This window comes from Arachis hypogaea, chromosome 2 (assembly GCF_003086295.3).
Source record: "Arachis hypogaea cultivar Tifrunner chromosome 2, arahy.Tifrunner.gnm2.J5K5, whole genome shotgun sequence".
Lineage (NCBI taxonomy): Eukaryota > Viridiplantae > Streptophyta > Magnoliopsida > Fabales > Fabaceae > Arachis > Arachis hypogaea.
Window position 1 is genome coordinate 39186533 of NC_092037.1, and position 60948 is coordinate 39247480.

General features: G+C 33.4%; 1 protein-coding gene and 1 long non-coding RNA gene across 2 annotated transcripts; one reads left to right on the forward strand and one right to left on the reverse strand.

The window, feature by feature from the left end:
* Positions 1 to 32949: 32949 nt before the first annotated feature.
* LOC112743499 (uncharacterized) lies at positions 32950 to 34649 on the forward strand. Its single transcript, XR_003171966.3, has 2 exons — positions 32950 to 33085; positions 34450 to 34649. It is a non-coding gene; the product is annotated as an uncharacterized lncRNA (long non-coding RNA).
* Positions 33811 to 57844, reverse strand: LOC112743493 (phosphate transporter PHO1). Its single transcript, XM_025792713.2, has 14 exons — positions 57419 to 57844; positions 52990 to 53299; positions 51052 to 51406; positions 49144 to 49192; positions 48152 to 48223; positions 47397 to 47526; positions 46456 to 46576; positions 39551 to 39800; positions 38624 to 38728; positions 37667 to 37711; positions 37361 to 37513; positions 36083 to 36361; positions 35072 to 35208; positions 33811 to 34029 (listed from the first exon to the last, which is right to left on the reverse strand). The coding sequence occupies exons 1-14, from the start codon at positions 57668 to 57670 to the stop codon at positions 33939 to 33941; spliced, it is 2349 nt and encodes a 782-aa protein (XP_025648498.1). The 5' UTR covers positions 57671 to 57844; the 3' UTR covers positions 33811 to 33938.
* Positions 57845 to 60948: the final 3104 nt, after the last annotated feature.

The window sequence follows — 60948 nt, forward strand, 5'->3', positions numbered from 1 at the left end:
TGGAAAGAAAAAGCTTCTCTAACAGTGCCTAGAACTCTTGTATCACAATTTCGTCCACCACCGACCGATCGGCAATTTTGGGTGACAAATTTCTAATCTCAACACTTTTGCATTTCATTTTAGGTTTTTTTTGGATTTTTTTATTTTGCATTTTTCCTATTCTTGCATACATATACAAAATAAGCTTAGTCAAAATAATGAAAATTTTCAACATTTCTATCTATAGGACATCTCAATTGATTTGAGTAAAAACTTTTCATAGAACTTGCTTGAATTATATATATTGTGGAACATGAATTTTGAGCTAAGAACACAAGCAAGTGAGATTTGAGCCTAATGGTGTGGTTACATCTTATAACCACTTATTTTCCATTCTTGTGTGCATTATTCTCTTTCTATGATTGTAATCTTTGATTTGTTTGATTCTCTATTTCCATTATTTTGTGTATTCATGCATTTATATGATTGAGACCATCATTTCATTTAGCTTACTTACCCAAAATGCCTCACCTTGTATCTTCCATTGTTAGCCAATTTGCGCCTACGATTAACCCACTTGTTCTTAATTTAGCACATTACAAGCCTAAAGCGGAAAATAATAAATGTCCTTATTTGGATCTTTGATTAGCTTAGGCTAGTGTGTGTGAGCATCATTCAAGAGTGGGAAATCTTCAGACATTGGTGGAATAAAAGAGTAGTTTTGTATTTTCATTGAAATTATTAGGAATTGAGCACATGCTCATGTATTGATCAAATGTAAAACCTTATACATTGATGTTCTTGGATATAGAAAGAAAAAAAATGAGAAAAACAAAAGAAAAAGAAAAGAAAAATAATATGGAAAAAAATATAGAAAAAGAAAGAAACAAAGAAAAAGAAAGAAATAAAAAGGGGACAAAATGCCCCAAAGCAAAGTGTAGCTCAATAAAAAAATCGATGCATAAGTGTTGCGAAATGAAAAGGGATACATGAGTATGTGGAAATGTAAAAAATGGGTAGTTAGGTTAGAGCTTAATTGTATAGGGTGTCATAGGCTAGGTGGGAACTTTAAGCTTATCAAAGATTCAAATTTTAAGCTCACTTGACCAAATATGCATCCTACTTTAACCCTAACCCCATTACAACCAATGAAAAGACCTCATGATATGTGTATGCATGCATGAAATGTATGATGATTGTTAGAAGAAAAACAAATCTTAGAAAGCATGAAATAGAGGAGAATTGAGTGAAGCAACCCTAAACACTCGAGCGAATAGAGTGCAAACACTACCGGTGAGGGTTCAATTGCTCAATTACATGTCTCCACCTATGATTATCTCCTTTCATGCAACTTTGTAAAAATATTTAATAGCTCAATTAAATTGTGGATTAGACTTGCTAGTCCTTTAGCCCTTGTGCATATATGTATTCTTGAGGAATTGATTTATTTTGACCAAGCAATTGCATTCATGTAGATAGTTTCATATAGGTAGATTGAATTTAGTTAGTTTCCATTGAATAAATGTCATACCCTTACTTCATTCTTGGTTTAAGAATGAGGACATGCTTGGTTTAAGTGTGGGGAGGTTGATAAACCCCATTTTTAGGGTTTATCTTATGCTTCATTTAAGGGATTTTATGACCTTTTACCCACGTTTATTCAATGAAATAGCATGGTTTTATAACTTCTCCTTTAATTGTGCTTAAGAGTGAAAATATGCTTTTTAGGTCTTAAAATAGCTAATTTAATTTACCTTTGATTCCATTAGATGCCTTGATATGTTTGTTAAGTGATTTCAGATTTAGGAGGCAAAGATTGGATAAAGGGAATAAAGGAAAAGCATGTAAAAATGGAGAACTCATGAAGAATGAAGGAATCGCAAAAGCTGTCAAGCCGAACTCTTCGCACTTAATCGGTCATAACTTGAGCTACAGAGATCCAAAGGATGCAGTTTCAGTTGGGTTGGAAAGCTAACATCTGGGGCTTCAAAATGATATAAGATTTGCCATAGTTTCTATACGTATGGTGATGTGCACGCGCACTATACGTGCACGCGTCGTTGCTGCCATATGATCCACTTAAAGCAATACGTGGCCAGCGATTTTAGAAGCCTTGTGGGCCCAATCCAACTCATTTCTGATGCTATTTAAGCCAAGAATTGAAGAGGGATGAACATACTAGTTACCATTAGTTTAGTTTAGCTTAGTTTAGTAGTTAGAGTTAGTTTCTAGAGAGAGAAACTCTCACTTCTCTCTAGAATTAGGATTAGGTTTAGATTAGAATTTCAAGATCTATGTTTTGATTCATCTTCTTCTACTTCTATCTTCTCAATTCCTTGTAGTTACATTTATTCTTCTTCTATTCTTTTGTTGTAATCTCTTTTATGTTGTTCTTGTGTTTTGTTGTAGATCTACTTTTATTCCTTCCATTTTCTTTCCATTCAGTTCAAGGTAATTCATAATAAATGTGTTTCTTTTGATTGCTGTTATTAATTCCTTTCAATAATTGTTGTTAGATTTTATTCTTGTTGTAGATTTCATGTGCTTTCCTTCTATGCCTCTTATGTGTTTGATAAAATGCTTCTTCTAGCTTTAGTGTGGATTTTGTTCCTCTTGGCCTAGGTAGAGTAATTAGTGACTCTTGAGTTATCTAATTCCTTTGTTGATTGATAATTAGAAGTTGCTAATTGATTTGAATGCCTCTAAAGCTAGTCTTTCCTTTAGGAGTTGATTAGGACTTGAGGAATCAAATTGATTCATCCACTCGACTTTCCTCCATAGTTAGAGGTTAACTAAGTGGGAGTAATGGACAATTTGTTATTACAATTGAGGAGGATAACTAGGATAGGACTTCTAGTTCTCATATCTTGCCAAGAGCTTTGTTAGTTGTTAGTTTATTTTCTTTGCCATTTATATTTCTTGTCTAAAATCTCAAAAACCCCAAAATAACTCACAACCAATAACAAGACACTTTATTACAATTCCTAGGGAGAACGACCCGAGTTCCAATACTTCGGTTTATATATTTAGGGGTTTATTTTAGTGACAAACAACTTTTTGTATGAAAAGATTATTGTTTGGTTTAAGAACTATACTTGCTACAAGAATTCATTTGTGAAATTCTAAACCATCAAAAATCCGATCATCACTCGTCCTCAAGCAAACATGATCAATGGGGTAGAGGAAGGTGGGATAGGTGGAGCTTCTGTGGGACCTACTGGTCCCGAGAGGCTAGGGAATCCAGATTCTCTACTTCTCTGAATTGGCATTTGAACGCTCAGGGGCTGCTCCCTAGCTGGCGTTCAATGCCAGCAATGCTCCCCTCTTGGGGCGTTGAACGCCTAGTGAGGGCTTCCTCACTGGCGTTTCAACTTTGACACTCTTTCCAGAGAGTTCTATTTTCACTGCTGTGAATTCTGTCTCTTAACTGATGCACATGATCATGACTCTAAAAACTGAACGAAAACAAAAAAATAAATAAGGTTGAGTAATGTTAGGTTCCCTCCCAACAAGAGCTCTTTTAATGTCACTAGCTTGACCTTTAACTTCATATGGAGATGAATATGGGCACATATTTTCGCCCCCTAATAGTGAATTTTCTGCCTGTCCTCTCATGAATGAGCTCTACATGCTCTAGAGATAGGACACGACTCACTGTATGTGGTAACGCTGGCTTCTTAGTGAAGACAACTCCCATGCCAGGTGAGAGGCCTTCAGTAGGAACTTTCTTGTCCCTCCAGCCTTTAGGTACTTTCTTTTTACTACCTTTGTGCTTAGAGCATGTTGATGGCTGTCTAACACCAAACTTAGAATTGATGTCTATGGGCTTCACAGAGCTCTGCACAGAAAGAGAGGGTTGGCACACTAGGAGTTGCACTGTTGTCTCTCTTTTAGCGGGAGAGCTAGGATGAAGCATCTTGAATAAGATGTAGTCCTTCCCTAACTTTAGGGTTAGTTCTCCCTTAGCCACATCAATGATAGCATTGGCTGTGGTTAGGAAAGGTCTTCCAAGGATGACACAGTCATCCTCATCATCTCCTATGTCCAGGACAATGAAGTTTACATGGATGTAGTGTTTTTAAACTTTAACCAAGACATCCTCCACTAAGCTATATGGTTTCTTCATGGTCTTGTCTGCCATCTCTGAAGATATGTATACAGCTTGTACCTCAAGTATGTCCAGCTTCTTCATTACAGAGAGAGGCATGAGGTTAATGCTTGACCCTAGGTCACATAGAGCCTTATTAAAGGTCATAGTGCCTATGGTGCAAGAAATCAGAAAGCGTCCAGGATCTGGAAGCTTCTGAGGTAGCTCTTACTGATCCAAAGCATGGAGTTCTTTGGTAAGCAGTGGAGGTTCTTCCTCCAGAGGCTTTGTACCAAATAGCTTGGCATTTTGCTTCATAAGAGCTCCTAGGTATCGAGCAACTTGCTCTTCCCTAGTGTCTTCATCCTCACTTGAGGATGAGTAGTCATCAGAACTTATGCACTGTAGAAGTCTATTCAAAGGAAACTCACTGGTCTTTATGCTTTTTTTTGTGAGATAGAGGGTTCTTGAGTGGGCTTTAAGCACTCAAGGAGTGTGCTTTCACTGGCGTTCAACGCCAGCTCTGATAGCTTATTGGGCGTTGAACTCCCTTGCTATCCACCATAACTGGCGTTAATCGCCAGTGCCTCTAGCATTTTGGGCGTTGAACGCCCAGCAAGAATGTCTTTGTTGGCGTTCAACGCCAGCTTCCCTGGGCTGGTGGGCATTGAACACCCAGTGAAGACTTCTTCACTAGCGTTCAACACCTTCCCATTCTCCTCTAATTCGGCCTCAACCTCCATGGTTATGGCCTTGCACTCTTCTCTAGGATTAATCTCAGTATTACTGGGAAGAGTTTCAGGAAGGAACTTATGGATCCTCTTGCTCAGTTGACCAACTTGTACCTCCAAATTTCTAATGGAGGACCTTATTTTATTAATGAAAACATGCTCTTTTATGCCCAATTTAGCTTATTTTATTCTATTTACCTTCCATTCGATACATTGATGTTGTTTGTAAGTGATTTCAGATGTATAAGGTAGGAATGGCTTAGAGAGAATGGAAGAGGAGCATGCAAAGAAGAGGAAGCATAAAAAATCAAAGAAGAAGAGCAAAGCAATGTGTGCGTATGAACAGACCTGCGTGCGTACACACAGGCATCAAAGTGGAGCGAGGTGTGCGCATGAGCTGCATCTTGCGCGTCGCGTGACCATCCAGAGCATCGCCTAGTGTGCGTGCGCACAAGCAGAGATTTTGGCCGAGTGTGCGTATGCACACTTCTATGGATACGCACAAGTGCCCGCACATGCTTTCATTAAAATTGAACGTGGCTCGCGATTTTGGTGGATAGGAGGCCCAATTCTGAAGCCAGTAACTCATAATGAAAAGGGAAAACCATTCCATACCATAGAATAACATTAGGATAGTTTTAGGAGTAGTAGTAGGATGCTTTAGTATAGTTTTTCTCTAAGTTTTTCATCATCTCTATTAGGGTTTATAGTAGGGTTTTACATTCAAGTGCCATTTCTATTTTTGAACTTGGATTTTGCTAGCTTCCACTGTAAGTGTCCCTTTATTACTACTCTTTATAGTTATATTTTCTTTACACTCTTTCTTGTAATTAAAGTCATAGTTCATATATATATACCTTTTGCAATTTTGATTCGTTGTTGATAATTTTGGTGATTAATGATTGTTATATGCTTGTTTGAGTTAGTATTGTTGCTTTTGATCATTTGTCTCTCATACTTGCAAGCATTTTCCCATTTTTCCCATGTTTAGTGTTTTTGCCCACCAAGTGTTTGACAAAATGTAAATTTTGATTATGGGCTAATTTTTCATCTCTTAGTTTGGGAAAAGTGAGCAATTGGGTTCCTAGAGTTGAAATGTCCAACATTTAGTGATGATTCTTGGATTGTTAATTGTTTTTGTTCCCACTAATGCTAATTTGTTGCTAAGGTAATTAGCAAGCAAGCTAGGATTTGTACGTTAAGAACATTTATGCTCATTTAACTTACTCTCCGATGCGAGGGTTAATCAAGTGAGATTAATCCATTATAATTCTCATAGTTGTAGTTTCAACAAAGGAAGGACCCTTAGCTCATTCCAAGCCAAGATTCCATTTATGGTTTAAATCATTCACACACATATACATCAATCCTTTTATACGTTAATTGTCTATAGTATATAGCTAGTTCTTTAATTCCTTTATTAGTTCATTTGTTATAATTCTTGAATGTTCTTTTATTTCTTTATATGTTCATCTCTTCATTAAAAACCCTTTGTGCTTCACAACCGGAATTGTACGCTCATTGTTCTCAAGAGTCCTTGGGAGACGACCCGGGAATTGAAAACTCCCGGAATTGAATTGGTTTTGAATAGTGACATCTTTTGAATTCAAAATTTGGTTGTTGGCCAATCGTTGGGTTGGGAACTATACTTGCAACGCCAATTCCATTTTGAGAAAAATTCCTGACCCACTTTGGACACGCACCAAGTTTTTGACGCCGTTGCCGGGGATTTCACATTAAATGCAATGAGTTCTATAATTTTGGTTGTTGTGAATATGTGAATAGTATGAATATTTGATTTTTGTTTGTTGCTTGATATTAATTGATATAATGCGCCTCTATGTAGCTAGTTTTAGTAGTTATTGACAATTAGGTTGTTTTTGTTTATTTGCTTGTTCTTATTTTGCTCTTAGTAATCGTATAGTTTCATTGATTCCTCAGTTGAATGACACGGTCCCTTCCAGACCCGAGCTTAGCCCATTTTGATCCAGAAATGGAAAGAACTTTAACTCATATTAGGTAAGCTCGGCGCCGGCTAGCATTTGTGGATAGTGAATCGGGCTCTCTTGAAGAGCACACCAATTCACCATCACCCTCAAACCGTGATCCTCATTCTTCAAATAACAAGGAATCCTTATATTCTTTTGTGGAGAGTACTGAAGTTTCTTTGAGTGAAGCAGGTGACAGCACTATAGCGGAACCTCCTCGTAGAATCACCTTGAAGGAAGCCAGAGCTCCAGATATAAACTTGCAACCGATACAAATCCGGTATCCAGATTTGGATCCAAATTTTGAGCTTAAGACCGGCACGATAATCTTGCTCCCCAAGAATAATGGGCTACCCAAAGAAGACCCCCTAAAGCACCTAAAAGACTTTCACATCTTGGAGACCCCTCCAATTCACTTTGACAAACTATCATCTATTCTCCTTAGGAGACCATTTTTGAAGATGTCCCGATTCAAGTTGGATGCACATTTTGGAGCTTATTTATTTGAGTCCGATGGAGGAATAGTGAAGTTTACATTAGATGGATCCAAGAAACCTACCCATGAAGTCTACTCCATTTTTGGTTGCGATTTGATTGAAGAGCAAGTGATTGAATCTAGTGAGGAGCAAGAAGAAGACAAGCATGTCAAGGAGTTAGAGATTTTCCTCCTTGGAGAGGCCTCAAGTCATCAATGAAGTCATGCAAGTCCAACTTAGGACTTTAAACCAAAGTGCTCGGTGGGAGACACCCTACTATGGTGACATTATTCTAACTTTCTATTTGTTTATAGCTCTTTGATTTAGTTGCTTTCTTGCGATATGATGATTAGCTTAAGGTTGGTTTGATGTTTTTGAGTTAGATAAGTTGAATTGCTTGTGGATCTTGAATTTATGAATGCTTGTATAATTTGGGTTAATATGTTGATGGACTGAGCTTGGTACCTTAGTTTTTGAAAGAAAAAAATTTTGAAACAGGACATCTGTGCATACGCACGCTGCTGTGTGGGTGCACAAAAATGTAAGTTTCGTGATCTGTGCGTGCGCACAAGCCTCTGCTCCCACACACTCGTTAATGCCTTCTGGTCGCAATGCCAGCACAGCCTGTGCGTAGGCGCTCCCCTATTTTCATTGATCTGTGCGTGCCCACCACTTGCCAGCACAACCCTTTTTGCACCCTCTGTTTTTTGAAAGAAAAGATTTTGATATCAAAATTTGAAATTAAAAGGATAAGATAAGAAATTAAAAAAAAGATTTGAAAATTTTTATTTTGAAAAAGATATGATTTTAAAATTTAAAATTTGAAAAAGATAAGATAAAATTTTTAAATTTTGAAAAAGATCTAATGAGTGATGAGCGGATAATTTATACGCTTTTTGGCATTGTTTTTAGTATATTTTTAGTATGTTTTAGTTAGTTTTTATTATATTTTTATTAGTTTTTAGTTAAAATTCACTTTTCTGGACTTTACTCTATGATTTTGTATGTTTTTCTATGATTTCAGATATTTTCTGGCTGAAATTGAGGGACCTGAGCAAAAATCTAATTCAGAGGCTGAAAAGGACTGCAAATGCTGTTGGATTCTGACCTCCCTGCACTCGAAGAAGATTTTCTGGAGCTACAAAAACCCAATTGGCGCGCTCTTAACCGCGTTGGAAAGTAGACATCCTAGGCTTTCCAGCAATGTATAATAGTTCATACTTTGCCCGAGATTTGATGGCCCAAACCGGCGTTCCAAATCAGCTCAAAACTGCCCGGCGTTAAACGCCGGAACTGGCACAAGAATGGGAGTTAAACGCCCAAACTGGCACAAAGGCTGGCGTTTAACTCCAAGAAAAGTCTTTACACATGAAAGCTTCAATGCTCAGCCCAAGCACACACCATGTGGGCCCAAAAGTAGATTTTTATATCATTTACTCATCTTTGTAAACCAAACTACTAGTTCTCTACAAATAGGACCTTTTACTATTGTATTCTCATCTTGGTAGCTATCTTTGAGTAGTCTTATGCTATCTTAGATCATGGGGCTGGCCTCACGGCCATGCCTAGACCTTGTTCTTATGTATTTTCAACGGTGAAGTTTCTACACACCATAGATTAAAGTGTGGAGCTCTGCTGTACCTCGAGTATTAATGCAATTACTATTGTTCTTCTATTCAATTCAGCTTATTCTTGTTCTAAGATATTCATTCGCACCCAAGAACATGATGAATATGATGATTATGTGACGCTCATCATCATTCTCACTTATGAATGCGTGCCTGACGACCACTCCCGTTCTACAAGCAAACAAGGCTTGAATGTTTATCTCTTGGATTCCTTAATCGGAATCTTCGTGGTATAAGCTAGAATTGATGGTGGCATTCAAGAGAATCTGGAAGGTCTAAACCTTGTCTGTGGTATTCTGAGTAGGATTCAATGATTGAATGACTGTGACGAGCTTCAAACTCCTGAAGGCTGGGCATTAGTGACAGACGCAAAAGAATCACTGGATTCTATTCTAACCTGATTGAGAACCGACAGATGATTAGCCGTGCTGTGACAGAGCGCATTGAACATTTTCACTGAGAGAACGGGACTGTAGCCACTGAGAACGGTGATGCCCAACACACAGCTTGCCATGGAAAGGAGTAAGAAGGATTGGATGAAGACAGAAGGAAAGCAGAGAGACGGAAGGGACAAAGCATCTCCATTCGCTTATCTGAAATTCTCACCAATGAATTACATAAGTATCTCTATCCTTGTTTTATGTTTTATTCATAAATCATCCATAACCATTTGAATCTGCCTGACTGAGATTTACAAGGTGACCATAGCTTAATTCATACCAACAATCTCCGTGGGATCGACCCTTACTCGCGTAAGGTTTATTACTTAGACGACCCAGTGCACTTGCTGGTTAGTTGTGTGAAGTTGTGATAAAGAGTTGAGATTGCAATTGAGCGTACCATGTTGATGGCGCCATTGATGATCACAATTTCGTGCACCAATGAGATTTTGAAAAAGATAAGATTTTTGAAAAATATAGGATCTTTATTTTTGAAAAAAAAAATGATTTTTGAAAACTTGACAACTAAGATATGATAAGATAAAAATTTAAAATTGAAATCTGAATTTTTATTTAATATTTTCGAAAAATTAGTTAAAATTAAGTTAGAAAAGATATTTTTCATTTTTTTAATTTCTTGATGAAAGAGAAAAACACAAAAAAGACACAAGACTTAAAATTTTTAGATCTAGCACCCTTGTTTTTTTGAAAATTTTGGAGGAAAACACCAAGGGATACCAAACTTAAAAATTTTAAGATCAAGACACATACAAGACTCAAGAACACTTTGAAGAAACACAAGAACACAAAGAACAAAATTTAAATACTCAAAGAACTCAAGAACATAAAAGGAACACCAAACTTAAAATTTTTAGAAAACCAAAAATAAATTTTCGAAAAACACAAAGAAATAACAAGAAAACACCAAACTTAAAGATTGAAACAAGATTTAAACAAAGAAAATTATTTTTGAAAATTTTTAGAAAAAAGGACTCAAAGGAACACAATTACCTAATTCATAAGCCAACGCTCTAACCAATTGAACACAAAATAATTTTGACAAGCTTTTTTATTTTTTCAAAAATTAGTGACAAAGAAAATAAAAATCAAATACTCAATAAGAACATAAATAAAAAAACTCAAATAAAATCAAAGATCAAACAAAGAAAAGAAAAATATTTTTGAACAAGTTTTAATGATTTTCGAAAAAAATAAGAAGAAGAAAACGAAAAATTAAAAGGACTCAAACAAAAGAAAAAAATAATAAAAATTCCCTTATCTAGGGAGCAAGACAATCTGGCAGTTTGTCCAAACTCAACAATTCCCAGCAACGGTACTAAAAACTTGGTGCGCGTGTACGCAAAACCTACACTATTTCATACAATAGTAGTACCAGCAAGTACATTGGATCGTCCAAGTAATACCTGAGTGAGTCAGGGTCGATCCCACGAGGATTGTAGCTTGAAGAAAGCTTATAGTTGTCTTGCAGGTCTTAGTCAGGCGAAATCAGAAAGTTGTTGGATTAGAGGAAACTATTCATAATTTGTATTTGTAAAACAAGTGTTTCAATGATAGGAATAGAGTTGAGAGTTGGAGATGTTTTGTCTTTTTGAACTAATTCTGGTACTACTGTCTTCTTTGCTTGTGAATGATCTTCTTCTATGGCAGGCTGTAAGTGATCAAAGCCATTGTCCGTGGTCATTGATCTCCTCTGCTACAGAATGAACACGGCGGTGGCCAATGGCCGTGGATTTCAATTTGACGAAGGGTGAAGCGCATAGCGATCCATTCTCTTGGCGATCCTACTCAAAATGCCACAGACAAGGTCAAATTTTCCAGATTAGAGAACGTTTCTTCTTTGGATTCTAGCCTATACCACAAAGACCCTAATCTCCTCGAATATTGGCTGAACTGGTATCTCGAGAAGTCCACAACGAAGTCGTGGATTAACCGTCTGAGAGATGTATAAACATAGTTATTGGCTCGTGCTTTTCCTTCCGAGTATTCACACGAACCCAAGTAAACGTGGGTGTTTGTCAGACACATTCATCTTAATGTGATGAACAGAGCTAATTGGTTAGATCATCCTATTCACCACGATGAAGATCGGGATATACATCTTAGAGATAGATTAAACACGGATCGAAGAAACAGTAATACTTTTATTAATTCATAGGACTCAGCAGGGCTCCTCCCCTCAACCTAGGAGGTTTAGAAACTTATACTGAAGTAAAAATACATGTAAAACGAAAATTTGGCAAACCTCCCCTGTGAGAGGTGTAAAAGTTATTTAAATACTAGGTTAATGACTAAGGATTACACAGAAAGGGTAAAACAGTCTAGTTAGTGCTAAAATCTACTTCTGGGGCCCACTTGGTGAGTGTTTGGGCTGAGCTTTGATGAAATTCACGTTCATTGAGGTCTCTTGGGTGTGGAATGCCAGCCAGGGGGTCCTCTTTGGACATTTGTACATTGGTCTCTGCACTTTGGGAGCTGGACGCCTTGTAGGGAGCAGGTAGCTGGCATTGGATGCCAGTTTTAAGCCTTCTAATCCGAAGTCAAGTATGGACTATTATATATTGCTGGAAAGTTCTAAAAGTCAGCTTTCCATAGCCATTAAGAGCGCTACATTTGGACTTTGGTAGCTCTCTAAAATCTCTTCCGAGTGCAGGTAGGTCAGATCTGGACAGCATCTACAGTGCTTTCTCTGTATATGAATCAGACTTCTGCTCCAGCAACTCAATTTCAGCCAGAAAATATTTGAAATTGTCCAAAAACACAAAAACTCATAGTAGAATCCAAAAATATAGTTTTAACACTAAAACCTATAAAAAATCAATAAAAACTAAATAAAAATTACTAAAAACTATATGAAAATAATGTCAAAAAGCATATAAAATATTTGCTCATCAATGACACATGCTTTCTTTGTGCATTGATGTTGATTCACCTTGTCTTTAGTGACCAACACTCTATTGATGATTTCTTGCAATTTTTTTTCATTCATACAAGATTAGTGATTTAAGCCTTTTTAACTCAATACTCTTCACTTTTAGTGCTTCATCATCTTTGTTGGGTTAGGTTGAGACTGATTTTTCCTGTTGTAACTAACTTTGCATGTGGTTATTGATGCTTGACATTGATGCTTTAAATTTCACTTTTTACGCCATTTACCTATGTTTCGGCTTCACTTTTGCATCAAGTGTTAGTTGATATGCCTCTATAGTTATATTGCATTCTCACTTACATGTTATAGCTACCATATAGTTGGGAACCCATATCCTTGTCTGGCATTATTTCCTACTTGTATTTTCTTAACTTTGGTGTCTTTGTATCTACACTTAATGTTTTTTCTTTTCCCCTTTTTTTCAATATGGCCACCAAGAAAGGGAAAGAAAAGACTTTTAAGAAGACACCTAGCAAAGCGATGAATCGCAAGTCGGTCGCCAGCTACCACCTACTAAGCGGCCAAAGACGATTGACCACATTGATGAGGCAGAAAAAGAAGTCGCTCCACACAACCCAACAAGATTTTCTAACTGCTACTGTGAGCGAATGCACTCCAAGTTACTGGAGAGAACCCACTACTACAAACGACTATTGTTTGTTCCAGATAACTTATCCCAATTTGTGGTGGACCGCATCAAGAGACATGGATGGAAATTTTTTAATAAAGATGTGAGCAAGGCCAATTTATCTTGGGTGAATGAATTTTACGCTAATTTCTACACACCCACCCTTGACTCAATTTTTGTAGGCAGAAAACAAGTCCCAGTAACTGAAGCCGCTATTCAGCAAGCGCTTGGACTTTCACAAAGACCAATAGGGAGGGATGCCTTTCAACAAGTAGGGTTTGAATGCCGAACATTTGTTTTTGATTGGGATGCCGTCATTGACGCCATTGCACAACTCGGAAGTAACTCGATTTCTGGGGCATGTGAGTATAATCCCAAATGCATCTCGGTGAATGTGCTAACTATGGAAGCTCGAGTGTGGCAGCAGATCATGTCTAATTATGTCGTTCCAAGCACACATGAGTCTACAATCACTACATACATGGTGTCTATGTTTGGTGTATCTTGAAGGAGAAACCTCTGAATCTCCTAAGACTCGTCAAACAAGCTATTGGTCGAGTCCAAATGGTTGGCAACCTTCCATTTTCTGCTTTAGTTACATAATTGCCATTTATAGTGGGGTTTCATATAAGGCTGACGATGAGGAACCACACCTGCCTAAGGCAAGGAGTTTTTCCCGCATGGGAATTGTTCAATCCTCAGGTTGCAACCAAGTGCAATGACAAAAAATTGCATTTCAATCCCACAAGCCCATCAGCATTACCATCAACACCGCCATCAGCAACTCAGCAGCCTATCCACCAGCAGATGATTGAGATCATCCAGAAGATTGACTGGCAAGCCTAGAAGATCGAGCAGTTGCGACGCTATGAATATTTGAAAAAGCTCATCAGCTGTACCAACCCACCATTGGAAGAACCAGACACTCCAGACACCACCTCGAATCATAGCAAAGAAGGCAATTAGGTGGTGGCAACGGAGGCACCCCAATCACACCAGCCTAAGGACACTGGAGTTGGAGATTCAGAGGCCCCTCTTGCTCATCACTAACAGCAAGGAGGATCGTGCAAATCTGTAAGTGTAGCGAGGTCGGTGACCGATTTTTGTGGGTGACAATTCTTTCTCTAACACCTAAACTTGTAAAATTTCTTTTGATAGTTATAATATTTTGCACTTTTTAGTTTTTGGTTAGAACTTGATTATACAAAACTTGTTTTTAGTACTTTTGCATTATAGTTGTTTTTCACATATCTTCGGAGCTTTAATTTGATTCCTAATCCTCTTTCTAAGATGGTTTGTATATATTTCTTTTATCTTTGTTGTGTGATTGGATGTATATGAATTATGTGATTTAGGTAACTCTTTATATGCATGGGATAGCTTGAAATAATTTAGAATGGAGGGAAGAACGTGCAATTTTATTTTCATCCAACCACCTTTGAAAATAATAATAATAATAATAATAATAATAATAATAATAATAATAATAATAATAATAATAATAGTTTAGAGCTAGAGCTCATGAACATAGTGAGATTTGAGCCTAAATATTTGGTTATATCTTTTCAACCAATATCTTGTTTTTGTGTGTATTATTCTCTCTAAGATTGTAATCTTTGACTTGTTTAATTCTATATGTCCATTATTTTATGTATGAATGTATTTATATGATTGAGGCCTTTATTTCATTAGAGCTCACTCACCCAAATGACCTTACCTTTTTATCCACCCTTGTTAACCAATTTTGAGCCAATTTAATATCATTTTATTATTAATTTTAGCACATCATTACGCCCTAAGTGAAAAACAATAAATATCCTTAATTTGGATCTTTGATTAGCTTAGACTAGTGAGAGTGTGCATGATCTAAGTGTGGAAAAATAGGACTTGAAAATATTGGTTGAGAGAATTGGGTATTTTACATTTTTGTTGAAAATTTTTAGAAAATGGGTACATATTCATGCATTAAATGAGAAACCATATGCATTAACCTTTTGTGTATATACTATGTTATTAGAAAAAAGAATAAAAAAGGGGATAAATTACACCAAAATGAAAAATTTGAGAAATAGATTTGCATATGTAATATGAATTAAAAGAACGCATGAGTGTGTAAAAAAGTGAATAATGGGTAATTAGATTTTGCACTAAAGTTAAATAGGTTGTCACAGGTTAGGTAGAAAGTATAAATTAATCAAAGATTTAATTTCAAGTCCACTTAGCCAAATATAATCTTACTTCAACTCTGGCCCCATTACAACCCTTGAAATTTTCTCATGATATTTGTATGCATGCATTGAATATTTATTGATTGTTAGAAGAAGAACAAGTGTTAGAAAGTAATATTAGAAGAGAATTGAAAGAATCAACCCTCAGACATTAGAGAGATTGGAGTGCAAACACTTCCAAAATTCAAATTAGTGGGATTGTGTTGATCACTACACTATTTTGCCCCTATGTGCTTATATATGTTGTTGGAGATTAATTTATTTATAACCAAGTGGATAGAAGTATTTATCATTAAGTATACTAGTTGCATTCATGTAGATAGGTTGCATTCCATAAGTCTACCATTTTTTAGCCTTCTAATGTTTAGCATGAGAAAATGCTAGTATTTAAGTGTGGAGAGGTTGATAAACCACAATTTAATTATTTATTTTGGATTGAAATGAGTGAATTTTGGAAACTCTTTTCACACATATTCACCAAATTGCATGCTTTTATGATTTCTTCCTAAATTACGCTTAAGAGTTAAACATGCCTTTCTAGGTGATGAGCGGATATTTTATACGCTTTTTGGGGGTAATTTCATGTAGATTTTAGCATGTTTTAATTATTTTTTTATAGAATTTTATTAGTTTTCAAGCAAAAATCATATTTCTAGACTTTACTATGAGTTTGTGTGTTTTTCTGTGATTTCAGGTATTTTCTGGCTGAAATTGAGGGAGCTGAGCAAAAATCTGATTTAGGCTGAAAAAGGACTACTGATGCTATTGGATTCTGACCTCCCTGCACTCGGAATAGATTTTTGGGAGCTATAGGAGTCCGATTGGCGTGCTCTCAATTGGGTTGGAAAGTAGACATCTAGGGCTTTCCAGAAATATATAATAGTCTATACTTTGTGTGAAGATAGACGACATAAACTGGCGTTCAATGCCAGTTCCATGTTACAATCTGGCGTTCAGCGCCAGAAACACGTCACGAACCAGAGTTGAACGCCAAAAACACGTTACAACTTGGCCTTCAACTCCAGAAACAGCCCACGCACGTGAGAGGCTTAAGTCTCAGCCCCAGCACACACCAAGTGGGCCCCAGAAGTAGATTTCTGCACTATCCATCTTAGTTTACTCATTTTCTATAAACCCAGCTTACTAGTTTAGTATTTAAACAACTTTTAGAGACTTATTTTGTATCTCATGACATTTGAGTCTCTGAACTCCATTGTTGGGGGTGAAGAGCTCTGCAACGTCTCGATGAATTAATGCAATTATCTCTGTTTTCCATTCAAACACGCTTGTTCTTATCTAAGATGTTCATTCGCGCTTCACCATGAAGAAGGTGATGATCCGTGACACTCATCACCTTCCTCAATCCATGAACGTGTGTCTGACAACCACCTCCATTTTACATTAGATTGAATGAGTATCTCTTAGATTCCTTAATCAGAATCTTCGTAGTATAAGCTAGAATTGATGGCAGCATTCATGAGAATCCAGAAAGTCTAAACCTTGTCTGTGGTATTCTGAGTAGGATTCAAGGATTGAATGGCTGTGATAAGCTTCAAACTCGCGATAACAGACGCAAAAGAATCAATGGATTCTATTCCTACATGATCGAGAACCAACAGATGATTAGCCGTGCTATGACAGAGCATTTGGACCATTTTCACTGAGAGGATGGGAAGTAGCCATTGACAACAGTGACACCCAACATACAGCTTGCCATGGAAGGAACCTTGCATGTGTGAATAGGAGTACAAGAGAAAAGCTGAAATAAAGAGACAAAGCATCTCCAAAACTCCAACATATTCTCCATTATTGCACAATAAGTATTTATTTTATGCCCTTTGACTTTTTACAATTAAAATGAAAGAACCCTATTGGCATCCTGACTAAGATCAACAAGATAACCATAGCTTGCTTCAAGCCAACAATCTCCGTGGGATTCGACCCTTACTCACGTAAGGTATTACTTGGACGACCCAGTACACTTGCTGGTTAGTTGTGCGGATTGCAAAAGTGTGATTGCAATTTCATGCACCAAGTTTTTAGCACCGTTGCCGGGGATTGTTTGAGTTTGAACAACTAAAGGTTTATTTTGTTGCTTAGATTAGGAATAGAGTATTGTTGCTATAGAGTCATTAAATCTGAGTCCTTTATTTTCTCTTCAAAAATTTTCAAAATTATTATTTTTCTTTATCAATTTTCAATTCTTTTTCGTGAGTTTAGTGTTTTGTTCTAAGTTTGGTGTCAATTGCATATTTTATATCTTCCTTTTAATTTTTCAAATTTGTGTTCTTCATTCTTCCTTGATCTTAAAGTTGTTCTTGTTTATTTTTCTTGTTTGATCTTTAGTTTTTCTTGTTCTGCGTCTTTTCTTGTTTTTCTTGTGCTTTTCCAAAGCATTAGTCTTCCAAAAAAAAATATACCTCTTCAAAACAAGTGTTACATTTACAGCTCAATTGGCTAGAGCATTGATTTATGTTCTTGGTAATTGGGTATCTTCTTTTTAAAATCTTTTTCAAAAATAATTTTTCTTTGATTGAATCTTGTGCCAAACTTTAAGTTTGGTGTGTTTATTATTAATCTTTTTATAATTTTCGAAAATTTTATTGAAGTTTTCTAAAAATTTTAAGTTTGGTGTTCTTTCTTTTGTTCTTGTTGTTCTTGTGAATCTTCAAAGTGTTCTTGAGTCTTCTTTGTGTTTTGATCTTAAAATTTTAAGTTTGGTGTTCCTTAGTGTTTTCCCTCCAAAATTTTCAAAAACAAGGAGCATTAGATCTAAAAGTTTTAAGTCTTGTGCCTTTTGTGTGTTTTTCTCTTTCATCATAAAATTTAAAATTCAAAAAAAAATTATCTTTTCTAACTATATTTAAGCTACTTTTTCGAAATTTTTTTATAAAAATTCAGATTTCAATTTCAAAATTTTTTAAATCTTATCCTTTTAAGATTTTAAAAAATATATATATATGTTTTTTTATCTTTTTTGAAAATATCCTAACCACTTTCTCTCTCCTCACTTTTTCGAAAATCTTCATAAAATATTTTCTAATTTTTATTATTTTTAATTTTTTATTTTCTTTTTTTATTTATTTTATTTTATTTTTATTTCGGTTTTTATTTTATTTTATTTTATTCTTTCAAAAATTAATTTTTTTATAATAAATTAAATAAAATAAATCCAAGTCATCTCCCTTTCTCCATCATGGACCTAAGTGAAAATGAACAGTCCAGAAGGACTCTGGGGTCATATGCTAACCCCACTGCTGCTTCATATGGGAGTAGTATATGTATACCCTCCATTGGAGTTAGTAATTTTGAGTTGAATCCTCAGCTCATTATCATGGTGCAGCAAAGTTGTCAGTATTCCGGTCTTCCACAAGAAGAACCTACAGAGTTTCTGGCATAGTTTTTACAAATCGCTGACACAGTACATGATAAAGAAGTAGACCAGGATGTCTACAGATTGTTACTGTTTCCATTTGCTGTAAAAGAACAAGCTAAGAGGTGGTTAAATAACCAACCTAAGGACAACATAAAGACATAGAAACAGCTGTTAGAAAAATTCCTGAATCACTATTTTCCTCCAAAACAGATGACACAGCTAAGGCTGAGCATCCAAGGCTTCAAACAAGGAGATAATGAATCTCTTTATGATGCTTGGGAGAGATACAGAGAGATGCTAAGAAAATGCCCCTCTGAAATGTTTTCAGAGTGGGTGCGGTTAGACATCTTCTACTATGGGCTTACAGAAAGAGCTCAGATTTCTCTAGACCACTCAGCTGGTGGATCTATACACATGAGAAAGACAATAGAAGAAGCTCAAGAGCTCATTGATATAGTTTCCAGAAATCAGCATCTGTACCTAAGCAGTGAATCTTCCATGAAAGAATAGGCTAAAACAGTAACTACTGAACTCAGTCCTGCAGATCAAGCTACTGAATTCAATCACCAATTAGACTTTCTAACAAAATAGTTAGCGAATTTAAGGAGATATTACAAGAAACAAGAATGGCTAATATGAATATGGAAGTACAGTTGAAGCAAACAGAACAGCAACTATCAAAACAAATAACAGAAGAGTGCCAAGCAGTTCAATTAAGTAGTGGAAAAACATTAAATACCTCACTTCAAGATAGCAGGAAACCAAGAAAGGAGCAAACCACCCAAAATCCATCTGAGGATAGTAAGAGCCCAGAAAGGAATAATTCTGGCGCTCAAACACTAGAAAATGGGTGGGAAACTGGTGTTGAACGCCCAACCCATGCTCAGTCCTGGCGTTCAACGCCAGAAACAAGAAAGGAGTTGGCGTTGAACGCTTAAAGGAAGCACAGTTCTGGCATTTAAACGCCAGAAACAGGTAAGGAGTTGGCGTGTAATGCCACTCCAGCTTCCACCCCTGGCATTCAAATGCCAGTGGGGGATCAGACACATACAAGTGCTGATAATAACCCATCTAAAAAGGCGTCCCAACCCACATCTGTAGGCAATAAACCTGCAGCAACTAAAGGTTGAGGAATACAAAGCCAAAATACCTTATCCTCAGAAACGCCGCCAAGCGAAACAGGATAAGCAATTTGCCCGCTTTGCAGACTATCTCAGGAATCTTGAAATAAAGATTCTGTTTGCAGAGGCACTTGAGCAAATACCCTCTTATGCTAAGTTCATGAAAGAGATCTTAAGTCATAAGAAGGATTGGAGGAAAACTGAAAAAGTTTACCTCACTGAAGAATGCAGTGCAGTCATTCTGAAAAGCTTACCTGAGAAGCTTAAAGATCTCGGAAGCTTTATGATACCATGCACATTAGAGGGTACTTGTACCAAGCAAGCTCTATGTGATCTTGGGGCAAGTATCAACCTAATACCTGCATCTACTATCAAAAAGCTTGGGTTGACTAAAGAAGTCAAACCAACCCAGATATGTCTCCAACTTGCTGATGGCTCCATTAAATACCCATCAGGCGTGATTAAAGACATGATTGTCAAGGTTGGGCCATTCGCCTTTCCTACTGACTTTGTGGTGCTGGAAATGGAGGAGCACAAGAGTGCAACTCTCATTCTAGGAAGACCTTTCCTAGCAACTAGCCGAACCCTTATTGACGTCCAAAAAGGGGAACTAACCTTGAGAGTCAATGAGGATGAGTTCAAGTTGAATGTCGTCAAAGCTATGCAGCATCCAGACACCCCAAATGACTGCATGAACATTGATATTATTGACTCTCTGGTAAAAAAGGTCAATATGACTGAGAGTCTCGAATCAGAACTAGAGGACATTTTTAAAGATGTTCAGCCTGATCTGGAGGAATCAGAGAGAATAATAGAACCTCTGAAAATACCTCAGGAAGAGGAAAAACCTCCTAAACCCGAGCTCAAACCATTACCACCATCCCTGAAATATGCATTTCTGGGAGAAGGTGATACCTTCCCTGTGATCATAAGCTCTACCTTAGAGCCACAGGAAGAGGAAGTACTAATTCAAGTGCTAAGGACACACAAGACAGCTCTTGGGTGGTCCATCAGTGATCTTAAGGGCATTAGCCCAGCCAGATGCATGCACAAGATCCTATTAGACGGTGACGCCAAGCCAGTGGTTCAACCACAAAGGCGGCTGAATCCAGCCATGAAGGAGGTGGTGCAGAAGGAGGTCACTAAATTACTAGAGGTTGGGATTATTTATCCTATTTCTGATAGCCCCAAGGTAAGCCCTATCCAAGTCGTCCCTAAGAAGGGTGGCATGACAGTGGTCTATAATGAAAAAATGAACTGGTTCCCACAAGGACAGTTACAGGGTGGCGTATGTGTATTGATTATAGAAGGCTCAATACAGCTACCAGAAAGGATCATTTTCCTTTACCATTCATAGACCAAATGCTAGAAAGACTAGCAGGTCATGAATACTACTGCTTCCTGGATGGATATTTAGGTTATAATCAAATTGCAGTAGATCCCCATGATCAAGAGAAAACAGCATTCACATGTCCATTTGGAGTATTTGCATACAGAAGGATGCAATTTGGTTTATGCAATGCACCTGCAACCTTTCAAAGGTGCATGCTCTCAATTTTCTCTGATATGGTGGAAAAATTTTTGGAAGTCTTCATGGATGACTTTTCAGTATTTGGAGACTCATTCAGCTCATGTCTTGACCATCTAGCACTTGTTCTAAAGAGGTGCCAAGAGACTAACTTGGTTTTAAACTGGGAGAAATGTCACTTTATGGTGACTGAAGGAATTGTCCTTAGGCACAAAATTTCGAACAAGGGAATAGAGGTGGATCAAGCTAAGGTAGAGGTAATTGAAAAATTACCACCACCTGCCAATGTTAAGGCAATCAGAAGCTTTCTGGGGCATGCAGGATTTTATAGGAGGTTTATAAAGGATTTCTCAAAAATCGCCAAACCTCTAAGTAATCTGCTAGCTGCTGACTCGCCATTTATCTTTGATAAGGAATGTCTGCAGGCATTTGAGACTCTGAAAGCTAAATTAGTCACAGCACCAATCATCTCTGCACCAAACTGGACATTACCATTTAAACTGATGTGTGATGCCAGTGACCATGCCATTGGTGCAGTGTTGGGACAGAGGCATGACAAGCTTCTGCACATCATTTACTATGCCAGTCATATTTTAAATGACGCACAGAAGAACTACACAACCACAGAAAAAGAGCTACTTGCAGTGGTTTACACCATTGACAAGTTCAGATCCTATTTAGTGGGATCAAAAGTGATTGTGTACGCTGACCATGCTGCTCTTAAATATCTACTCACAAAGCAGGATTCAAAACCCAGACTCATAAGATGGGTGTTGCTTCTGCAAGAGTTTGATATAGAAATAAGAGACAGAAAAGGAACAGAGAATCAAGTAGCAGATCACATGTCCCAAATAGAACCAGTAGAAGGGGCGTCCCTCCCTCTTACTGAGATCTCTGAAAACTTTCCAGATGAGCAACTCTTTGCCATCCAGGAAGTGCCATGGTTTGCAGACATTGCAAACTACAAGGCAGTGAGATTCATACCCAGAGAGTACAGTAGGCAGCAATCAAAAAAGTTGATCACGGATGCAAAGTACTATCTTTGGGATGAACCATATCTCTTCAAGAGATGTGCAGACGGAGTAATCCGTAGATGTGTGCCTAAAGAAGAAGCACAGAAGATCCTCTGGCATTGCCATGTATCACAGTATTGAGGACATTTTGGAAGTGAGCGAACAGCCACAAGAGTCTTCCAATGTGGCTTCTACTGGCCTACTCTCTATAAAGACTCCCGAGTGTTTGTACTTAACTGTGACAGTTGCCAAAGATCTGGCAATCTACCTCATAGTTATGCCATGCCTCAACAAGGAATCTTGGAGATTGAGTTGTTTGGTGTATGGGGTATTGACTTCATAGGGCCTTTCCTACCATCATACTCAAACACTTACATTCTGGTGGCAGTGGATTATGTATCCAAATGGGTGGAAGCTATTGCGACACCCACTAATGACACTAAGATAGTGCTAAAATTCCTCCAGAAACACATCTTCAGCAGATTTGGTACCCCTAGAGTATTAATCAGTGATGGGGGCACTCATTTCTGAAATAAACAGCTTTACTCTACTTTGGTTCGTTATGGAGTTAGCCACAGGGTAGCCACTCCATATCATCCACAGACAAATGGGCAAGCTGAAGTTTCTAACAGAGAACTTAAAAGAATCCTGGAACGGACTGTGATTAACCGTAGAAGGGATTGGGCAAGAAGCTTGGATGATGCTCTGTGGGCATATAGAATAGCATTCAAGACCCCTATAGGGACCTCTCCATACCAGCTTGTGTATGGAAAGGCATGTCACTTGCCAGTGGAACTGGAACATAAGGCCTACTAGGATACCAGATTCCTAAACCTTGATGCCAAGTTAGCTGGAAAAAAACGATTGCTTCAGTTAAATGAGCTAGAGGAATTTAGACTCAATGCTTTCGAGAATGCAAAAATTTACAAAGAGAAAGCAAAAAGATGGCATGATAAGAAACTGTCATCCAGAGTCTTTGAGTCAGGACAGAAAGTTTTGCTATTTAATTCTAGGCTCAGATTATTCCCCAGGAAATTGAAATTCCGGTGGAGAGGACCATATGTGATTACAAGTGTGTCACCATATGGATACGTAGAGCTTCAAGATAATGAGTCTAACAAAAAGTTCATTGTTAATGGACAGAGAGTTAAACATTATCTCGAAAGCAATTTTGAGCAAGAATGCTCAAAACTGAGACTTGATTAAAGCTCAGTAATAGTCCAACTAAAGACAATAAAGAAGCGCTTGCTGGGAGGCAACCCAGCCATTTACAAAGTTTATTTGTTAATTAATTGATTTTTACAGGTATATGTCAAGTATCTTCAAGGTAAAATAGCAATTGCTTGAGTTCACAGAGTTATAGAAGGATTCAAAGGATAAAAACAGCAAATGGAAGCTCACTGGTGCGAAAACGCCAGTAAAAGCTGTTTTGGGCGTTAAACACCTAAAAGAAGCACCTTCTGGGCGTTGAACGCCAGAAAGAAGCACCTTTTGGGCGTTGAACGCCAGAAAGAAGCACCTTCTGGGCATTGAACGCTAGAAAGAAGCACCTTCTGGGAGTTCAACGCCAGATTTACAGCGTCCTGGGCGTTCAGAAAAACGCCCAGTGACGAAGGAGTTCCTGGCGTTCAACACCAGAAAGAAGCAACAGCTGGGCGTTGAACGCCCAGGAGAAGCAGCGTTTGGGCGTTAAATGCCCAAAACATGCAGCGTTTGGGCATTTAACTCCAGGATGATGGGGAGGAGGTAAATTCGTTTTTTCTTCACAAATTTTTAATTTTTTTGTGTTTCAATTCATGATTTCTTGCATAAACAAGTTCCAAATTCTCATCCTTCAATTCAAAAAATTTTAATCCTAATTTCTAAAAACCCTAATTTCTAATATCCCTTTTTCAAAAATATCAAATGTATCTTAGTTCATAAACACAAATTTTTTCCAATCCAATCCAACTCTTTTCTCAAAATTTTTCAAAACTTAATTATCTTTTAAAATCATTTTCAAAATAAAAATTCAGATTTATCTTTTTCAAATATCATTCACAACTTTTTATTTTTAAATTATATCTTTTTCTTATTATATTTATCTTTCATAAATCATATCTTCTATCTTATATTTTTAAAATTTTTTTTCGAAACCCACCCCCTCCCTTTTAAATCCACATTCGGCCTCCCTCCTCTCATCCACCATTCGACATTAGCTCTCCTTCTATCCCTCTCATTTCTTTTCTTTTGCTTGAGGACAAGAAAACCTCTAAGTTTGGTGTGTTTATCCGTGATCACAAAAACATACTCACTAAGATCATGGCTCCTAAAGGAAAACAATCCACTCCAAGAGGCAAGAAAGAGAATATTCCAAAACCACTTTGGAATCAAGGGAAGTTCTTAACCAAAGAACATTCAGCCCACTACCACAAAATAATGGGTCTAAGGTCAGTGATTTTGGAAGTCAAGTTCGATCTGAAAGAAGATGAATATCCGGAGATCCAAGAGCAAATTCGAAACAGGAACTGGGAAATCCTAGCTAATCCTGAAACAAAAGTGGGAAGGAATATGGTTCAGGAGTTCTATGCTAATTTGTGGCAAACAGACAGGCAGGGAATATCTGGAACTGCCCTCTATGACTATCGGACCTTGGTCAGAGAAAAGATTGTTCACATCTACCCTGACAAAATCAGGGAGATCTTTAAGCTGCCTCAGCTGAAAGATGACCCAGACTCCTTTAGTAGGAGAATGATGAGAACAAACAAGGTCCTGGACAAGATTCTAGAGGATATATGCATCAATGGAGCTAGGTGGACCACCAGCACTACTGGCATCCCAATTCAACTCAAGAGAGAAGATCTCAAACCAGTCACCAGAGGCTGGCTGAACATCATTGGGCGTTCTATATTGCCCACTAGCAACCGTTCTGAAGTCACTGTTAAAAGAGCAATGATGATTCACTGCATCATGTTGGGAAGAGAAGTAGAAGTTCATCAACTAATCTCGTGTGAACTTTATAAAATAGCAAACAAGAACTCCAAAGATGCCAAATTGGCTTATCCAAGCTTAATTTCTATGCTCTGCAAAGATGCTGGAGTGAGGATGGGAATAACTGAGTATATCTCAGTTGAGCGGCCAATCACTAAAATATCAATGGAAAAACAACAGTTGCAGGATGACCCCATCAAGAGGAGAGCACAGGAATTCCTCCCAGAAATCCCTCAATTTGAATACTGGGAGCATCTTGAGGCATCTGTTTCCAAGTTGCAAGAAGCTATGGACCAAATAAAGGAAGAACAGAATAATCAGAATAGCATGCTTTGCAAATTGCTTAGGGAACAAGAGGAGCAAGGGTGTGACTTGAGGGAACTGAAGCGTCAGAAATTAATTCTTGAAGGACCAAGCACCCCACAGACTAGAGGAACACCCACTTCCCAAAATACAGGTTGTTGAGTTCTAATTTTAGCTTTAACTCTGTGATAGTTGTTACTATAGGAATTTACCTTAGAAGTTATATAGGAGTAGTGGTAATTAGTATATCTATTTTGATTTTATTTTCAATTAAGTTATAATTTATTTTTCTCATCATCATCAAACATGAATAAACTAGTATATTTTTAGAATAAAGAGGTAATTTATATTTTTCGAGTTCTTAATAAGAAAAATTATAATTAATTATATGTGGTGGAAATACCTTTTCTCTTCTGAATGAATGCTTGAACAGTGCATATTTTTTATCTTGAATTTTATAATTGTTGGCTCTTGAAAGAATGAGGATATTTTATACGCTTTTTGGGGATAATTTCATGTAGATTTTAGCATGTTTTAATTATTTTTTATAGAATTTTATTAGTTTTCAAGCAAAAATCATATTTCTGGACTTTACTATGAGTTTGTGTGTTTTTCTGTGATTTCAGGTATTTTCTGGCTGAAATTAAGAGAGCTGAGCAAAAATCTGATTTAGGCTGAAAAAGGACGGCTAATGTTGTTGGATTCTGACCTCCCTGCACTGGGAATGGCTTTTTTGGAGATACAAAAGTCCAATTGGTGCGCTCTCAATTGGGTTGGAAAGTATACATTCAGGGCTTTCCAGAAATATATAATAGTCCATACTTTGTGCGAAGATAGACGACGTAAACTGGCGTTCAACGCTAGTTCCATGTTGCAATCTGGCGTTCAGCGCCAGAAACACGTCACGAACCAGAGTTGAACACCAAAAACACATTACAACTTGGCGTTCAACTCCATAAACAGCCCACGCACATGAGAAGCTTAAGTCTCAGCCCCAGCACACACCAAGTGGGCCCCAGAAGTGGATTTCTGCACTATCCACCTTAGTTTACTCATTTTCTGTAAACCTAGCTTACTAGTTTAGTATTTAAACAACTTTTAGAGACTTATTTTGTATCTTATGACATTTTTTAGATCTGAATTTTATACTCTTTGATGGCATGAGTCTCTGAACTCCATTGTTGGGGGTGAGGAGCTCTGCAGCGTCTCGATGAATTAATGCAATTATCTCTGTTTTCCATTCAAACACGTTTGTTCTTATCTAAGATGTTCATTCGCGCTTCACCATGAAGAAGGTGATGATCCGTGACACTCATCACCTTCCTCAATCCATGAACGTGTGCCTGACAACCACCTCCGTTTTACATTAGATTGAATGAGTATCTCTTAGATTCCTTAATCAGAATCTTCGTGGTATAAGCTAGAATTGATGGCGGCATTCATGAGAATCCGGAAAGTCTAAACCTTGTCTGTGGTATTCCGAGTAGGATTGAAGGATTGAATGGCTGTGACGAGCTTCAAACTCGCGATTGTTGGGCGTAGTGACAGACGCAAAAGAATCAATAGATTCTATTCCTACATGATCGAGAACCAACAGATGATTAGCCGTGCTGTGACAGAGCATTTGGACCATTTTCACTGAGAGGATGGGAAGTAGCCATTGACAATGGTGACACCCTACATACAGCTTGCCATTGAAGGAACCTTGTGTGTGTGAAGAGGAGTACAAGGGAAAAGCTGAAATAAAGAGACAAAGCATCTCTAAAACTCCAACATATTCTCCATTATTGCACAATAAGTATTTATTTTATGCCCTTTGACTTTTTACAATTAAAACAAAAGAACCCTATTGGCATCCTGACTAAGATCAACAAGATAACCATAGCTTGCTTCAAGCCAACAATCTCCGTGGGATTCGACCCTTACTCACGTAAGGTATTACTTGGACGACCCAGTGCACTTGCTGGTTAGTTGTGCGGATTGCAAAAGTGTGATTGCAATTTCGTGCACCACTAGGCCTTAAAAATGTCAATTTATAATAAATTTCTATACCATTCACTGACGTGATGCGTTTGTTAAGTAGTTTCAGGTTTAATAGGGTAAGGATTGCTTAGAAAATGAAATGGAGAACTGTAAAAGTGGAAGAATCATGAAGAATTGAAGATTTGAGGATTCGGTGCTTGGGCGTACGCATGACCCATGCATACGCATCTCCAGCGGATACCTCAACTTGCGCGTACACATGAGTGATGCGTATGCATGACATAAAGCGTGTGCATCACTTAAAAATGCACGTGTTAAGAATTTTTGGACAACTTTTTGGGCCCGATTAAGCTCAGATCTCAAGGAATAAGGGCCAAAATTGAATGGAAGATGGAGAGGCTTAAGCATTCACACATTCACATAGTTTTTGGCTAATTTTATTCTTAGTTTTCTAGAGAGAGAAACTCTCTACTGTGTTACCTATGTGCTTATATATGTTCTTGGAGATTAATTTATTTATAACCAAGTGGATAGAAGTATTTAGCATTAAGTATACTAGTTGCATTCATGTAGATAGGTTGCATTCCATAAGTCTTACCGTTCTCCGATTTTTTTAGCCTTCTAATGTTTAGCATGAGAAAATGCTAGTATTTAAGTGTGGGGAGGTTGGTAAACCACAATTTTATGATTTATTTTGGATTGAAATGAGTGAATTTTGGAAACTCTTTTCACATATATTCACCAAATTGCATGCTTTTATGATTTCTTCCTAAATTACGCTTAAGAGTTAAAAACATGCCTTTTAGGCCTTAAAAATGTCAATTTTTAATAAATTTCTATACCATTCAATGACGTGATGCGTTTGTTAAGTAGTTTCATGTTTAATAGGGTAAGGATTGCTTAGAAAATGTAATGGAGGACTGCAAAAGTGGAAGAATCATGAAGAATTCAAGATTTGAGGATTCGGTGCTTGTGCATACGCATGACCCATGCATACGCACCTCCAGCGGATGCCTCAACTTGCGCATACACATGGGTGATGCGTATGCATGACATGAAGCACGTGCATCACTTAAAAATGCACGTGTCAGGAATTTTTGGACAACTTTTTGGGCCCAATTAAGCTCAATTCTCAAGGAAGGAGGGCCAAAATTGAATGGAGGATGGAGAGGCTTAAGCATTCACACATTCACATAGTTTTTGGCTAGTTTTATTCTTAGTTTTCTAGAGAGAGAGAATCTCCCTTCTCTCTAGGTTTTAGTATTTTTTATCATCTCCTGTTCTAGTTCTTGGATTGAATCTTGTTTAATTCCTACTTTGTTACCTTAATTGTAGTTTCTCTAATTTTAATTTCGCTTAGAAACCTTGCAAGTTATTTTCTCTTAGTTTGTTAATTTGTAGATCTTATTAATCTTGAATTTCTATTAATGCATTAATGTCATCATGCTTTATATGTGTTATTTGAGTTGTTATTATTGATATTTGGTAGTGGGTAGATTTAATTATAATTAATTTTCTCAATTTCATGATGTTCTTTTTTATTGTTCACCAAGTGTTCGATAGAATGTTTACTTTAATTATGGAGTAAATTTTTATTCTTGGCTTGGGGGTTCAGTAATTAGGAACCATTGAGTTGTTAATGTCCAGTATTAATTGGTAATTTTGGGTCGTTAGTTGGTTTGATTTCCACTAATGCTAGTCTTTCACTAAGTCTAATTAGTGAGTTGGCTAGTATTTGTGGATTAAAATCAATTATGTCTACTTGACTTTTCTTCGATGTTAGAGGATGACGAAGTGGGAATAACTCTTAATAATTACCATGTCTGTGATTGACAACAAGGATAGGAAGCCTAATTTCTCACTCCTAACCAAGGCCTTTTAAATATTTGATTGCCATCCTTTTAGTTGCCTATATCTTTTTAGCTCTTTTAGTTTACATCCATTGTCTCTTAGTATAATTGCCTTTCAATTATTGCCATTTTAATTGCATGCTTACCAGTTAGTTCTTTACTTGTTTATTGCTTTTAATTGTTGCAATTTATTTGTTAATTGTTCTTTGAGTTCTAGTTACTTTACTTTTCCGCATTCATATTTAAAACTCCCGAATTTCTTAACCAATGATGTGCATCCAACTGCAAGTCCTAGGACAGACGACCCGGGATTCTACTTCCAGTTATTGATTTGACTTTTGTGATATTTTTTCTAAACTTTGATTGAGGGTTGATTGCCGATTTAGATTATACTTGCGACACATTTGAGTTGAAAACTTGTGAAATTCTGAGCCGACATCTAAGCCTCATCAGTCACATGTATGATTGCATCCGCAGTGATAAAAATGTTTCGTAACCATATGGCATGTTTTTAACCTGTTTTTTCGAACATTTTGGTGTTCATCTAACTTATTGAGAAACAAGAGAATAGAACTTTTTTTGAAAGGCAGTGGTGCATTAAAACAAACTAAACGAAAAGGGACTAAGGTTGTAGGAGACATTTTCATGGAAGAAGAAAAAGATGAAAGCATCCCTACACCCTCGGCTGCCAGTACATCCTCCTCCAACAAGTACTTGGTCAATGACATTGTGAAATATGTCCTACAAGAATTTGTGAATTTGACCAAACACATGATCAACTTGAGAAAGTAAGCAAGAAAATTAGCTATTCAAAATGAAATTCCTTGAGAAAGTCTCAAAGTCAAATTGAAGTACTTCTTAAGTACATTGACTCCTTGAAAGATGAACCGATGTAATCTGATCAAGAAGACGAAGAGATTTTGAAAACCGAGGATGAGGAATCTGGTGTATAATCCTTAGTCCCTACTGCCGATGCATAAAAATGCTTCTACTGCATATGTTATATTCTTTTGATACTTTTGTTTTAATCCGGATGACTGTAATTTGATTGATTGAATTTTAACTTTTAATTGCTGTGTTTTTTGGGCCTAACAACTTTTGTGCAGGACATATCTCACTTCCTTGATAATAAAAGGGAGAATGAATATGCAAAAACTTTTGATTGAATTAGGTATCTTATTGGTGATTGGTGCTGTTATTTAGCATTATACTGGTTGTTAATAAATTACTTTTAAAATGCTGGTTCTGATTTGATTGAAGTTTTCTGGTTTAATTGAAGATAACCATTAGTTATAGTTCTGTACATAGAATGCTATTCCAAAAGTAATTTCAGGTTGGGAAAGCATTCATTCAGGAGGAGCCAACCGAAGGAAAGAAAATGGGAGATCAACTTGAAGATTGAAACGTCAAAGGAAAGTATCATAAAATTCTTCTTACTTCTTTTAATTCCAATTCGTTTTAATCTATAATGTTTGTTATCAAAGAGGAGATTGTTGATTTTGAGAAAACAAAAACAATAATTTGATGATGACTAACATTATAGTCTTGGGTTGAAAGTCCAAAAATGTTTGTGATATGTGTGTTCATTGTGTAGAAAAATGTATTGCTCAAAACAAATCTAATAGTATAACAAGCCTAAAACCAAAAGCATTCAATTCATTCTCTTGTGGCCCATAATAATTAGAGCTAATCACAAACCAAGAAGGAAAGCAACACTCTCTCTTTTGGCCCATAACCAAGAAATTAAACTCTTCTTTCTCTCATCAACTCTGCAACCCACGTGATTAATCCCTAAGTTGTGGAAGAAAGAGAACTTTCTCAAGCAAAAAGGGAAGCTCAGATTAGGATTCAAATAAAAAAGAAAAAGGTGATTACCAAAGCCAAGCAACAATGAAGAAAGAAGAAGAAAAATCATTAGAGGCTAGAACACAAAAACAAAGATCAAATCAAATGTTAAATCACAAGAAAATTAGAAAAATATTTTCATCTTTATGCTTTCATTAGAGCTTGTTAAAGTTGCCTTCCTTCTGCATGCACCATTTGGGTAAGATGAAAAAAATAGAGGTTATAAATCACTGCTATAAATCAAAAGTCAAAAATAAAACTTGGAGACAAAGAATGAATGAATGGCTCAGATCTTTGAAGCCAAAAGAAAAAGGAAGAAAGAGAAGCAGTAAGGTAAGGATGCATGCCAACTTTAATCACTGCTACTATCCCATCTCTTCTCTGCATCTTTGATCTGAATTTCGAAAAAGAAGAACAAGTCAAAGGTATTCAACGAAGTTTAAGTTTTGGAAGCTTTACTCTTCTTTAAAAGGATAAACGGCCAGAAAATAAAGCAAGGAGAGTGAGCCAGAATATTCTGTTATTTAGCTTTTATCTTTCTTTGTTTCTTATCAATGGAAAAAGGCATCATATGAGGTATTAGAAAAAGTCATTGAGAGAAAAGACAAAGAGAGTTATCTTGGAAAAAAGTCATAGAACTATTTGAAACTCTTTTGTTCGTATTTTTGTTTTGTATTCATAATCGTGAGGGAATTTCCTTACTATGTTGGGTGAGCACTTAGTGGTTGAAAGTCTAGGAAGTGAACCTAGCCAAATCAAGTTTGGGTAGAAGTTTGGTTTGTCCCATATAGGATTGGGTAAAATTCTAGGAAAATTGGTGATTGTAATCTTTGTAAAAGACAGTGGAAAATCTACCACAGTTGTGGTGGAGACTAGATGTAAGCCACATTGCACATGGTGGTTGAACCAAGATATATGGCTGTGTTATTTTCTCTTCTCTATGTTGTTTCTAGTTTTATTCATTGAGAGATAAAATGAAATTGTCTCATGCATGATCAATCCAGCAAAAATCACAACATCTCAGTATACTCACAAGTAACGTGTTTGCTATGTTCCTGTTTAATCGTTAAGAGATAAAACAAAATTGTCTCCTGCATAATCAACATTGCAGACTCAACAACATTGAAATTAATTCAATTAAAGTAAAAGAGCTCAAATTTTAAAAGAGATCATAGATTCAATTCTTTTTCTCTAGACCATAGAGAACCTTTAAATTTTAAAAAAAAATAATAATTAAATTTAATTTTTTATTTAAATACAAAATTTGTTCTATATTTCATTTTGTTTTCAAGAGTTACATCTGATTTTTTGTTTTTATTTTAATTTAGTTGAAACAATTTAATAATAGAATTTAAATGAAAAAATTATTATTATTTGCTTATATGTGTGGACAAAATTTAGTGTTCATCGGATTTAAATGAAATTCTTAAAATTATTGTCATCTTGACTGCATGATTATGCAAGAAAAAAAAGAGACTATATTGTAAATATTTTCTCTATTTTAAAATATCTTTTTTAAAAAAGGTTAATGTATAAAATTTATTCATTTCTACTATGAAGATGATATTTGTTAATCTTTTTCAGTACCAAAATTTATTTACTATTTGTTTTGGACCCAGGTTTCGGCCACATTCGAGGGTCTTCGAATCCAACTCATCACTGCACCCATTGATCCCAAAGGAAGGCCCACGACAATTCAAAATTCGAATTAATACCATAATAATGGCTCTTCACAAATTGAAACGGGGCGAATCACCACAATATCTCAAATCAGGCCAACAAACTTCAAAGGTTTCCAAAATAGGGAGCTCTCGGCTCAAGGTATGAATTCAATCTTAATTTTATCCTACTTTTTTGAATATTTAGAGTATCATTAATTCATTATAGGTACCACCCCCATTCACAAAATTGCCATCGAGCATTGGAACTATCGGTCCAAACATTCATCAACCAGTTCTTTAGAGGTAACGAACACTATTTTTTTCTCTTTTTTTGTGCTATTTTTTTATATAGTTTCTTGAAAAGTTGTTATTGTCATATCATCAAACTGTTAAACTACAACTAAGATTAACAACCTTTTAATTGATTATCAAAACCAATTCATAAAACTAGATGAAAAAAGAAGAAAATAAATAGATCGGTTATTTTTCTTTTTTCAATCAAGATTGACATGAACTTGAATGCAAGTTGAGATATGCAATTTACAAGACAAACAGTCATCTACTCATCTATGATGCACCTTTTTTTTTTGTCATAATATAGGTTTCTATTCACACTTCAGTTGTTATAACATGTTAAATTTGTCTGTAAGTCGTTATAGTTTCATAACATTTGTAATTAACTTCCTTTAATTTTTAAAGCATCTAATTTGATTTATATATTGTTTAAAATTTTGTAATTAAATTTTTATTGTTAAAAAAAATATTAGAATTAATAAAATATTTTTCTTTAAATTAAAGTTACTCATATTTAAGGATTAAACTTTTAAATTTGAATATCTTTTTTTTTAGAATATTCGGTGAAATTCAACATTTTTATTACATTAATGATTTGGTTACAAAATTTAAAATAATATAAAAATTTAATTAAAAATTTAAAATTATAAAAATTTAATTATAAATTTATTAAAATTATAACAACATACTGAAGTAATTTAACTGTTATAATAAGATGAATGGTGAGTGAGGGATTTCACACCTTCAAAATATTATTTTATTAATTTCCTTTGAGCCTATGCTTACTCAGTTTTGCCACCTCAGCAACAATGTTTTCCACACATAAATACATTATACATGTCATCACGAGAAAATCATCACTTTAACTATCTGAATCTAGTTCGCGAAATGGTAGCGGAACCGCTTTTACTGCCCGAAAATGCCCAACATTGTTTAGATGCTCATTTTCCAACCTGTTCCACATAAGTAATTTTAATATGATTTTGTTCAACATTTCACTACTTTGTAAATAAATACGGTCAAGAGGAATAAAATTACATTAAAAGCCTTAACTTTATTGAGTGTATATAAATGGCTAAACTACTAATTTAGTTTAAAAAATTATGATACAACAATTTATTAGTTCCTCGAAAAAAAAAAAGTGTTCATGTCCTCTCAAATAAAAATAATAAAAACATCTAAAATTTAAATAAAAAAATTAGAAATAAAACAAAGTAAAATTAATTTAGAGATAAAATTTATAATTTAAAATTAAGACTTAAAATTTAGAGATCAAAATTTAAAATTTAAAATTTAAAATTTAAAATTTAGCTCTTAAAATATGGTTTAAAATTTAGGATTTATAATTTAAAATTTAAAATGTTCGATGACAGGTGTCTGAAGGTAGTAGTCAACAATGGTGGCTAATGGTGACTAGCATAGTGACGGTTGATTAATTACTAGTAGTGGGTGGATAGAATTATGGTATTAGAAAAAATGAGAAGAAGTAAAAGAGAATGAAAGAATAATTTCAAACGAAAAATTGTAATTTTTTTATTGGACTTATTTGTTAGGTTAATTTTTGTTAGCTAAATGATGTTGGTTTTTTTTTTTTTTGGTTAAGAAAATAGTAAAAAACTTATCAATAGTTTATTAATTTTGTTTTAGTTTAGAGGTTACCCTTGAATATTCGTTTGATAGGAAACAATAAGCTAAGGTTAGTAGATTTTAAGAAGCAATGCTTAGTTTAAAAAATATTTTGTAAAAAAGAGAACATATGTTAAATTGTTTGCATTCTAGTCATAGTATTTGTAGCCATAAGCTTTCTCTTTGTTATTCACAAATACTTTCATATTATATCACTTTAGTTAGTTGAGGCATCGGAGCTGGGCATCTTATAGCCCTAATTAAATGAAATCAACGGATTGAAAAAGAAATTCTTATTAATTGTAAAAATAATAAAATGTAAAAGGAAAAAGTGTAGTAGAAATTCTAAAATGCGTGAGAATATTGCACCTGTAGAAATTCCAATGTCCTCTTCGGATAACTTCCAATGAAGCCAACAAAAAATCTAGCAGCCTTGTTTGAATAGGCCCCACTCTCAGATGCATGATGGTTTCCACCCAAGCCACTCTTAGGACAACATTCAATGCCTGAAATCCAAATCCAATAATCACTTCTTATTAATTACAAAATTAAAACATTACAATTTTAGTGACGAAACTCCATCATCAAGTATTGAAATGATTACATTGTATCAACATTAGTTCTCCTCAAAAATTCACTCAAAGCGAATACTGATTTATCAAGCAAAGAGTGATTTGATCTACGCTTTTACTTTTAATAAATTTTATTTTTAGAATGTTATAAATAAAAAGAGAAAATAATAAAAAAATAAAATTTTGTTTCTGTTTTTATTTTTTATTTTTTCACAAAATATTAAAAACAAAAAATACAAATACAAATCAAATGCAGCCTAATATTTTAATAATCAAAATGACATTTCATATCCAAAACTCTATATAGATATAGGCTTTGTTTAAGTTACTATCTCTAAACAAAATTACAAAAACAAAGCAACAAATACATATTTTATCTCCATTTTTAATAAGTATAGAAAATATAAGAATTTTTTATTTTTGAGCAAAAAAAAATTATATTATTGTACCATTATTTTAAAAGCCTGATCGAAAACTGAAAACTAGTCAGGTTAATTAAAGATATCGGTCACCAAATTAATTGATTAAACTGGTCTGATTTTTTAGCATTTAAAATAATAAAATAAAAAATTATTGTTTAAAACATTATATATACTATATATAAATATATTATTTTATTTTATTCGATTCAACTTCAATTAAACCTAAATTAAATTTTTAAATTTTTTAGCTTTAGTTTTATGGGTTCGATCACTAGTACGATATTGAAAAGTTTGCTTTGTACTTATTTTTTTTGTTTGAAAAACAAAATACAAACGCATAGTGCATATGCTTTTTATGATACTTAGATAATTGGTAGAGAAGTTACCATAGAGATGTAGTATATGGTTTTATTTTTGAGAATGAGATCATCTCTGAGCCATGGATTCTTAGAGTTAGGATTAAGAAGGCCCCAATCCTTGACAAAATCCCAATAGAGTTGATAAAGTGTGGCCACCACAGAAGTGACTAAGACCATAGCAAACCATAAATGGTTATCTTGCCTGCTATATGTCACTCTTGCCCCTGCTGCAACCATTGCTGAAACATACTTCCCCATGTTAAGTAAATGGTTTACATCGCCATCATCAAACCATCGCCTTGTACACTAGTACAGAATGTGGTGTTAATTGATTACACAAATTTAGTACCAAACATCAATTAGTATTTGCAAATATAGTAGCAATAATATATATAATTAAATTACACTTGTACTCTTTAAGGTGTATCAAAGTTACACATACTAGCTACCACTCACTCCCCTTGCATTATATTCATTCTATTGTACCGCTAAATTGAAAAATCATTTTTACCTTTTGAATTTTACATACATGAATGATGGAGTATGTACAAAAACAGAATAGCAATAAAATAAAATAAATAGCTCTGATTTTTATTTTTAGCTTTTTGGTAAAAGACATTTTTGTCTTTCCTTAATTGAACAAATTAAAAAAAAATTAAGATTATTTTTGTTTACAAGCACGATGCATTGAAAAAAGGACAAAAATACATAAAATCATATGTGACAGATAAGACATTAACACAAATATTATTGTGTTATAAGATATTGAATTAGACAATTATTGTATTTTGTATCTTTCTTTCCTATAAATTTTTATAATTATATGGTTTATTATTATATCTTTTTCCTTAAAATTTGGACGTGGAATAAAACAATGATAAAATAGATTTTTTATAATTTATTTTATCTCATATTTAGTTCATCATAAAATAAATACAAAACATTAATTTTTATATTTATATTTTTTGAAGTAATGTTATATGTACATTAAAATCAGCCACCAAAATCAATTACTAATATAAAAATATATGTTGAAATATAAATACACATTAAAAATAAATTAAATCACACATGTATTTATACACAAATACATTAGTTACTGATTTTAGTGACAAATTTTAATGTACAAATAATATTTTTATATTTTTTGTGTCATATTTTTAATATTTTATTTTGTTTTATTCTCAAAACTAAATTCAATCTAATACACGTGCGAGGTCATGTAAAAGCTTTTCAACATTAAGGCCAGGTATTCTAAGTGTGATATACTATTTTAGTGCACAATCAAACCATATTACTAATTACCTGCAATGCGCGCCAATAATATGGCATAAAAGAGACGATATAAGTTAATTCAACGTATAATCTTCCAGAATGGCATGACTCAGGACGGTGTGTTCTGAAAATTCTAGCAAAAATGTGGCAACTTGTTGTTTCCAAATGCCTTAGCAACGGAATCTGTAACCATATATAAGACAATAATTTCAATGTTTATAATTTAATTATATTGCATAATTACAAGTTTAGATTGATTAGGATAACAAATTTAAGGACAAGTTATAATCAAATTCGTTCTAGGCTGCAATAATATATAGTATAAAATATTATTACCTGACTAGTTAGTTGGTCGGCCATAAAAAAGTCTACCAGCAGAACCTGTAGAAAACATTGCAAATCAACAAAGATTACTCAATGCAATTTAAAAGAAGAAAAGAAAAAAAAAATTTCACGTTTGGTACTATATGGAAGCACTACACGTCTACACGCTTAAGCGTTTTCCATCTAAATACGCATTTTAGATTAGCGTTTTCTATATGGAAGACCCTTCTTGGTTAGATCACTTAGATGCCTCTCAAATAGCACGTGAAAAAAATGAGGTGTCACGGCAATAAAAAAGAGTGGCCTGGTACGTTATTTTAAAAAAAAAACTCACATTTCTCTTTTCTTTTTAATAGTTATTAATGTTAATTATTTAAACGAGTTAATTATTAATTTGGTATACGAAAAATTTAGCTGCTAATAAAAAAATTCTTAAAAAATATTATTGATAAGACAGTTTCTGAATAATTTAAAAATATAACAAAAGAAAATAAATAAATATTATATTTTTTGTAAGCAATAAAAAAATTTTATATTTAACAAATGACTTATTAAGTAGATAAAAAAATATTTGAAATAAAATTTAATTTCTAGATTTTTTTATTTTTTAAAAAAATACGGTTATTGACAATACATTTTCTTTTTTAAAAGATTCGCTCGTAAAAAAAATTACCAAATTTTAAGGATGAACAGATTTTATTTTTTTAATAATGATTCTAAAAAGTTATATCAAAATTTAATTTCTAAAATTATTTTTTAGAATATATATTTAATATCTAATTCTTTTTGTCGTATTTATAAATCTTTTAAAAATTTATTTATTGTTAACATCTTTTGAAATTTATTTTATCAACAATGTAATCTTTTGAATACCATTCTGATTTATTCTTATCTAAATTAATTGTGAGAACAACATTTTTTGATGAATTATTATTAAAATATTGTAAGTGATTAAGTGAAGCAGCTTACCTTATAAAATGGAGAGCAGGCAATGTTACGAAGAACACGGAGGAAGCAAAATCGAGTTGGGCGATAAAAGAAGTCGAATGGACAAATGAGCAAAGCTATGAAAGACTGCAAAATAAGATTTTGTTAGAATTAACTTCAATACTATACTTGTGCTATATTAGAAATCACTTTTCTAAAGCCAAGTGTGTATATGAATTTGAAATTAAACACAAATGTAGTCCAAAAAAAATTAAAACACTAACGAATTAATTAATAAAAAATAATATAAGGGGATAAAATCTCCAATTTTCATTCATTGTTTATAAATCACGAACCAAGTTATCATATTTTTTAAATTATTAATCAATGTGTTACGTTTTCCTCACAAAACATTATATATTAATTTTTTAGTGATGATGCCAAGATCACGAGATGTTAAAAATAACATGTCTCCATGTTAATTGTGACAAAATAAAATAAAAATAATATTATAGCAATAAAAAAATTTATTATTTTTTTAATACTTGACCAATAAAAATATTTTTATATATTAAATTCTAAATTCTAAATTCTAAACTCTAATAAAATAAAAAAGTATTGGTCCAAAGTATTGATTAATATTAATAAAAAGAATGTTAGGGACCAATTTTTTTATTATCAATATTAGCCAATACTTTTTTTTATATTCTTAAGATTTAAAATTTATAATTTAATATAAAAATATTTGTTTGTCAAGTGTTAGCAAAAAAACAAAAAAAATATTAGTTATATAACATTAATAAAAAAAATTATCCCATATTGAACTGTTGCATATTCATAAATAACAATAATAATATAAAAAAATCGAAAATAAATTCTAAAAAATGTAAAAAGTTTGTTAATGAATTCTAGAAAGGGTGGCAATAAAAATTTAGTTGAAAAACAAGCATGTGGTAGTTGTAGACTAACCAGAAGAAGGATTCCAGGAATTGCATCAAATTGGTTAGGAGAAAATGCAGCAGCCCTTAGAACAAGATGTATGACCATTGCTCCAACCACAGTTGTCATAAAAATGGTGCACATTAGAAATGCATCTCTATGCTTTAATGCTGTGCTTTGTGAGAATTCAAATATGAAATTATGGTTGATTCTTGTTCCCTTCCACATGTACAAGTTGCATCCATACATAAACAAGTGTAGACTAAACAAGGCAAACACACTGCACAAAAAAATTATTGTAACTATTAGTGAAACTTATCATCACATTATGGTTCCTTATAATTGCAAAGCTGAGTTATTAGAAAAACTATGTTTGACTTAACCTAAATTTGTTAGGATTTTCCCTGTCCTTTTTTATAAAATAAAATGCAGAAAACTGTCATTTTTACCCATATCTATGTTCTATCTAAAAATATAATTATCATCAATGTATAATATAGTACCAAATGCAGAGAATAATATTTTCCTTTTTTTTTCTTGGACAGAATACAAACATGAATGCGTATATATTGGTTTTTCTAACTGATTTAGGCCTTGTAGAAAGCCCTTAAACTAAACATATGAGAATGAGACCACACTGACAAGGTAGCCCATAAACAATACACGCCATCAAAAATATACCAACCAAAAAATATTTCAGAAACGAAACAGTTCAAAAGCATGACAAAAAAAAAACAGTTCAAAAGAGATAGATTGCATCAAAAGAAAATAAAAACATGGTACAGAACACACCCACAAAAAAAAAAAAAGAAAAACATGGTACAGAAATGTGAATCCAAACGCATTTATGTTGAATATTTGTTTTTACTGGCAGTGCTATATGTCACGGCCTTGGACACACTCCAACGCTACCGTGCCGGCACTCGGACTTACTCAACCTCTTGAGCTAAGACCAAGTCAGCCTAACCCTCAATACTTAGTAAGAAAGCTAAGAACACAAGAGAACACAAGAGAAAGGAAGCTTGGTGGAAAGAACACTTTATTGCTCAAGTGTTTGTTACAAATGATTCACACACACCCAAACTCTAACTCTTACCCCTATTTATAGCCATCCACCTCCTCAATGGATGGTTAGGATTAAATCTAATCAACGGTCCAGATTAATCATCCAGAACCTTCTTTACAAATATCTATCCTACCACAACTCTCTAAATGTTTCTAGATTATTCCATACCACTCTTTATACTTCTATATACATCTACACTCTTCTAGAATATTCCATGATCTTCTAAAGTCTTCTAGAACCTTCTAGAGTATTCCAGAACCTTCTAGGACATTCTAGAACGTTCCGGAACCATCTAGAGTATTCTCAAACACTCCAGAAAACTATACAAACACTGTTAAATATAACCTTCTAAAAATTTACCGTGACATTCTCCCCCACCTAATGCGCAGACGTCCTCGTCGCGTTCTGTTTATGATAGCGCTCTAGGTGTTCTTGGAATTGCCACAGATCTTCACGAGCTTCCCAACTAGCTTCAGTTATCGGGAGCCCTTTCCACTTGATCAAATATTGAATACTTGGTGGCACTCCTCTTCGTCGCACGATGCGATTAGCTAAGATCTCTTCGATTTCTTTATCAAATGATCTAATTACCACAGGCGGAGCACGACTTGAGTCACCTCTACTCGGTTCGTCTTTGTCTCCATGATATGGTTTAAGCATACTCACATGGAAGACCGGGTGAATCTTCATAGAGGGAGGAAGTTGTACTTTGTAAGCAACCTCCCCAACACGTCCAATGATCTCAAATGGCCCTTCGTATTTGCGGATTAAGCCCTTATGAACCTTGCGAAAGGCTTTGAATTGTTGTGGAAGAAGTTTGATCAATTACCTTGTCTCCCACTTGATAGCTTGCATGCCTCCTCTTCTTATCTGTCCATTTTTTCATCCTCTTGTCAGCTTTGTCGAGGTAAGAACGAGTGACATCTGCTTGTTCTTCCCATGACTTAATCATATGATAAGCTCCAGGGCTCTCCCCTGAGTAAGAGGAAGAAAGAGAGTGAGGTGTAAGCGGCTGTTGTCCAGTCACAATCTCGAATGGGCTCTTCCCTGTAGACTCACTCCTTTGCAGATTGTATGAGAATTGAGCAATGTCTAGGAGTTTTGTCCAATCCTTCTGATTAACGCTTACAAAATGCCTCAAGTAACACTCAAGTAAGGCATTCACTCTCTCAGTCTGCCCATCGGTTTGAGGATGGAAGCTTGTTGAGAAATGAAGCTCCGACCCAAGGAGTTTGAACAGCTCCGTCCATAGTCGTCCTGTGAAGCGTGGATCTCGATCACTAATGATGCTCTTAGGCAATCCCCAGTACTTCACCACATTCTTGAAGAATAGTCGTGCTGCTTCCTCTGCAGTGCAGTCAGTAGGGGCAGGTATAAAGGTAGCATACTTCGAAAATCGATCCACTACCACGAGAATAGATCCAAACCCCTCGGACTTCGGTAAGGCAGAGATGAAATCTAGAGAGACACTTTCCCACGGTCGCTCTGATGGAGGCAGAGGTTCCAACAACCCGCTTGGTGTCTTATTTTCAATCTTATCTTGTTGACACACAAGACAAGTCTTCACATAGCTCTCCACTTCATCTCTCATTTGAGGCCAATAATAAGAAGATTCAATGAGTGCTAAGGTCCTTCGCTGACCTTGGTGACCAGCCCACTTGGTGTCATGGCATTCTCTTACCAACTTCCTTCTCAGATTTTCCCATTTAGGAACGTATAGTCTTCTCCCTTTTGTGTAGAAAAGGTCGTTTTCTAACCAAAATCTTTTGGTCTTACCTTCTCTAGCCAACTCCACCAACTTCTTGGCTAATGGATCGTGATGCAACCCTTCCTTGATGGTATGCACAATATCTCCTTCAACCATAGAAATGGCCGCCAACTCAGCCTTGCGACTCAGCGCATCTGCTACCACATTAGTCTTGCCTGACTTGTATTCGAATTCGAAATCAAACTCAGCCAAGAAGTCTTGCCACCTAGCTTGTTTGGGGCTTAACTTCTTTTGAGTTTGGAAGTAGCTTGTAGCCACATTGTCTGTCTTGACGATGAAGTGTGAACCAAGCAAATAGTGACGCCAAGTTCTCAGACAATGCACTACCGCGGTCATCTCCTTCTCTTGGACAGTGTATCGCCTCTCTGTATCATTCAACTTGCGACTCTCAAAGGCAATAGGATGTCCTTCTTGCATCAGAACTCCTCCAATAGCGTAGTCAGAAGCATCAGTGTGGACTTCAAACACCTTTGAGTAGTCGGGTAGTGCTAGTACTGGTCCTTCTGTGATAGCAGCCTTCAACTCATCAAAAGCCTTTTGACACTCCTTTGACCATTCCCAAGAGTGGTTCTTCTTGAGAAGATCAGTTAATGGTGCAGCCTTGGCGGAGTATCCCTTGATAAACCTCCGATAGTAATTAGCCAACCCAAGGAATGACCTCAATTCAGATACCTTGTTTGGAGGTTCCCACTCTTTGATAGACTTCACTTTTCCTTGATCCATGCAGAGAGTTCCATCTTTAATGATGTGTCCCAAGAAGTGGACTTCGTCCCTTGCAAAGGAACACTTTTCCTTCTTCACATATAGGTTATTCTCTCGCAAGATCTTGAACACGGTTCGTAAGTGTTCTACATGTTCCTCCAAAGTATTGCTATAGACAACAATGTCATCCAAGTAGACCACTACAAATCGATCAAGGTAAGGTCGAAAAATCTCGTTCATCAAGGTACAGAAGGTCGCAGGAGCATTGGTCAAGCCAAAAGGCATCACCAACCACTCATACGATCCATACCTCGTGACACACGTGGTCTTAGGTTCATCACCATCGGCAATTCTCACTTGGTGATATCCTGACCTCAAATCTAGCTTTGAGAACCACTTAGCTCTACCAAGTTGATCAAACAAATCGGCTATCAAAGGAATGGGGTATTTGTTCTTGATGGTTACCTTGTTAAGTGCTCGATAGTCGATGCATAGTCTCAATGAACCATCATGCTTCTTTTGGAACAAGACTGGTGCGCCATAAGGTGCCTTCGATTGACGGATGAACCCAGCATCTAGCAAATCCTTGAGTTGCTTCTTCAACTCATCGAGTTCTGGCGGTGCCATCCTATAAGGTGTTGAGGCGGGCGGCTTTGCTCCTAACTCCAATTCAATCTTGTGGTCCACCTTCCTCCTAGGTGGTAGTTGTTTTGGCAACTCGGGAGGCATCATATCCTTATTTTCTTCAAGGACTTCCTTGATTTTGGGAGGAACGTCTTCTCTTTCGAATGTTGACTCCTCTTGTAATAGAGCCAAATATGTAGTCTCTCCCTTCTTGAACCCTTTCTTGAGTTGCATGGCAGACAGTATCGGTGGTCCGCCAACTTTAAAGACTGTAGGGACCATGCATGGAGACCCTTTCTCCATGACGCATACTACGTCGTAGTATGGCATAGGTATTATATTTGCTTTCCTTTGCAAATCGAGTCCGATGACTATTTTAAAATCGTCCATGGGTGCTACTGAGAAATCCACAAGGCCCTTCCAAGAACCAAGAGTCATCTCAACCCCTTTTGCTACTCCCTTAAGGGGTTCACCCTTGGTATTCACGGGTTTGAACCAGCCATTCTTTTCGGTGATCTTCAACCCAAGCCTCTTTGCTTCATCAGGCGTGATGAAGTTGTGTGTAGCACCAGTGTCGATCATAGCCATGACGGGTTTTTCATTGATAAAGGCTTTGACATACATCAAGCCTTTCTTTTCTACAGTGCTTGCCTCTTTGGTCTTCACAGCATTTATGTGTTAGATAGATCCAACACACTCAGTTACTTGAGTTTGAGCTTCTCGTTCCTCAGCGATAGATGCCAAAGTCCCTAACTTGGGACAATCCTTCATTTGGTGTGGTCCCTTGCACACGAAGCATCCTCCTTTGGGCACGAAAGCCTTCTTCTTTTCTTCGTACTCTTTCTTTGAAGAGTATTTTCCTTCCTTCTTGGTTGAGAAACTCTTCCCCTTGTCTCCCCCACCTTTAGCAAAACTAGGCTTGGAGGAAGACTTGGGTTTAGAGTCTCCCCTATGATACTCAGTGAGTGATTCGGCCACCACGATGGCCTCATCGACATCCTTAACATTCCTTCTTTGTAGTTCTTGCTTTGCCCAAGGTTGGAGTCCATCAATGAAGAAGAACAATGCATCCTCTGATGCTAAGTTGGGGATTTGAAGTGTGAGAGTAGTGAACTCCTTTACATAGTCACTAATTGTACTCTTGTGCTTCAACTCCCTCAACTTCTTCCTTGCTTCATAAACCACATTTTCAGGGAAGAATTGTCTTTTCAACTCCCTTTTGAAATCTTCCCATGTGGTTATGTTGCAAGTACCCTTTTCCATATCTACGCACTTTCTCCTCCACCACAAAGTAGCATTATCAGAAAGGTAGAGAGCTGCAGTGCGTACCTTTATTGCTTCTTCGACCACCCCTTGGCCTTCGAAGTACCTCTCCATTTGCCATAGGAAGTTCTCCACCTCGCGAGCGTCCCTTACGCCCTTGAATTCCTTTGGCTTGGGGAGATCAATCTTTGTCGTCTCCCTTATAATGGTTGGTCGAGATTTTGCCTCCTCGAACCAAATTCGAACTTCCTCAAATAGCTTTAAGGAATTCTCAAGCTTCTCTTCGATTTGGAGCATGCTTTCTTTGAAAGCATCTAGTTCTCCTAACACGTGAGCCTCGAGGGTCTCCTTGTCATGTTCTATCCTTTGGAACCGCTCATCCATAGAGGATAGAACATTTTCCAACATAGAAACTCTTTCTTCTAAGAAGTTAGAGTCCTTACCACTAGGCTCACTTGAAGAACGTACCTTCTTGCCTCCCCATTGAGAAGGAATAGTATCCCTTCCCCTTTGTGACTCAACATGCTCCATGGTGATATTTGAAGCCATACCCACAAACCACTTGTGCTCCCTCTCGAACCTTGCTCGGATACCAAATTGTCACGGCCTTGGACACACTCCAACGCTACCGTGCCGGCACTCGGACTTACTCAACCTCTTGAGCTAAGACCAAGTCAGCCTAACCCTCAATACTTAGTAAGAAAGCTAAGAACACAAGAGAACACAAGAGAAAGGAAGCTTGGTGGAAAGAACACTTTATTGCTCAAGTGTTTGTTACAAATGATTCACACACACCCAAACTCTAACTCTTACCCCTATTTATAGCCATCCACCTCCTCAATGGATGGTTAGGATTAAATCTAATCAACGGTCCAGATTAATCATCCAGAACCTTCTTTACAAATATCTATCCTACCACAACTCTCTAAATGTTTCTAGATTATTCCATACCACTCTTTATACTTCTATATACATCTACACTCTTCTAGAATATTCCATGATCTTCTAAAGTCTTCTAGAACCTTCTAGAGTATTCCAGAACCTTCTAGGACATTCTAGAACGTTCCGGAACCATCTAGAGTATTCTCAAACACTCCAGAAAACTATACAAACACTGTTAAATATAACCTTCTAAAAATTTACCGTGACATATAGCTGAGCCTTTAGTTGAGTGACAAAATATGCTATTTATGTTTTAAATTGAACACCTAATAATTATTATTTTTATCAACCACTAATTTTAATATTCCATAACAGTAAATTTCCTTTTTCAAAATTTTAATTATATAATCTTATAATATTCAAATAAATAGTTATAATACTAATTGCTTTTATAATCATAAAATATAATAGATTAACATAAATTAAATGTATGAATAGATTTTAAGGAATTTATAGAAAGGATTAGGATATGCATTATTAAACAAGTTGGTTCACACTTTGTGGATCACTGAGATATCAAAATTAAAGAACATGTGTGAAGTAAGACAAAATAAGAAGCATGATGATGACCTGAAAACAGGGTAGACACTATCCATATAAGTTGTCTCTGTACTTGGAGAGAATATTCCACACAAATGGGCCAATATTGCATATATACAGAACAACGATACAAAAGAACCTGTGCATAACCCTACAATAAAATATAGAACCATTAATAAAGTGATCACATATTATTCATCAAAAGGGTAGTGATATTGTTATTTCCGAATTATTATTATTATTATTATTATTATTATTATTATTATTATTATTATTATTATTATTATTATTATTATTATGTGATTTTATAAATTAATTTCATTATTATATGTCATTTTCACGCAGGAGTATTTTTTAGATTTGTGTGAATCTTTGTATATTTTTTTTATTCACCTTATATTGAATTTTTTTTGGGTCAACAAAAATTAATTTTAATTTTTTAGATCATAAAAACTCTAATATTATATCACGACATAATTTTTTTAAGATTTAAATTAATAAAAAAACACATAAATAATAATATCACTAACAAAAAATCATATGCTTTAACTATAATTTTAAAAAAATACATATAATAAAGGAGTGACATTATTGTCGATTAAGATGAATTTAAAATTTGACCTAGCTATAATTAAGCATAAAATGAATTGGCTCACCACATTCTCTTAGTGAGTTAGTGGCCACCGGTTAAATTGCAATGGATGAAAATTCTATTGGGCTTTAGTGCTAACACATGAAATATTGCATTATAGTTTGAATTCTATAAAGAACATTGAGATTTTAATTTCAAACAATATGTACGAACCAATAAAAATTCCTAAAGTTATTATATATCTTAACGAAATTTTAAAAATAGCATTATCGGGAAATAATAATGGGACTCGCTTTATTATTTTTTAAATAACCACAAATATATTAGTAGTTTTTTAGGGTTGGTTTGGACCAATTAGGAGAGAGAGGCAGTGTATTACCAACAAGGAATGTCACCATGTGAGAAGCTTTTTGTTGTTGGGGCCTTAGAAACTTCATTGCTTTTTTTCTATCATTGTTGGCAAAGTGCTTTGTGAATATGGATTCCACTTCGTCCATTAGTCTAACAACCTTTAATTAATTTCAACTAAGATTATTATAATAATACAAATAATCACCATTAGTCAAATTATAGCTACGCAATAATATAACCCATTCTCCTAATTCATATATATATAAAAGTAGGAAGGTTATCATAGGATCCAAACAAATTAAACATGATACGATAAAAATGTTGATCAGATGTTTGTTTATTTTTGGGTTTAATTATTCTATTAGTATCTATGGTTTTATCATATTTTTAATAAAATTTTTATAATTAAAAAATTTATAATTAATTTTTTATATTAGATAAAATCTTGTAGTTAAATTTTTATTTGTTGTTATCTTTTTTTTTTCCTTAAAAAAATACAATATATATAATCTTCAAATATTTACTTTTAAAATATTCTATAATTCATTATAAGTCAAACACATAAACAAATATTTAAAACTTCTTTTCTAACAAAAAAAAAATGACCTAATTAAAAATTTTAATTTAGTATAAAAATTCAATTATAAATTTTTAAATTATAAAGACTTAATTTAAAATTTGATAAAATTATAAAAATTAACAGAATAATTAACCTTATTTTTACAATATTGCTTTGTTCTAACATAATTAACGTGATTGTAAGGGAAAAAAAAGGACAGATACCTTATCAGAACTAACGAAATGGGACCTCTTCACTTCTTTCAAATAATTTGTGGAGGTCTGTTGGCAAGAAACCTGAATGGGAAAATAAATTGGTTATATAATTCATATCATATCATGAAAATATACCTTAATAAAGAGTTAATTAGCATAAATATAAATTGAACTCTGTATGCATAATTGTTCGGATGTGAGTTAAATAGTTTATGTCCCATTATTCTGTATAATTATATTCTTATTCATTATGTATCACTCGATCATAGTGCGTGAGTATATCCACTACAAAGATGGGTACGGTCAATAATACTGAGAGCAGAGGCTAAAATGCTATCAATTTCAATTATGTGGGTGACTTTGATATTTTAATTAATTATTATGCATTAAATTAAGTTGTTAATTAATTTTAATGATATGACTCCAAACATGTAAGTTAATTATTATATCTTTAGTCTATCTTATATACACATATATCACTGAAAAGTAATATTTACACATGCTCATCATTATTAGTCAATACAATAATAAGCAAAATTATTGTATGATATGAATGAATAAATATATTACAAATCAATTTAAAATAATAAATGTTAAATTATTTTAGATGTATTTATTTTATTTGTGAAGTCAGAGTACATGACATTATTGTTTAGCCATATACATAATGCTAATGTTTATTTAGAAGAATTGAAGCAGATAATAAACTGATAAAACATGACATTAAATATCTAGAAGACTGATTGAACTAGCTAACTTAGCATGGGTGATTATTGTTTTATAAAACTTTAATTTTCCAAAAGTTAAAGATGTTTTGTCAAGCAAAAATAAAATTGAAAAGAAAAAAGAGAAATAGATATTTTTAAATAAGTGATGCTATTACCATAGAAGCTTCATCCTAGTATTATCCCTAAATAGACAGAATGCAAAAATCACACTGAAATGTGTGTCCACAGTCCACTATATATATATAGCTAAAAGTATTTAATTTGAAGACACACCTTGTCAAATTTTTTCAATATCTTCGAAAACGCCACCATATTTAGTGAGCTGCCAAAATAAGAGAATAATGTTGTTAGAAAATAGCTATCTCATAAAAGGTGCTTTTAGAAAGTACGTGAACTAATTAATTAAAACTTCATATTATATAACCCCAATATCATTGAAGACATGCATATATTAAGTAAAGGAATCAAATAAAAGAAAAAAAAGTGGTAAAAGAAATTGTAGCAATAATAGCACACCTATGTGTGACCAAAGAAATTAAATGAAGCTATTTGGAAATAATACGTAAAATTGTTTCAGAAAGGAATTTAAAGTTTCACATTTTAATTATATAATCCCAGCATTTATTATGCGCCTACTTGTTCAATTAGTACATCACAAAGGCAACGATTTTTATTTGCACCTTCCTTTTCTAACTCAATTTCAATTCTTTTCCTTTTTTCCTTAATAGCAAAATGTTTGCCACAAATTCCCACTTCCCTCCCAAAAGTATGTATGTGCTCGATAAAAGTATAACATTAAAGTGTAGGTTTGATGAGTTGTATAAAAGTGTTTATTATATGAATATTATGATTATATATATTATAGGTTTATAACTAGTTGATATAAATTGTGAATTTTATCAATGTCACATCATTTTAGTGCAATTTCTTAATGATCACAATTCATATAATACAAGATGGTGTATTTTTTATTTTTATTTATCTAATCATTATTTCAATCTTTTATAGCTTTGGTGTGAGCAATTTGGATTTGGTGACCATATTTGTCGTGATTGTATTTGTTAGGGGGTGGCAGTTCACATTATTAGATAATTCAGATATCCTTCTTCTTTAATAGAAACGTCTTGGCCTATATAACCCAACTATCATTTCCTACATCTACCAAAAACAAATCTTATATATTACGTGGCACTATAAACCTCCATGCAATGCAAATAAACTTCGTTACATTCACATATAGCCTTACTTAAATCCTTATCTATCCCTCAATCCAATTCAAGGCTCACACACCTCCCCAAATTAACGTCTCACTCTTTCCTCTACAACACTACTACTATTAATATTTTTCACACCACAACATAATATACATTATACTAATAGCCCAAACAATAATAAAATTAGTTATATAAGGAGAGTATTTGGAAACCAATATTTTTAGTGAAAACAAAAATTTACTAGTATTAGTCCATATATTAAGAAAAAAATTATAATTTTCTTAATATTTTTCTGAATAAAATTAAAGAATTAGGTTTCATATGTAATTTTTTATATTTCCATATTATATATATATATATATATATATATATATATATATATATATATATATATATGTTCTAGCTAATGATTATAAAAATATTGCACCTTGAAAGATAACTCTTCCTTTTCTTATCTAAACAAAAGGAATTCCTACTTTTAAATTTATGAAAAAATGGATATTTCTATTATTTTGAACTTACAATAATATTAAAAAACTAGAAACGCAACTAGCGTAGTGCTAATCAAGCAGCTGCTGCTGCTAATAATAATAATAATAATCCATACCTATACATAATTCAAAAACAATTTTTAACCATTGAATTATAAATAATTATTTTGTGTTATTATTTATAAGTTTAAAAATTAATGAACAAAAGGTGCGGCTTTTTGGAAATGGCAAAGTGGTGGTAGTTGTAATAATAATAAGGAAAAGTATAGGTAACAAACAAGATTTTTGAACAATGTGTAAACAATGTGAATTAATAAGGTTAAAAGAGTAAATTTGATTAGTAACATTAAATTAGGGTGTAATGTATTTTCATTTGATTGGTGGTTGTTCATTTTGTTCAAAATTTTCATTGTCCCCTAGCACTCCCCTAATAATAATAATGACGACGATGATGTAGTTAATTAATTAGAACTAACCTGTAGGTTTTGAGAAGGCCAAGACCTTTATAGAGCTCTACAAATGCACTCCTAATCATTTTCTCAGCATATTGAATTTTCCTTTTGTTAATGAACTCTCCACCACCACCGGACCCTTCTTTTATGGGACTGTTCACTAAATCCTCCCATAACATGGAAGTAACCGCCGTGATGCTACGGCTTGGCGTGGTGGCCGGAATATCAATTCTTATTGCCATCTTAGCTTTTCCTTTCTTTGTCTTCATCCTTGTTGCTGACTTCACAAAATTCACTCCATTTCTTTCCAATGTTGTCATCACTTCCTCCGTTTGTGAAATCTCTGAATTGCTTTCATTATCTGATTCTCCTACACTTTCTGCACAACAAATTTTAATAATATATCATGCCATGAGAAGATCATTTCCTACACAGAATGGTCGCAATTAGGGTTATGATATTTATCCCAGTAATAAACCTTGCAATCATACTATATATTGTGACTACAATTAAATCCCGCAATTATTTGTCATGAATTTTAAATTTTATTTAGTGATTAATAAATTACAACATACATAAATAAATAAGAGGGTATTTGAACTCTTAATGATTATTTAAGTAAACAAGCCAATTAATTACTCATCTATTAATAAAGAATTTGTATCTTCCATCTAAATTTTAGACTTTTATTTTAGAGGATAAAGTGAAATTTCTTATTATTGAATATTTTTTTATATTTTTTTTTGTTCCACTTATGAAATAAATGGTGATAGATCATATTTTATTTTTTAAAATAAAATTTAAAATTTAGAGGATCTAAATCCATTAATAAATATAATATAAAACCTATATGTATTAATTTTAAAAATATAGGTTAGATAGATTTTCTATCAAAATACAATTTTTTCATTAGACTGATAAATACTTTTTTCCAATATTAACTGATAAATACTTTTTTCCATAATTAGACTCTAATCATTAGACTACACCAAAATTGAGAGAGGCAATTAAAGAGAAAGACAGACGAGTTGGACAGCAAGAATTTTTCTTGTGCGCATGGAGAAGATACAATTTTGCATAGCTACAAACACTCACGAAAAAACATATTTTATGTGATATATTATATTATTTATTAAATATGTACTTCAATATTAACTTATAAGGACAGTTGTGGGACCACAGAGTCGAATCCAAGTCTGACGCCAGAAGAAACGATTGAGCATGCATGTTAACTATATAATTCAATATTAAGGACAGTTTCATGTGCATGCTAATGCTTTTCTTATGAAATATGGTAGCTGCCATGTGAAAAATGTTTTTATATAGAACATTGTAATTAAAATCATTAGATAATTTAATATTATTTGATTAAATCATTTAATATAATATATATTCACTTATCAGTTATTATTTTTATATATCAACATCACCAGTAGTTAAACCCAGACAAATTAAAGTTAAAGAAAATAAGCAAATTAAAAATCGAAAATAACAGGGATATTTAATTTCATCCAAAGGAATTTTTATTTTGTATTTTAATACTATATTTTAGATTAAAGATATCTTTCCAAAGAAATTTACATTTTATTTCTAAGGAAAAAAAAAGGAATAACATTTATTAGATAATAAACAGATAAATATAAAAATTGATATTTTTACATTTTAAAAATTATTTCTAGTTAGATTTAGAAATTTCCAAAACGTAAATTTAATAAAAATTAATTTGGTTAGATTAATAGTTTTTATATGAAACTTGTTATTATAAATTGATCAATACTAATTAAATAAAAAATTCTTTTAAGTTAGCTACAAAAAAAAATTCTTAATTAACACATAAAATTTAAAAAATAAATAGAGAATAATTTAGGTTATTTGTGAAAATTTATAAGATAAAATCTCAATACCAACGAAACCAAAATGTATTAAAAAATAATATCAAAGGAACAAGATTCGAAAACTAACTGGAAAAATATGAGTTCCGGGTAGGAGAATGAGGGAAAATTCCAGCGTTGAAAGCCTTGGGTGATGGATTTTTGCAACGTTTTTCGATGAGAAGTTGGTTGAGGTCAAGCATGATTTGAAGCTGCTTGTTGAGCATCTCCCCCCTCTCAAGAAACTCAATCTCTTGCTTCTTGTAAAATTGGTTCACCTTGTTAAGCTCCTCATCAAGGCTTGCAAAGAACACATGCACCTCATCTTCTTCTGAAAACAATTGAGCAAGTTCCGTTTCATACACTTCTTCCTCCCCATCTTCCATGGTTTTTCTCCTCACCTATATATATGCATGCATCACAATTCACAAAACTACATTAATAACTACTATTCATGATTATGAGAAATCATTGTAATTCTCTCTTCTTCTTTTATTTTTTTGGGATAAAAACTAGTATTTCTACTCGTAATACTATTACGGAAATATAAATCTTTTAAAATTTATCCTGATATTATAGATTATGACACAAAAAATTTATAATATTAAACTACATTTACAAAATGATCGTAAGGAATAAAAGTCTCCGTCGACTAAAAAGACCAAGATCTCTGTAAGTAAAAATAAAATTGAATAACAAGTTTTTTTAGTTATTATTTTTATACGAAAGAATTTAATTTTTTACTAATAATTAATTTTAACATTCGTTATTTAAAATTTAAAAGAATTTAACATACATATTTTTATATTTGATTAGGTGTTAATTTTGTTGCACAAATAAAAATAATTAATTTTTATGCTTGATATTTAAAAATAATATATATGCATATATAATTAGATATTAGCATAAAAAAATTATATTGATAATTATAAAATTAACTCAATTTTTTTAAATAATTGAATCTTGATTTTAACTTTTAATCACAACACTAGTATTTTTTTAAATTATATATAATAAATATTTGAAAAAAAAGAAGTAAAAATATAAATTAGAAAAATAAGTAGTATAAATTTAAAACTAAATAAAAAATATGCATATAATAATATTTTTTATTTAAATTATATTATGTTGTTAATTTTATATTTTGTAGAACAGAAAAATAGAGAAAAATAGAGAATAAAAGAAAACATGGAGAAGGATAAAGAAGAAGAATAAGAGAGAGTTTGTTAATTTTGAAAGTTAAGAAAAAATTTTATTTTAATTATAATAAAAAAATATCTGGTGACATATTTTGATTTATTAAATTACTAATATAAAATATGGATTATAATTATATATAGAGTGGAAAGGAGAGAGAAATAGAAAAAAAGAGAGAGGTAGATAAGATAATATAAGAAGGATATTTACTAATTTTAGAAGAAAATATTTTTTTCAAAATTTTAATGAGAGTATCATGTGCCACATTTTAGTTATCAAATTTGAATATTTTAATTTTAATTTAATTTAAATACAATTAGAGAATGTCATGTTGTCTATTTTGATTGTCAAATTTATAATTAGTCATTGATAATGATATATAAGAGAGATAGAGCGAGTGAAGGAATAAGAGAGATAGAGAAAAGAAGAGTAGGGAGTTCTTTAATTTTAGAGAAAAAGATTTGATTTCAATTACAATTAGAGAGTGACATGTGACACATTTTAGTTGTAAAATTAGTAATATATGATAGATGCTTACTCTTCTAATTATATAAAAAATTTCATATCTATACAATTTTGATATTAAAATTTGGATAAATACTGTTTTGATTCTTAATGTTTGGGTTATATTTTAATTTGGTCTCTAATGTTTTGGACATCTTATTTTTGTCCCAAAAAATTTTAAATAGATTGTTATTGTATACCATTAAATTTGACATAAATAATTAACAAAACGAGTGTAATATAGACATTAACAACATTATTATTAAGTTATATATTTTTTCTTGTGTTAGAGAAATATAAGCAAAACTTTCTTATATTATAATACTTCTTCTTCTTGATCTTTTTCATATAGTAGAAAAATTTTTAAAATTTTATCAATCAATCATCAACAATTTAAAATCAAAATAAAAATTTTTAAATTAACGATTGTTGATGGATCAATTTTATTTACGTATGAAAATTAAATATTACTAACTCTTTAATATTAATTATTCGTGTTAAATTTAATAGTGTGATAATATTTAATCTGTTTGAAACATTTTTGTACTGAAATAAAATATTTAAAATTTTTTAAACTTAAAATAAAATATTTAAAATATTAAAAACTAAATTAAAATTTAATTTAAATATTAAAAACTAAAATAATATTTTACCCTTCAAATTTTAAATGAATTTAATTTACGTACACCATTAGTGTAAAACATTCTATATATCACTAATCAAGTAATCAATAAACATGCATGTATTTCACTTACTAGTTATTTCAAAAATTGTATAAATATCTGGTTAAATGATGGTGCAATACTCTACTATGTAAGGTGCACAATAGTTTCATGATATGATATATGTATATGAACAATAATATGCATATATCCCACTAACGTCCGTACCCTTTAATTTCCTCTTTGCTCTTTCGTGAGAGAATGAGAAACTCCCAAAATTAAAGGGAAAAGGAAGCAGAAAATGGTTCCGAAAATATGCCACTGAGCCAACTTTAGAGGAATCAATGACTTTTTTAAATAATATAAATAATTATTAATTAAATAAAAATACATTACATTTTTAAATTATCTATTTAAATTTTAATATTAAAATAATTATTCGTACACTTAGTGAAATGAACATTTAATATATCTATTATTCACATTGTTTAATATTTTCATTATCTATCTATACTTTTTCTATTATTAATGCCCTTCTCATTCTCTTCACATTTGTTTTTGTGGATTCTCGTGCTTTCTATCTTTTAGACTTATTAAATACTATTACGTGCGTTTAGCTTTCTATTTCTCAAAAGATAATTTTAGACATATAATAATTTATGTATATTTTTTTATCAACTTATTAATTTAAAAAAAATGATTTTAAAATATATTAGAATTTTTATAACTTAAAAATTTACAATTCTATCATTATTTAAAAAGAATTTTAATATATGATAAAAAAAATTATACAAAAATTCACAACTTAAATTTTTAGAAAAATCGTTTCATGATAAATTATAAAAAAGAAAAAATAAATTTGAATAAAGATGAGTATACTGCCATATAAAGTAAGAAGGATAATTTTGAAATTATGAATCAGATCAAAGAACCATTATTTAATTTTAATTAGTCTTTAACCATTATTAACTCAATATTATAAGTCCGCGCTTAGAAATAAAAAGTTTAATCTAATGCCTAATTTGTATATATAGGTTAAATATGAAAACTTAAACATTCACCACATGATGAATTTCAAATATATATCTTTCAAAATATTTCATAGACATATAAAATCGAAATTAAACACAAAAATATTATATTCCAGTCAGTTAACAACAACAACAACAACAACAACAACAACAACAACAATAATAATGTTTTCAAGAACAACGGAAGAAACATTCCAATGGCACCACGAATTCGCGGTTTCACACGGTTACTATTAAGCGTAATTTGAATATTTGGTGATGAAAACATCAAAATGAAAGAGGGCATTGATATGTATGTTTTCTGAATTTTTGAGCAGAACAAGACAGAAATCTGTAATAATCAAATAAACGAGCACATCATTGTGTTCGAAATGATATCACTTTACTTTCTTCTTCGATGTTATATGCCCGAAGAGACTAAAACACTACAAATAAAAAAGCAGAAAACCGAGAAGAAAAGGAAAAAAGAAAATCATAATCACACGCAATCATAAATCTGCTTATACTATACCTGAAAACACCGAAAAAAAATGAGCTGAAATTCACCGAAAAAAGTAACAAACAAAATAGACCCGGTTAACTATTTGTATACAAAGTTAGGTGATCTTAATCTTAATTATAAGATAAGATACGCCAACTTTACCAAAAATGTTATTAGATAATATATCTTTCTTCTTTTCTGGTAATAAACATGGTTCTAATGGTAACAAATTATAACTCAAATAATATAGTTTTCTCATCCTCGTCTAAAAATCTTAGCTTCAAATCCCACTCCTAATTTTCAAAAAGATAAAAAGCACGGTTCTAATAGAATGAGGTAGAAAGAGGTTGCACGCGGTCACATGAGTATCGTGCATTGCTACGATGTGGAGCCCTATTACATGAATTAGCATATTGTGTACTAAAATTAATTATCAAAATCAATCTTGATGTATTTATATGTATTTATATGTAGCTAATATGATTGAATATCTTATATCACACATGCTGTGCACTTGTTTACGTATTAGAACGTATTGTCCTTTATGTAATTATGTGCGGAGATAGAGACTTTGACATGTAAATATGTAATATAAATATTGCGGTTGCAGTTACTGTGTAGGCTGATATTATTAAAAATATATACCTGAATGAGGTCTTGCTTATTGTTATCTGAAGTGAAGCAGAACTTGTTGGCGACAAAGCGAAACGAATCGAAAATAGAGCGACCAAAGTCAGCAGCACTACTACCGCCACCACATGGCGGCGGTTGTTGATGCTTTTGAATTCGTGACAGTTTGATCCTCTTTATGTGTTTCTTCAGCTGCTTATAGTTGACAAAGGCTTCTTTCCATTCTGGTATTAGTTGTGCTTCAAGCTCCTTTGAGAACTTCACCATTTTTAGATTAATAATTTTTTTTGTAATATAATATATATGTATATGTATTTGTAGCTAGTAGTGGTGTGAAGGAACAAAGGAGCACTGAAGAAGAAGAAGAAAAGAAGAAGAGAGTTTGTGTTATTTTTGTTTATTTTTTTCTTTCTAAAATAAAGTGGGGGGGGGGGGGGGTGTGAGATTGAGAATGTGTACGAATGGGTTTTATAAAGAGAAGAACTATAGAGAAATGGAGCCGTGTGGATAACATTAACGTTGAGAGATGATAATTAATATCGCTTTCTAATATTCTCCCTCTTTTTTTTTTGGTTTAATTTTACTGTTTTCCTACAAGAGAGATCGTCAATAAATGAACATTTCAATAACCATGTCATCGTATACAGTAAATATTTAATTATATATATAGTAAATTCTATTCTATCTTTTCTATAATAACATGTATAGTACCTTCTGTGATATGCTATTTTTTAATTAGTTGTTATGTTAACTATGATTAAACTATTGGTAATTAAATTATAACTCAAAATAGATAATTATATAATTTACTAAAATAGTAAAAATTCAATGTTTGATTCTTCCCCAAATCATGCTCCCACAATGAACCCTAATCTTTTGTATCTCCTCTTCCGTTCCAGTATCGTCATCGCCACCCGAGCATAACTGCGTCATTGGCCTCCTCGTTCCGGCACCGTCGTCGCCATCCGAGCATAACCACCTCATTGGGTGCCCCATTCTCTCCGTTTGTCGTGCCATCTCCGTGCTCGAAAGCATCGCCGTCGCCGTCTTCACAAGCAGCGCCGCCTTCCTCACGGTATCCTTCCCTCTCACCCAATATTATTATTATCAAGATCGGTACATGGAAGGATAGACTATAAGCATAATTCCTTTGTATTTTTGGGGTACAAATTCTTTTATAGATTTCAATTCAGATGACGTAAATGCTTTGTTCTCATTGGTTTTTTTTGAAGGACTTGCAAGTTATCCACCAGCAAGTACGAGATTCTGGATATGAAGATTTATTGGCGATAAATCTTTAGCTATTGCTGCTTTAAGTATCCTTCCTCGTTGGAATTACTTTCATTTTCTCATATTTTTAGGTGCCCCAAAAAAAAGCACCAAAGAAAAGAGAAAATTCATATCATATATGTTTTGTTAACTATGTTATTCTTTGTAAGCAAGAGTAAGAAACAGAAGTTGGTTACTTGACTAGTCTTACTTGTTCATTCTTTTATTTTATTAGCTCAGGCAATCACTCTATCAACCTGTATAGTTGCTCACAACAATGCATTGATTGCTTTGTTGGTGTCAAATAATTTTGCTCAGATAAAAAGCAATGTATTTAAACAATACAGTAGGGACAATGTATACAGTTTGGTTTACTTTGGTAAGTTATTGTGCTTACTAGAATTTATTTTCCTTTGATTTCTGCTTATTTGGTATATTGATGATTAGTTCCTATGCTAAATAGAAAATTATGCAAACCCTTTTACAATATGATGAATAAAAGTCACTCTTTAAACAAAATAAAAGTTAGATATGGTGTTGAAGTCCATGATTAGTGCATGTCTTTGATTTAAATTCTAATTTTGTTAGGACTTAATGGGTTGCATTGGTTAAAGACTAATAAATATTTTATGTATGCGTTTTGATCTTTTAAGGAAATATGATATGAATATGATAAGGGTATTATGGGTAATTAGGAGGTACATTGTTAGTGAGTGAGAATTATGGAAATATGTATGCGAAATGATAATTGATATCATCAAGCATTCATTCATTGCTAAATTCAATGACATGAAACCCATTACATACTCTGAGTTCCTTGAAAACCTCTGTAAACAAGTATTTTCATCTGATTTTATGTGCATTTCATCCATGCACTATTATTGGTTGTTTATTCTGATTAAAAAGGCATTAAACAGCTGGTTGTCTATGGTTAATTTTCATATGTTTCAAATTCCTCACGGGGTATCTTGAATTTGAGTGGCCTTATGAGCAATAATACATTGAAAATACCACCGCCTTCCATAATTTAATTTCCAAATTTTTTTTGTGATTATCTGTTGTAAACTTGTAATATGTTTTTTTTTACTGCGATATTGAATCCAATATGGTTTTATATGCGTTTTGTATTCCTTTATAGCAATATAGTTCAATCTCTCTAAATAACTTGGTCATTTTTCTTCTTAATTGATTGTGTCCCTTTGATTTCTTTCATTATTGTTTCTTTGATTTATAGTTTAATTCCAGTGAGTTCAGTTTATAATTGAAGACTTTTACCATATTTCACCAAAAGCAAGAAAAGAAAAAGAGAACGAGAATACTTTTACCATATGGAAGGGATTTTTTTTTTAATATAAATAGGCATTTGCACATGGTGTATCCTGTTGGAAAGCAAGAATATGCTATTTAGTTGACCTTGAAAAAGCCAACTATTACTGTATAAAGAATGATGTATAATTATGCAACTTTAAATAAAATTTCAAGAGCTGCTGAAATTAGGAGAATTGTAATGTTTTAGTGACTTTCCAAGAAATGAATATGTAAAACTAGTTCTTTTTTTTCCTTAAGAGAGATATATTAGAGCTATGGGATGCTATAGGGCATGACAATTTAAGGTTTCTGCATATTTTAGTGGCAAAATTAAATTATTGAAGGGCAAGTCATGTGTGTCTGATCGAGCATGCTATTGGCTTGGTTTTCTTTCTTATTCAGAAAAATGTCAAAATCAAGTACCCTCAGTTGCTGTATGAATCAAAACCAAGCACCCTCTGTAGGTGTATATCATTGACTTTGGTATTGCTAAGAAATACAGGGACATTTCTACACATCAGCATATTCTTTACAGGTCTCCTTTTTTTACAATCATTCTTACTTTTTATTTATTTTATTTGATTTTATCATGGTTAGAAGGTTCAACATGAAATTATTTTGGATTTTTGGAATTCTAGAATGATCTTTTACTATGAAAAAATCGATATCTGAAATGTTAAGATATTGCTGCTCGTGATAGACTGACTATTTAATTGTTGAGATTTATGGTAAAAGAGTAGCACATAAATCTATAAATAAACTTGTGGCTGTTTGCTGTCAACATTCTTGTGTGGTTTTTATGAATTTGACTTGCTTGTTTGCTCTGTAGAGAGAATAAGAATTTGACATGAACGACTAGATATGCTACAATGGTCAATGGTGCCTCTCATGGATGGTTCTTTGAATGCTGCAATCAACACCTTTGAGCATGAAGACCAAGTTGGTATGGTATTTGAAATGTATAAAAA

Coding starts and splice junctions, on each gene's coding strand:
- LOC112743493 (XM_025792713.2), bottom strand. CDS start 57,670: ATGGTGAAGTTCTCAAAGGAGCTTGAAGCACAACTAATACCAGAATGG. Junction 49,193..51,051: donor GGCCTTCTCAAAACCTACAG/GTTAGTTCTAAT, acceptor TTATTTTGGCAG/CTCACTAAATATGGTGGCGT. Junction 38,729..39,550: donor TTCCTGGAATCCTTCTTCTG/GTTAGTCTACAA, acceptor CTTATTTTGCAG/TCTTTCATAGCTTTGCTCAT.